Below are 64,614 nucleotides of genomic sequence, written 5' to 3'. Positions count from 1 at the left end.
TCTTTCTGACCACAGCAAAGAGAGGGGGAGTTGGTCAGGATGGAGGGAAGGAGAGAGAGAGAAGGAAGGAGGGAGAGAAACAGAGAGAGATCTTACTTTCTAGACCCCGGATGGATACAGTTTGCTTGAGATGTGACAGCATGAGAGACTCAAACGCTCCGTTTTCTCCACTCACTTCTCATCTTTCTTCCCATTCCCTCTCTCCGCTGCCTCACTCTCCTTCTATTTTGGGACCCGCCTCTCATTTCCAGGCAGAAATTCTTCCCTGCATGGAATGGCTGGATATGCTACCATCTTGTGGTAGAAATATAACTACTAATGAATGATGGCTGTTTGGTTTTCCAACATCCATTCGAATACAAAACGTTGTGTTCTCTTTGCTAAACATAAATGGAGAATCATAGAGAATAATGCAACCTCATAAATATAAAGCTTGAAAGGACATTTGAATTCAAAGAGTACATATAATTCTCATTTTCAGTTACGCCAAAATATATTTAAAGGGGCCCTATTATGCTCATTTTCAGGTTTAGTATTTTCTGTGAAACATTCCCATGCTTTAATGTTCAACAAGCTCTTTATTGTTCTCATACTGCCTGTGCTGCAGATTCAGAACCTCTTTTCACCCTCTGTCTGAAACCAGAGCCCTGTCTGCTCTGATTGGTTAGCTGGTCGGTTGTGATTGGTCAATTGCTTAGAGATGGAAATGTCCCGCTCCATAACGTACAATGTTCTTATGGCTAGGCTAGCCAATAGAATCGCAAGTGTCACTATTTCACAGAAGTAAACAAAGGAGTCCAATGGATGCCTTTCAGGCAGGGGGGGAAGGTGTGGGAGAGAAACTCCCTCTGGAGGGAACACAGGGATTTTAGCCTTTGCAGACTATTTACATGCACAGAAACCTATAACACACTACAGGAAAGGGAAAATCCAAAAAGTAGAATAGGGCCTCTTTAATAGAATGTTTAGTATATTCTATCATTGATTGCAATATTATAAATGCTAATTGTTATTAAATAGCTTTCACTGCGGTTCCAGGATTAATCACGACTAATACTCTCACAGTCCAACTCATAATGTGGTCTTTCAACAACATCCGACCTCTGCAGCTAATTCGGAAGGCAGCGGCTCAAATCCACCTATCTAATTTTTTTTTTATCAATATGTTTATTGATTTTCAGTTTACAAAAAATCACATACATAGGACGAAGACATAGAGCAAAAAGCAATACATATATACACAGGACGACTACTTTACTTTACATTAAAGAAAAATAACAACACTAAATTAAATTGGTACATACAACAAGGGCACTCTAATACATCGGCAACCATCCAGTTTTCCAACAATAGGACCGTATTTCTACAAAGGATATCACAGTAATTTACATTTTAACCTATTATAGCATATTATAGAATTATCGCATTATCCTGCCCCAGGTTCGTTCAGAAATTGAGATAGGTCGTTTTTCTTGGTATACTCTATAAAACGTCCCCAGACCTTCTGGAAAAGTTCTTGTTTGTCTTTGAGAATGCAAGTGATCTTTTCTAAAGGCAGACATAAAGAAAGTTCCCTAAACCACTGTGCAATACTCGGTTTGCCCAACTTTTTCCATGTTAAGGCAATCACTCTTTTTGCTTGTAATAAACATATATCCATAAAAACTTGTTTATATCGTTGTATGTTATGTCCCTCCGGATATAGGCCAAGTAGGAACATTTTTGGTTCCAGCTTTAAGCTGATCAATAAAATATTCTGTACTGTTACCCTAACCTCTTCCCAGAATTCCTTTATTCTTGGACATAACCATAGACAATGGAACAGTGTGCCTTTTCCTTCCCCACATCTGGTGCACGTGTCTGGGATATTAGGGTTACATTTATTCAGTTTTTCTGGTGTAATATACACTCTCATTAGCCACTTGTATTGCAGAAGCTTTAGACGTGTATTACCCGTCTGTGTTTGGGCCGCCTTACAAGCTGTGCTCCACTGTTCCAATGTTAGATCTTCCTGTAAGTCATTTTTCCAGGCATTAAGTCTAGAGTTAGAGGATTCTGAGGAGAACGCCAGCAGGAGATCATAGAATTCAGATATGATGCCCTTCCCAAAAGGGTTTTTAATTAAAACTTTCTCCAATATAGACAGAGGAGGGGCCAGCATGAGTCGATCCTGGTTCGCTCCTACAAAGCTCCTGAGTTGCAAATATTTAAAACATTTTTTACGAGGGATATCGTATTTACTGACAAGTTCCTCAAATGATAAGAACTTCCCATTATCACTTCCAAACATGTCTTTTAACTGTCCCACCCCCTTTTCAGCCCATAGTCTAAAACCTCCATCGGCATTCCCTGGCGCAAAAAGAGTATTTCCCCAGATCGGGCTAAACCAGGAGAGAGAAGAAGGTTCGTTCATATATTTTTTTACTTCCTGCCAGACACCAATCATATTTTTAACTATAGGGTTACTGTAGGTGTAGTTAAGGTTTTTAGGGTTGTCAGAATATAGATAAGTGGGAAGTGGGAGCTTTAAGGAGCAAGACTCAACATCCCTCCACGCCGGAGGCCTCTCCTCTGTGTAATAAAACATCAATGTTCTCAGCTGAGCTGCCTAGTAGTACCACAACATGTTAGGGAACTGTAATCCTCCTCTATCATAAGGCAGGTACAAGAGAGACAAACGGAGCCTGGGGCGTCTGTTATTCCATATAAAATTACTAAACATTGTCTTCATTCTAGGAAAAAAATCTGGTGGGGGTGGCAGGGGGATGTTTTGAAATAAATATAACAGCTTGGGGAGAACATTCATCTTGAGTATGTTAATTCTACCCATTAGAAAAATCGGAAGGTTTGACCATCTATCAACTGATTTGGAAATTGACGCTATAGTCGGATTATAGTTAGAGTTCACAATATCTTCCACCTACCTAATTTATTTCACACTACACCTCTCCTCCCTTTACTTCCCTGGCTGCCGAAATCTGCTTTAAGACACTGCTGGCTCACCGTGCTGTGAAGGGATATATGTCATGTGTATGTGCACTGGCTCTGCATCAGCCAATCAGCTTGCTACTCCCTCACCGGTAACACTTTACAATAAGGTACACAAAATGTGCTTAGTTACTGAGTAGTGAATAAGGAACGACTAGATAGTTAATGGTTAGTTAATGAGGAGTTCCTGAGCAACTGAGATTGAAGAACTGATGGTTACTTACTGGTTAACAGACTGGGGGGTACTGTATTAATGAATCATTCGTTAATGGTTAGTTAATGAGGAGTTCCTGAGTGACTGCGATTGTCATTTCATTTAATCGTTTATTTGAACCGGGACAATGCACATTGATGAACACTTTAAACAAAAATAATGCTTTCAAATGTAAATGAGCCGGATTTTAGCTTTGAGCTAATTTCCATCCGTAGTCCCTCACATACAACATGTATGAACATGACAGTTATATACATGGCAAAAATAAATACATGATATGCAGAAAGAGCATGAGCAGCATACACAAGCATTTACCATATGGCAGTACAATGTAGCAGCTATGATATATAAAGTGCAAGAGAAGATAAAAGAGCTACATAAAGTGCAAGAGGAGATACCCCTGTGTTAAAATGCATTTAGCGGTGATTGCACGTCTGTTTGTTTCTCAACCATTCTTTGAGTTGACCTTTAAAACTATTGACAGTGGGACAATCCCGTATCTCAGTTGGGAGGCTATTCCACAATGAGCTTTTTTGTCCAAAAGTGGTCCGTCTATGGTTGACCTCACAGTCTCCTCTGGTTTACGACCTAGCGCAGCGTCCAGAGTGTTTTTTGTGGATGAATTCCCCTAAGTGTGTTTTTAACATTTATAAAAAAAAAACATACTTTTAAAAGACTTAAAATTGTCTTTTAAAACTCAAGAAATTGTGTTTTTCAAGGATGGTACAGTGGTGGTATGAATTTGGCTTTCTGTCAAACACCTTGATAGCTCTCTTATACAGCTGTTCTATGGGTTTCAGGTTTGTGGCACAAGCAAACGACCAGTTTGTGAATCATGCAGTGGAGGTATGACTTTGCAGCATTGACAGTTAAGAAAGGTCTAATTTGTTTAAAATGTTGCAAGTTGAATTGAATGGTATTGGATACTTTCTTGATATGTTTCTTAAAAGTCAAGTTCGAGTCCGATATGACTCCAAGATACTTGAAGTGAAAAAAAAACACATTGGATCCTTTGAATTTGACTGGTCGTTTACTGAACATCATGCATACTGTTGTTTTTACATTTAACTGTAAGCAAATGTTGTTCAGCCAGTGTTGAATCTTGTCCAACACTTTTGAGAGACAAGATGAGATCATTTCAGTGTTCTTCCAGTGTACAAAGATGACCGCATCATCGGCATACAACACATTCATTAATGTACAGTGAAAACAGTAATGGTCCAAGAATGGAACCTTGTGGAACCCCAACAGGGTTCACAAGGTAGGGGGATTTGGCTACGTTGACCAAAACACACTGTTTTCTGTTCGATAAGTAAAACTTAAACCAATGTATCGAAACTGCCGAAAAATTGAAATGAGTCAGCTTTGTAAGAAGCACTTGGTGCTCAACAGATTCAAAAGCCTTCCTGAGATCAAGGAAGACAGCACCTACATATGGGCTCGTGTCCAACATACATTTAACCTTTTCCACAAAGACACAGTTAGCCGTGTCAGTGGAGTGGTGAGCACGAAAACCGAACTGCATTTTGACACCCATTTCTCAGCTATCTTAAAGACACAGGGGAGGATGTTGATTGGTCTATAATTGGACATCATTGCCTTATCCCCAGATTTAAAGATTGGTGTCACCATGGCCACCTTCCAGGATGATGGAACTTCCCTCGTGCTGATAGATTGATTCACTAGCATAGTAATTGGTTTTATTAGACCGTCGATATGCTTTTTTATAAAGTTGGTGTCTAAATCATCTGCATCCTTAGCCTTAGAACCTCTTAACCCTAGGATTATATTTTTTACCTCAACCTCTGTGATTTCCTGCAGGTCAAAAACGGGGTGTGTATCCACAGTCGGGCTAGGTGAGACCTCCGATAGCGGGAAGAGCTTTGTAATGTCCAGAGCACTATTTATGAAATAGTCATTGAGAAAGTTAGCCAACATGGCAGGGTCTTTTATCAGGGCATCATTGATTTTTTATTCTAGAGCATAATTTTCCTGTTTGGTGTGTTTATTTAATAGTTTATTTAAGTTACCTTTCGCACCTTCAATTATATTGATGAAGAAGTTTGCTTTGGCCTGTCTTATTGTTTGTGTTACCTTGTTACGAGCATGAGTGAATTTCTGTCTATCAGTGGATAGTCCGGATTTCAAGCTCTGCTATAATAGTTGGTCTCTAGATTTCATTAAATTCCTGCATTGTAGATTCAACCGGGGAAGATGATGTTCCTTCCTGCCCCTAAGGCACCCTCTCCTTGAGTAGGAAGACATTGTATCATTAATTTTAGATATAAAAAGATCACTGTTTTCACCAATATCTTCAGAGGACAGAGTGTCCCCCCAATCAATCATTTTCACTGCATCCATAAAACGTTGTTGCAGGTTTTTGGGGATGAAGCGAGATCCTAAGGCAGGGGTTTTAGGTCTGGCCACGAAACTTTTTGTGAGTTTCCTGGCAAAAAGAACACTATTATGGTCAGAAAGCCCAGTCAGTAAGTTGTAGGTTTTAACTATTCTGTCAGCTTTGTTAGTAAATACTAAATCTATCATAGTCTTGGAGGTTTTGGTTATTCTAGTCCTCAGATTGAAAAACTGATGGTTAGTTACTGGTAAACAGACTGGGGGGTACTGTATTAATCAATCATCATAATGGTTAGTTAATGAGGAATTCCTGGGTGACTTTGATTGAAGCAATGGTCCGCTGCAGCAGGGCAATTTTATACCTGCCATCTTCGGCTGGCTTGGGTCCCACACTGGATCGATTGATGGAGGGGGATCCGACTCACGTGTTACTGCTTAAGTCATCATTACTTACCTTACCATTACTTAGGCAGTTTGGGTACGGTAAACTCAAGAAACGCATACAAAAATAGTAGTTACCCATGACCTAATGATTACCTTACCGTTCCTTAACCCTTTCATGCATAGAGGTCACTACAGTGGACAGCTATTCAAAAGGTGTTTTCTTGTATATGCATTGTTTTTGTTTTGCATAGTTTCACCATCAGCCACTACATAGGACCCTATTGCATCATCCCATACACTGCTAGTCAGTGCCAAGTCAGTGTAAGTGCATGATACATGTCTCTAAACCAGTGCTTCTCAAAGTGGGGGACGCAGAGGCATAACAGGGGGGGCGTGAGAGACCAGGAGGAAAATGGTTATTAAAAAAAATAAATTAAAAAAAATCATATTTTGAAAATGTATTGATTTGAAAATAATATGATACAGTACAGTACTATTACGTCTGGGTCTCTGTGTTTCATTAAAGCTCGGTTCTTTTTGTGTGTGGAACGAGTCATTTAGCTTCTGGTGCTAGCCAGCTACGCTAACGGATATAAGGAGTTTTTTCAACAACAAGGTGGAGGAGAGTCCTCTCCTGTCAGACTGAGAGCCTCAGTGAGCTAAAGGACTCTCTCAGTGTTATCTCAGTGGGTCTCAAATGTTTTGGTCACCATTAATGTAAACAATTATTTTCGAGGCACACGTTTATATGATCATTATAGTTATAAAAAAATAAGAGAATAAATTAAAAACAGGTATGAAATACTATATGACATTAAAAAAAGAATAACGTTTAAAAGGGAGTGATTTGTAAAATATCCATAAAGAAAAAGTAAATCTGTTAACAGTTCTGTTTCATATGGGTGTTGAGAGATGTATCCATAGATCTCTTCATTTTGCTCTCAAAGTGCACCAGATTGATGCTTTTAACTTCAATATTTAAAAATCTTCCCGGGGGAGCTTGCCCCCGGACCCCCCTACAGTATGTGAGGTCCACACACCACCTATAAAAATAGCACTGTACCCCTGCTTACACCTATATGCCGTGAGCTGATTATCGAGCCTTCATTGTAACAGTTGCAGGTACGTTGTGTATATGCGTGGGGATTGTTGCAGTAGAAAATTCCACTGTAGCGCCCGGTACATTAATGGGAAACCCTAAATGTTGGAGCGCCCTCTATAAAACGTCAAGCTACCCCACAGCATCAAAAATAAATCTCTGGTGCCGCCACTGAGCCTGACTATTTGTGTTGGGGGGGCCCGACTTTTTTTTTTCTCCAAAGGCGGGGCCTGACAGAAAAAGTTTGAGAACAATTGCTCTAAACCAAGATGGACGACAGAAAGCCACATGGACCAAGTCACCCATCTATATCTTGCCAATCCTTTTATGGAAAGCATCCCCTGCAGGTATAAAAAATATGGTGACATCCAGTAACAACTAAGGAATCATATAATTAATAAATTATCAAAGTATTGATTTTATGTTTGCAGGAAATCATGATTAACCACCTGTCCACTACAGTGGACGTCATGCATCATTGGCTATATTTCAACTACAATTCATACTGGTACTGCTGCTGTTGTTCCCAGGGCCGTCCCTCCCTACAGGTAGATCATGCAGACTGTGTGGGGCCTCGACTTGTGGAGGGGGCCACACCTTGCGGAGGAGGGCCTCATCTGAGGCGCACCTATGCACTTATGTGGCGCAATTAGGGTGGCGCGGCACGGTTTCGCCGCTGCGAGGCTCCACTAGCACTCATCAAATAACTGTGCGTGGGGCCTCAAATTGGCCTCTGGCCCTGGTTATTCTTGAAAATACTTCATCTGCAATATCTTTTTGGGCCGTAAATCAATACACTTCTGTTATTATAATATAATATTAAGTTTGCACATCTTTATTTAATTTTTTTCAAAATTTACATCTCTTCAGTTCAAACCCTGAACGCATTGTCCACCTGAGTGGGCATATAAAAATCGATTTGAAAAAACTAGATTAAAAAAAACTAAAGTTCAAATCTTGTTTTTCATGCCCCAAGAGCAATAATAACTAGGGCCGGGACTTTAATGCATTAATTAAGATTAATTAATTACACAAAAATTAACGCTTTAAAAAAATGAACGCATTTTAATCGCACTTATTTTTGCACCGCGGAACGTTTCTCACTGGATGAGTTTCAGGGGTACCGATTATACTGGAGCACCAACTAACGTTCATTACTTCAGACATCAACAAACCACAGTGAACAATAGTCAAACATGAACGAAGAAGCTGATGAGACCGCTTTGGTTGGCCCCGTGGATGGGACATTTTGTTTTAAAAAGCGGACGGATGGAAGCGTCCATAAGAGCACGGTTGTTTGCAAATTATGCAAAAAGAAATGTGCATATCACCGCAGCACATCAAGCCTCAAGTATCACCTCAATGCAAAACATATAGCAGCTAGCGTGGAAGCTAGCGTGGACGTTAGCCCGACTCGGAGTGCAAGGACCCACACCCAATTCGCGTTGATCAAACAGTGGCCTATGCAACAGAGAGATTTTATTTTTCATCAGGATATTGGAAGAATAGGAGGGATTGAGGTCAATCACTGGCACTTTTTTATTTTATTTTAAATGGTACACTTTATGTTGAACTATTTATTATGTTGTTGGTGCAACTGGCACTTTATGTTGAACTGTTTATTGTTTTGGCCAAGGTTATTGAGAGAGTTGGACTGAAATTGATTAGATTTTTTAAATCAACTGTTGGTAAATCAACAAAGTCTGTTATGGCCTCTGAAGCAACAGAGAGATGTTTTCTAATAGTCAGGGTTTCCAATGTTCTGAATGTACTTGAAAGTATTGTGTTTTACTTAAAAAACAAAGTGTTATAGTTTACAGAAGGTCTACCTACCTATAGCCTAGGCTACCTGAATCTCTGAAATGTACTATATTCCTAAATATGCTATTGCTACACTTTATGGCAAAAATTGCACTTTTCTGTTGGTCTTGGTTAAGTACCACCTTGAAAAAAATAAACAATGTTTTGTTGCTTAAGCTTATGTATTCAGTCATTATTCAATGGTATACTAAAATCCATGTGAAAAAAATTGCTTCTCTCTGTTCTCAGGTCAAATATTTATATGTGATTAAAAATGCAATTAATTTCGATTAATTAATTACAAAGCCTCTAATTAATTAGATTAATTTTTTTAATCGAGTCCCGGCCCTAATAATAACACTTAAAAAATGTCGACTGAGGTTTTCATAATTCATGCATATTAAGCAGTTTGTGTCTCAAGTAAAGCAATGCATCAAAAAGAGTAGTTACCCATTGCCTACAGTCGTGATCACCTTACCGTTACTTAAGCAGTTTGTGTCCCCTCAAGTAAAGTAGTGCATCAAAAACAGTAGTTACCCATTAAAGGTGGGGTAGGTAATTCACTTCAGAAAAACTTTTTGTTATATTCCATGGAATGCTCTTAACATCCCGATAGCAATGAATACATTAAATGCTTTGACAATAAACACATTACAAAATGTCTTCTGTGGAAGCCGTGGCCCTGTAAAAAGCATGACCAATTATTTTAGCCAGCCCGGCTAAAATAACTGGAAGGCCTACCTGCCTGTCAGCCTTCCATCTGTGCACAAACTTATCTAGTTCCCTCATTGGTCATGTGCACGTTTGTGTGTTGGAGGAGGGGCTCTGTAAGGAAGTCTGAAGGAAGGGGAAGATTTTTTTTGGCTGCGTACTTTCAAATTCTAGCGCACTCGAGCTGGTTGCTCGATTCTTACCTACCCTACCTTTAACTAATCATTTCTTCACCATTATCTTACCATTAGTTAAGCAGTTTAACAAACAAACAAACACTGTTGATGACAATGACGGATCTACAGCTCAAGTTTACATTTTAATTTAAACAACAATCCAAATGTTATGAACACATTTGATATAAATGAGGAACATACTGTAAATAAACAAACTGAATTTATTAAGGACAGTAATAACCAAAACGAGGTTGCTTTTGTATCTAGAACTTGTGAAAGTGGCGTATGTCATGCAACAATCTGCCGGGGACCATCTTTGTGTTCATTTGCCAGCCAATGTGTCCACTCTATGAAAGAAAGATGACTCTTCAGAGTCTTTACTGTGCAGTTTCCCAGCAGTCTCCAGACCTGGGACTTGTATATTGACCAAGCCCGCTCAATCTTTTGGGTGTGGGCTCCTGTGTCTGGGTCCACAAATGACTGGCTGTTACAGAGAAAAGGCCAAAGCCACTTTCTGCGAGTGCAGTCATTTACCAACCCTGACTCCTAAAAATTACGTTCCCACAGAACTAAACTTAATTCTCAATTACGTTTAGCAAGAAACTTATTTTCTCCCACGTTACGTTCGTTATGAACGTATCTCAAATACCTTTATTTTCTACATATCTTCTAGAAACATATTTTCTCCCACGTTACGTTTCTTATGAACGTATCTTAAATACGTTTATTTTCTACATATCTTTGCTTTGTCTTGCTTATAATAATGATAGTCATTTATAAATATCATTTTATCACACATTTGAAATCAGTAGGCAAGGCTGTAATTTCGCCAGCTGTTACTCTCATGAGCGAGGCAGAAAATAATAGTTTAAAAAAAAATTGAGTTTAGGATGGCAGAAGACACTACATTACCCATAATCCCCAGCTATCGTTTGGGACTACAGTCCCGTTGACAAACCCCGTGATTAATCTTCAAACTCTGGGATTGGATGTTGGACTGGCAGTGCGCCAAGGTTACGATGCGTCAAGCTCTTTGGAATGGAACGAAACCACGGCAGACTATTCAAAACTGGACTCGAACGCCCCCCGAGAACTACACATGCTGGCTATTGTGTTTCGCAACATGTTCTCTATGGCACGTCTCTACTGGGAATTGTAATTTTAAAAGACGTTTTCGTTTTTCCCAAAATTAGAAGTTGACAGTATTAAACTACAGCCCTGGAGGTTTAGGCGATAGGAAACACATTGGTGTGTACAAATTTAAAACATGTAATTAATACATAGGTGAAAATCGCTTGTATCCATAATGGGCAGCATTAATATATACCCACATGACAGCTCATTGTTACATTGTAATTCTACTCCACTACAATTCAGAGGTTAACCATATTTTACTCCACTACACTTATTTTAGTTACTTTGCAGATTCTGATTAATGATGTGAAATATAAACAACCCTTAAAGCATACTTTAGTTACTAATAACCACTTTGTATTATTAGTGTAGGACACTTATGTATGTATAACATCTGAAGATGTGTAGCTTTATTCATGTTTTTACATAATTTTACAGGATATTGCTACACTATTTCTCATGTTTTACTTCTACACATTAATATCTGATTTGTAAAACATCACAGACACAAATGCATATCCGTCATTTAATGGTAAGCTATTGAAATTGTGATTCCATAGATGTGTCTCCCATCACCCAAATCCCCTGACTATTCTCTCAACTCAGTATTTACATTCTTATATTCAAAGAAAATCAGTAATATCTTTAAAAACTACAGCAAACCAACGCTGTCATTTGAACGACGATCAAGCCTGAAGCCACAGAGATCTTCTGTTACTGTCCTTTCTTCTTAGAGGAAGTACAGAAATACGTAACTCTGGATTTGTTTTAATGTTTGAGGTGCAATATACGACACAGCAGCTTTTTGGCATGTTAAAACTATTATTTTCTGCTTTACAGCAGGCGAAATCACAGCCTCGCCTACTGATTTCAAATGTTTGCTCTAAAATGATATTTATAAATGACTATTATCTTTATTATAAGCAAGACAATAAATGGCAAAGATATGTAGAATATACTGTAGTGGCAATTTCTTTATTGTTACTTTATATGGTAAAACCAAATGATTATATTATGCTTAGAAATTGTATTGGAGCAACTCGACCTGTTGTACCACAAAGTAGCATCCCGCCAAGGTCGTACCTGGAGGATGCGGCCCTCCCTAAGGGAGGATTGTAAGATAACAGTTTTCTTAAGAAAGTCTTATCTTTATTACTTCCTGCACAGCAACAGTCCTCTATAAAACACACACACACATTATACCCTGTGTGCACTCCTGCAGACTACTCTATACTCTGTGAGACATGTACCTTCGAGGCGCCTCGAATAAAGATCCAGAAAGACAACGCTGCCTGCTTTCAACAGTTTATTATTGATTACTCTCATTGTACATCTTTACAATATTGACGAGTTTAAAATATCCACAACAAATTGGTGTCAGAAGAGTGGGATCTCTGAAAGCTCCGTCGGGGACACCCAGGGACGCTGGTGGTTGGCCGCCGGGATCCTCGGATTCTCCTCTACCTCGACAGAAAGTGTTACGGGACGAGAGGACCAGCGCCTGAGTGAAACTGATTGACTTCACGAGATCCAACGAACTAAATTCCTCTAAAATATCTGGTGAGATGTACAAATTCTAATTGTTTAAAAGTTAAAGTTAAATAACCTCCATGACATTTATTAAGCGGGTTGCTCAAAAGTAGGATATTTGGTATATCCATAGGATATTTGGTATATCCGTCGTAAAAGGTTTTACGATCAGTTTTTGTGTGATTTGTACTGAGGAACAAATATCACATCACCGACGGGTGAAAAATAGTGTTTTGGTAACACGGGGTGTTTTGGTAACACTTATAGACTTTCTCCATGGGGACAAAGCAAAGTAAGGGGGCAGAGCCTCCTGAGGGCCCAATTGTAGATGTCATGCGAGCAAAATATGGTGAAAGCAGCCCGTCTAAATTAAATATATGGACGGAAATGTTCGGATTTCCAAAGGGAGGATCTTTGAGTAAATTAACAATCAAAGACCTAAAGGACAAATTACAAGAGTGTGAAGATGGAATGAAAAAGAAGAGTACAATAAAAGTAAAAGAGTTGGAAAAGATAGAAAGTCACAGAAAGTTGTTAAAATACTGGGAGGGTGAAGCAGAATGCCGTGAAAGGAGGCAGTTGGCCTCGGCAATAAAGAAAATAAAGCTGGATGATGAAAGTGAAGGAAAAAGGGAAAATAAATGTTGCCCGAAATCACACAATCCATTCCACCAGACATCCACTTCTCTGTATCCGTCTCTTACAGGTACGAGGGACCCTCTCCTCGACCACGGATTTCCGTTCCACCCTCAGGTCCATCCACCTCCCCTGGTGTATCGAGACCCAAACCATCTGGACGCCGGTGCCACGGGTGGGGATCCAGCAGAGGCAGAAAAACGACAAACGCCGCGACCGAAAAAACAAGGCCCAACTGATCATGGTCCAAGCCGTTACAACCGCCTGGTCACACCAACCCCAAGGAGACGGCCGTGGAGGTTTCAGAGGAAAAGGCAGAGGACGAGGAGGCAACCACACTGGCAATAATGGTGCTTGTTTCCACTGCGGTGAAATGGGTCACTTTATCGCTGAATGTCCGAAGAACACCCAAAGGAAAAAGACACCCAATCTGCTCAAAACAATGCCAATTCTTCAAACTGACATCGTCCGCGGGAGGAGGTGGAGGAAGAGGAGGGAATTCGGTCGAGTGAGACGGGACCTCTGCCTGCAGCATCAAAACAGGGAAGTGCCACACACACACACATCGTGCAAGCTATTGATACATTAGAAAAATTAGAAAACATGCCTGTGGTTAAAGAGGGTACATATTTGAAATATGACACTGAAGCAGCATTTAAGAAATTTTCCACACTAACTCTGGCTATCATGGGTGTTGATGTTACATTTTTGGTTGATTCTGGAGCTACACATTCTGTAGTAAAACTGGCAGATTTGCCAAATTGTAAATTTAGTGGTAGATTTATCCACTCAATAGGAGCTGCTGGTGTGACTGTAAAGGAGAAGTTTTCTGTACCAATTCGGTGTAGAGATAACGTCGATGCCAGCCATCCATTTCCCACATCAGTAAAACACAGTTTTCTTCTGTCATCTGTCTGCCCTATACATTTATTGGGCAGAGATCTGATCCTCCGGTTTGGCCTTGATCTCATTTCTACAAATGAGGGTCTAAAAGTCAGACGACCATCTCCTATGATGGTCCAAAAGCTCTCATTTGACGAAGAATTGTTGTATGTGTATCAATGGCTGGCAACATTTCCTGATTCTCAGAAAATGTTGCGTTTGGCCCGTCAGCGTGTCTCCTCACTGGCTGTGTTTATGGAAGCTCCTCATTTGTATTGCACTGCTAGTGTTTCTGATGATAAATGCAAATACTATGATGAACAGTTTCTGTTGGAATGTGTGAATGATGAAATCATGCTTAAAACGATGTATTGGAGCTCGCTGCGCAGCGCTATTTCTGTCACACTCACACCCGCACAACACCAGCTGTATCAAATCCCAGGGGCGGTCCCACACATTTCACTAGCAAGGGGCCCCACTGATAGATGGAGGGATTTGGGTCCATTCGTTAAAGATTGGGAATCTATTACTGATTGGACAGCCACACACACACCTCAGATCATGTACTCTATGTCACATGATGTGTTTAAGTACGATGTCAACTGTAATGTACACGCGCTGCGTACTCTGGCTCTGATTGGGGATGATTCTGTTAACCCTGTGCCAGGCCCAGGGGAGCCTGTGTTTTCAGGTTACTCTCATATTTCTGAGCTTCCTGCCGCGCTAAAAGATGTGCCTCCGACACTCTGGGCAGCTCACAAATATGATGTTGGTCTAATCCGTTCTGCCGAACCTATTGTTATCACCCCAAAGTCTACCTACCGCCCAAACCAACCCCAGTACCCATTAAAGCGTGAAGCTGTTGATGGCATCCGGCCATTTCTTACCTCTCTGCTTAAACAAGGGGTCATTGTTCCATGTAATGATTCTCCGGTACGCACTCCAGTGTTTCCTGTTAAAAAGATCCGGGACAAACCTCCTGACGAATGGAGATTTGTGCAGGATTTACGAGCTGTAAATGAAGCCGTACATGCACGCACGCGCGCCGCTCGTTCCAAATCCTTATCTCATTCTCTCTCAGGTTCCAGCCGCTGCAGCCTTTTTCACTGTTGTAGACCTCTCAAATGCATTTTTCAGTGTCCCTGTACACAAAGACATTCAATTTTGGTTCGCATTTGAATATGAGGGTAAGCCATACACATTCACACGTTTGTGTCAAGGCTACTGCGAATCTCCCACTGTGTACAACCAAGCATTGTGTACAAGTTTGGCCTCTCTACAAGTTTCCAAAGGCACCGCTCTCATACAATATGTTGATGACTGTGAGCCTCTCCGCTCACCCAGGGTTCAAATCAGGACGGAAAGAGCAGGTTGGGGAAACACAGGCGTTTATTAACTCCAACCAATAATATGCGCGGGTCTCAAACGTTGCCTGGGTGGGAAACTTCACAGGTCCTTTGGCGACCTTCCAGGATCCCGCCTACTGCATAACAGAACAGAACCAGGTTACGACATGCTTTTCTTCCTGCACTGATTACCTGATTCCGATCAGCTGTCTGGCCTCCGGCCGAGCCACTCCCTTCACTCCCGCAGCCAGCGCCCAAACCACACCCCGCTGCCACATACCCCCACCGCCCGACTCAGGCCGGGATCCCGCCGGCCGCAAGCTGACTCTCCCCCCCCCCCTCCGCCGAGCGCGAGAGGAAATCAGCCACGACCATCCGGTTACCCGGCCTGTGCATCACCTTGAAGTTGAAAGGCTGTAACGCCAGATACCACCGAGTGATCCGAGCGTTGGCATCCTTCATGCGGTGGAGCCACTGGAGCGGGGCATGGTCCGACCAGAGGGTGAAAGGGCGCCCCAGGAGGTAGTACCGCAGGGCGCCGACCGCCCACCGTACGGCGAGGCACTCCTTTTCCACGGTACTGTAGTTCACCTCCCTCTGGGCGAGCTTACGGCTAATGTACGGGGCGGTCGACCCCCTCTACGTGCTGGGACAAAACGGCCCCCACCCCACTGTTCGAGGCGTCGGTCTGCAACACAAAAGGGAGAGAGAAGTCAGGAGAATACAGAAGCGGCTTACCACAGAGGGCTTTTTTAACCCTCTCAAACGCCAGCTGACACCGCTCCGTCCACTGGACCGGATCTGAAGCACCCTTTCGGGTCAGGTCGGTCAGGGGACTGGTCAGCTCCGAAAAGGACGGGATGAACCGCCTGTAGTAGCCGGCCTGCCCCATGAACCTCCTGACCTCTTTTTTCGTCTTGGGCGCCAGACAGGCTGAAATGGCGGTTGTTTTCTCTATCTGTGGCCGCACCTGCCCGCCGCCCAAGTGGTACCCCAGATACCGTACCTCCCTCCGTCCAACCGCACACTTCTTCGGGTTGGCCGTGAGCCCCGCCTGCCTCAGGGACTCGAGCACCGCCCCCACCTGCTGTATATGCTGCTCCCATGTCTCACTGTGAATGAAGACATCATCCAAGTAAGCAGCAGCATATGCAGAGTGGGGACGCAGCATCCGGTCCATGAGCCGCTGGAAGGTGGCTGGAGCTCCGAACAACCCGAAAGGAAGTGTGATGAATTGGTATAAACCATACGGAGTGGAGAAGGCCGTTTTTTCCTTAGACTCTGGAGAAAGGGGAATCTGCCAATAGCCTTTGGTTAAATCCAGCATCGTGTAAAAGCGAGCAGTGCCTAGCCGATCCAGGAGTTTGTCGACCCGGGGCATTGGATAAGTATCACATTTGGACACCTCGTTCACCCTGCGGTAGTCCACACAGAACCGGATTGACCCGTCGGACTTACGTACCAGCACGACGGGGCAACACCAGTCACTGGTGGACTCTTCTATCACTCCCATCTCTAGCATAGCCTCCGGGTACTGGTGAATATCCCCATGCACACACCTCACCTTCACCCACGATGCTTCAATCAATGCCCCAGGCCGAACCAGGTGCTGATGGATCATCGTCTGATTACAGCCCGTGTCCATCAGAGCCTGGTGTGTACCCCCCTGTATACATACCGGTATACGGTACGTCCCTTCCAAATCGGGGGCGGCCACTGGCGGTCCTGCAACCCAAACCAGCTGTCCGACCTCCATAAGAGGACACTCCTGTCGGAAGTGGCCGGGCTGCCCGCACCGCCAGCAATCCTGCCCTGACGTCTGAGGAGCCCCCCGTGGTGCGGACGACCAGAAGCGTAGGCCGGACCCTGGGGAGAGATAAAAACAGGAGGGTAAGGTAGAGCTAGGGGGGAAATTGTCGGGGCTGCGGGGTTGGGGCCGTGTGATGGTGGGGAGGGAAGGGCAGCTGCTCCAGGAAACCTCCTCCTCGGGGCTGGGACGGGTCTGCCCGCTGAGACGGCTGGTGGTCGGGGCTCCTCTTTCATGCTCCGCCGGGGAAGCGAGAGGTGGTCCTCCGCAAGGACGACGGCTGCTTCCAGGTTGGCGGGGCGATGGCACTGGACCCAATTCACCGTCGAAGATGGCAGGCCGGCGATTAACTGCTCCAGCGCCACCTGCCCGACGACTTCCTCAGCGGAGCGCACCCCCGGCTGGAGCCAGCGGCTCGCTGCATCCAGGAGCCGCTGCGCGTAGGAGAAGGGCCGGTCATCGTCCTCGAAGGGGAGGGCCCGGAACCGGCGGCGATGTCCCTCTGGCGTGCTGCCAAGCCGGTCCAGGATGGCCTTCCTCAGATGCCGGTACACATGCCGAGAGGCTGCTGGCAGGCTGTGGGCGGCTAGCTGCGCACTCCCGGATAGCAGAGGCAATAGCCGCGCTGCCCACTCCTCCTCCGGTCACCCGCACGCCGCCGCTGTGCCCTCAAATATGTCCAGGTATGCCTCCGGATCATCCTCTGCCGTCAATTTTTGGAGGGCAATTGAAGGCGGTCGGGCCGGGTTGGTAGCGGGATCGCCCTCCCGAGCGGCCGGACGCTGCAGCAGCTCCCGTAGGAGAGCCCGGTCCTCGCGCTGGCTCGAGGCGATCCCGAGCAGAGCCTCGCTCTGCTGTCGCTGTAATGCTGTGGTGGTCTCCTGCATGTGAGCGAGACGTTGGAGGGCCTGACCCAGCGGGGTTTCTCCTTCCGACATCCGGTCCCTGTTCAGGTGCCACTGCGAGCCTCTCCGCTCACCCAGGGTTCAAATCAGGACGGAAAGAGCAGGTTGGGGAAACACAGGCGTTTATTAACTCCAACCAATAATATGCGCGGGTCTCAAACGTTGCCCGGGTGGGAAACTTCACAGGTCCTTTGGCGACCTTCCAGGATCCCGCCTACTGCATAACAGAACAGAACCAGGTTACGACATGCTTTTCTTCCTGCACTGATTACCTGATTCCGATCAGCTGTCTGGCCTCCGGCCGAGCCACTCCCTTCACTCCCGCAGCCAGCGCCCAAACCACACCCCGCTGCCACAATGACCTCATGATTTGCGCACCCACAGCAGAACAGTGTAAAGCTGATACCATCTCCTTGTTACAACACCTCGCAGCTGAGGGCCACAAGGCCAGTTTGTCTAAACTTCAGTATGTGCAAAAGACAGTTACATTTCTGGGTCACATCATTTCAGGAGAGGGAAAAACACTTTCAGATAAGCGTATTGCATCATTGGCTGCTCTGCCAAAACCTGTCACTAAGCGACAGATGATGTCATTTTTGGGTATGTGTTCATACTGCAGGTCGTTCATTCCTAACTATTCTCCGCTCGAACAGCCACTCCGTACAATCACGCATGTCACCGGTTTGAAACCTGCGGATCGCCTTATATGGACGCCGGAAGCCGACGAAGCCTTCATTAACATGAAGCTGGCTCTCCAATCCCCGCCGACGCTAGGTCTGCCTGATCCTACCAAGCCTTTTACACAGGCAGTAGATGAACGCGATGGGTGTATGACCTCAGTTCTCCTTCAAGATCATGGGGGAAAACAGAGGCCTGTTGCCTATTTTTCCTCCAAGCTGGACCCTGTAGCTGCTGGCCTGCCTAAATGTCTCCGTGCAGTTGCTGCAGCTGAAAAACCTCTCAACTCCTCACGTGACATTGTAGGTAATGCACCTTTAACACTGTTGGTCCCACATGCTGTTTCTCTCATTCTCTGTGAACAGAGAACATCACACCTCTCTGCTGCACGTTATCTTAGGTATCACACATGCCTGTTAGACATGCCTAATGTTGAAGTCAAACGCTGTACCACTCTGAACCCAGCATCTCTTATGCCTCTCCCAGAAGACGGTGACGAACACGACTGTGTTGCCGAGCTTCTTATTGTATGTACTCCCAGACCTCACTTAAAAGATGTACCCCTGACCAACCCTGACCTCGATGTTGATGGGTCCGCCTCTCGCGACCCTGTGGGCACTAATCGGGTGGGTTTCTCTGTTGTTTCAGATTCTGCTGTCCTCTGTTCCGGACCGCTCCCATGCCACCTCTCAGCAAAAGCAGCAGAGCTCGTAGCACTCACTGAGGCCTGCACTTTGGCAAAAGGCAAATCTGTAAATATCTACACTGACTCACGTTATGCCTTCGGGGTAGTACACGATTTTGGGGCTATCTGGAAGTGTAGACGATTCCTGAAATCTGACGGTAAGCCAGTGCTTAACCATGTCCTAGTTGCAGGCTTATTGGACGCCATTCTGCTCCCGTCTGAGGTTGCAGTATGTAAATGTGCTGCACACACCAGCAACACCGACCCCGTTTCATTAGGAAATGCTGCTGCTGACTCAGCTGCGAAGGCAGCCGCCCTGATTCCTCTCGCACCACACGCACACTCGTTTGTTAACATCCCTGTTTCCTCCATCACTGACAATATGTCGTCACTAACTGCCATGCAGCAGTTAGCTCCACCAACAGAAAAAGCACAGTGGAAAACTGCTGGTGCTACCTTTGACCCCACCTCCAGCATCTGGGTTGGTCCAAATTCCAATCCATGTCTCCCGAGGCATTTTTTCTCACATTTGGCTAAATTGACACATGGGTTGGATCATGTGTCAAAAGGGGGGATGTTAGAGGCTATCAATCAACATTGGTTCACAAGGGGATTCACAGTAACAGCTCAAAAGCATTGTGAAGCATGCTTAATTTGCATTACGCAAAATTCTGGTAGACCGGTAAAGGTTACAGGAACAGGTGCACACCCACCCCCAACTAGACCATTTGAGCACCTAATGCTGGATTTCATCGAACTTAGTCCATCCGAGGGTAAGAAACACTGTCTTGTAATGGTTGACATGTGGTCCAAATGGGTTGAAGCATTTCCGGTAAACGCACAGACAGCAAATGCTGTGGCTAAAGCTTTACTAAGGGAAATTATTCCTAGATGGGGGATACCAAGCAAGATCTCTAGCGACAATGGTTCACATTTTGCTAATGAGGCCATTGCACAGATAGGAGAATACCTTGGCATGGACATCAGAAAGCATTGTGCTTACCATCCACAGAGTGGTGGTGCGGTGGAAAGAGAGAACGGTACAATCAAAAACAAGCTAGCAAAATGCTGCGCAGACACAGATTTATCCTGGACACAAGCCCTGCCCATTGTGCTGATGTACACGAGGATGCGGAAACGAACACGGAGTCAACTCAGCCCGTTTGAGATCCTTTTTGCAGCTCCTCCACAGATTGGGATCAAGGCTCCAGGATGTCCTCTCCCCTCCACAACTTTGTGTGAGGATGCTATGTTGTCATATTGTGTTAACCTGTCATCCAATTCAGCAGATATCAGACGCCAGGTAGCGGCAGCTCTACCTACCCCTGCTACTGGTCCACTCCACCATATCCAACCAGGCGACTTCGTGCTGGTCAAGGACTTCCGGAGAAAGAGCTGGAGATCCAGCCATTGGCAAGGTCCCTACCAGGTGCTTCTCGTCACCCAGACAGCGGTCAAGGTCGCCGAGAGAGCCACGTGGGTCCACGCCAGCCACTGCAAAGCTGTCATCTCCGTCCCAGACTAGCCGGTCCAGTAGAAACAGACGACGACAAGTGACGCGCCAAGTCACCACCAGCACCACACACGCAGCACATACACCCTAGTACCACACACAAGACTCATGGGCGACGGCCAGCTGTGCTTTTTCATATGCCTCTGGTTCCTCGTCTGTGCCGTCATGGTGTGGGGTTTAATTGACATGGTCATGAAGGCACGGGCTCAGTCAGACTAGACACATCCACGAAGCAGACGACGACACCAACATAAACTTTGTGCCTGATCGCTGGCGAGTGATTGAAGATGGAACCCCTCGTACAAGAATTGGCTAACGCCCACCTGGAAAGACGACAACGCAACCGTGAGCAATGCAGAAACTGTTGGAAGGTCTGGACACTAGTAGAGTGGATCCTTTGCATATTCCTTATGGGTTTTGTGTTTGCCATAATCCTATACTTCATGTATCCATGGTTAGTACACAACCCTCTAATCAAAGTCAAAGTAGCAAAAAGGTACGTTGGGGAATCCGGGAGAACCATATGGTCAAAGGGGCTTATCAAAGCAGGGATTGGTAACATTACTCTTGGAGAAGGGGAAGATAGCACAGTGCAGTTAGACCCGTGTAACTACTTCCCTTGCCCCGACCCTATGAAGCTGGAGCGGGCAGACGTTTACATCTGCTATGTAATAGATGGCACTTACACTAGTACCCACTGTTCCGGAGGATGGGCTTTGGTTTTATGGACCACCTCACGCAAGGACTGGGGTTATACCTTATGGGCCGACAAAACAAAAATCAAAAGGAGACTATCTATCTCTAAAGTCAACTCATCAAGTCCCGCCGTCCTACTACAACTACAGAAGGCCAAAATATCAGACAGGGGCTATTACGTTGTTTGCGCGTATGTATCTGGCAAAGACCCATGCGGCGCGTTTTATATAGACATCACCCCCAAAAACGACACCCCTAAAGCCAAACCTCTAACACAAGTTCTAACATCAATAGGCACATCAACCTTTCTGAAACATGACCCTTCCGTAGGTAACAGCATTGACGACTTAAAAGACGACGTTTGGAAAACTAGTAATAGACTAGACGGTAACGTATGGTGGCACGCGTTCACCCCAGCCGTCTAGAAAACCTTACCCATAGTCTCTGCATTAGTAGAAGGAAAAACCGCATAGGCTTACACCTTGGCACAACCACGGGTTGCACTCGTATCATAAAAAACACATGCAGCGCTGAAAAATTCAATCTCACAGACTGTCTAGTAAAAGGATTTCCCGACAGAATCAATTCGTCCCAAGCATTCCCTAATGTCACACATACCTCTCTTCTCCTAGCATGGCCTACCGATGCTGGGGCAGGGGCTCCGCAAGACTATGTGTGGCTGTGCGGAAACAAGTTGTATCAAGTCTTAGCACCCTTTTGGACGGGCACGTGCACCTTAGTGGATTTGACTCCAGCAATCACCGTTCTCGACTCATTGATGCATACCACACACCACTATCCAGAATTCAGACATCCCGACCACCATAGGGCTAAGAGGGCTACAATGACATCCCAGGGCGAGAAGGGTTTCAGCGGGGCGTTCCCCTGGTGGGGCTCCGTGAATAACGCTCATAATATAGACAAAATACACACACGATTGGAAAACCTCACTTTCAAAGTTACTCAAGGTTTTCAGGCGCTGAATCCGTTTATGGTAGCAACTAGAAATATGCTAATGCAACATCAATTTGCTCTAGATATCCTGTTTGCCTCAAGGGGGGGCCTATGTCACATTATTGGAGACTCTTGTTGCACATACATTCCAGACATATCAGAGAACATGACTCGCACCATAAAACACCTTAACGCACTTCTGGCAGACATGAAGGCTGACGATGTCGACTACGACCCTGTAGGCTGGGACTGGTGGTCCTGGCTCACATCGGGAGGGTGGGAAGGTTGGCTGGCCAGAATAGTGACGCCACTCCTCACCATCATAGCTTTGCTCCTCTGTTGTACATGCTGTGTAGTTCCCCTCACGAAGAAATGTTTTCCTAGTATGATCTCCTCTGCATTCGTACAATACACCGCTCTACCTCAAACCATTGACAATGTTACGACCAACCCAGATTCAGCCCCCACTGATTCCGACACTGAAGAGTCAGACACTGAACTGTAAAATTGTGTGTAAAATTGCCATTCCCTCTTTTCAGTATTCTTTTGCTTTCTACATACGGAGTCTGTCCTCCACAAAAACAGCCACTTTCCATGATATGTTTATGATGTGTTTACTTAAACCAGCGATGGAATGTATTCATTGATGTGTTATATCAGTCTATCCTGTCATTTGTTTTATTTTCTTGATTGATCAAATATGATCAAAAGGGGGGGAATGTAGTGGCAATTTCTTTATTGTTACTTTATATGGTAAAACCAAATGATTATACTATGCTTAGAAATTGTATTGGAGCAACTCGACCTGTTGTGCCACAACGTAGCATCCCGCCAAGGTCGTACCTGGAGGATGCGGCCCTCCCTAAGGGAGGATTGTAAGATAACAGTTTTCTTAAGAAAGTCTTATCTTTATTACTTCCTGCACAGCAACAGTCCTCTATAAAACACACACACACATTATACCCTGTGTGCAGTGGTGTAGTCTACTTTTTTGTAGTGGGTATACTGTAATAATTGTATTCATCCTGTCTCGAAGCAACACCTCATGAACACCATCACACTTAGTAATGCATAGACTAGTCTTGAGACTGGTTATGTGTTATCAACATGTCAATGTATTATAAGCATTTTTATGTGACTTTTAACTGCCAGAGACATTAACAATAAAAAAATAAAAGAATGAACAATGATGGAAAAAGCCCACTTATCTTCTAGGGTTGAACAATTAATCGACATTTTTATCAAAATCTCAATATGGCCTACTGCAAACACTGTCTCTGACACAGCTCTCACCAAATTTCCAACTAAATCCTGTCCACCCTTCTCCGTGAGCTCCTGGGCTATTTTGTGTGCTCTGGACGTCTCATGTCGTCTAATCTTGTTTCTCAAAGAGGCCAGAGATGTTGATCTGCTTGAATCTGAGGACTGGATCTTAAAGTGCACCCACTCCTCAGACCAGGGCCGGCCCTAGACATTTTGGTGCCCTAGGCGAGATTATGATTTGGTGCCCCCCCCGCCTCCAAGCAATACACAATAGAATATATAAAGAATAAATGAAAAATCTCTACAAAAGACCAATACACTACAAAAACTGAAACTTATTGACATAGGTAATATACATAAAGAAGGTTTCAAATGTATTCATTATTGTATGAACATGTTTTAATTGGGGGGTGGATGTCACATCCTCTAGGGGGGTCCGGGGGTATGCCCCCTTCGGAAAGATTTGTTTTAACATTTTAAAGTAAAATGCTTCAATCTGGTGCACTTTGAGCAGAATTACTAGAGACTAGATCTAGGGGTACAACTCTAAACACCCATATGAAAAAGATCGGTTTACATTTTAATAACCAAATAAGTATGTGAACATAACCAATAACCCACAGCCAATAACAAATAAATGTAACATATTTTTTATTTATTTTATCCTTATTATTATTATTGTAGTTATTAAATGAAAATCACTCATCAAACAAAAGTAGCTTCTCTTAAAACTTCAAGAAAAGAAAGTGCAAACGTGGACAAAAATATAGCCAACGGAGCTCTTACAACTGAGGTTATTGCAAATAAATTAAGATAATGAACAACATTACACACACTATAAATCAAATGAAACAGGCAATCAGAACAACAAGTCTCTGCTATGTTATTGTGTCCTTTAATTAGTCCACATCCTTAAAGTCGGACACGTCTGGACTTCCTTGCTGCAAATTCATTTATTGTGTCGTCAAATGATATTTGCCCCGAAACCTTGCGATTGATGCTTATTAAAGCTAATCCATTGAGGCGTTCTTGAGCCATTGACGACCTCAGGTATGTTTTAATGAGCTTCAATTTGGAGAAGCTCCTCTCCCCAGCAGCAACTGTCACTGGAATAGTGACAGCGATCCTTAGGGCCACCCACATATTTGGATACACTTCGTTCATTTTCTTCTCCTGTAGGAAAGTCAGAAGTTCCAGGGTAGTCATGTTGGCTTTTGGCAAAGCTGGGAAATTCTGCATCTCCAGTGCAAGTTCCCTCTTATCCAGGTCTGACTGCCCACCCCAGCTCAGGGTGTTGCTGAGTGTTTCACACTGCTTCGTCAGATCTTCCTTTGGCAGGTCAGGGAAGTTGAGTAGCACCCCAAACTTTTTCTCTACTTCACCTAAGGCCTTGAATCGCTCCTGCAGTGATGCAATGGAAACATCCACCACCATATTGAAAAAAGAAACTTCGAGTTTCTTTAATGCATCACTCACTTGCTCCTCCTGGGACTCATAGGAGAACTGTCTCTTGGTTGATCTCAGCCTCTTCTGCTTGAGAACAGCTTCCACATTCATTTGGCCACAGATGTCTTTGGCAGATGCTTGGGCAGAAGCAAATCCATTGCCTCTGTAGCTGACCAAAGAAACTTCTGTTTTTCTCAGGAGGTCAACAGCAATATCCAGCTGCATTGACACTGATTGCAACATTTTGCTGACATGTTTGATGTTGGTCAGGATGTCATACCATACCACAGTGCATATTGCAAAGCGGTATGATCCAACCTCTTCAGCCAAAGATTGTGCCTCAATTTTTACGACTCCATCTGTGGCTTTATCCCTCACCTCTAGAAGTGCATCTCTGACTTCTGCAGCCTGATACATTACAGCCTCTATGCTGTTGATCCGACTCTCCCATCTGGTATCAGACCATGATTTCAATGTGATGTTCACATGGCTTTTTAGGATGGACCATCTCTGAGTGGAGGCAGAGAAGAGTGTGAAAAGCTTCTGCAGGTAGCCAAAGTAGCTAGTGGCTTCTGCAGAGCTTTTTGCTGCATCAGCTACCACCAGGTTCAATGTATGTGCTCCGCATGGCACAAATAAAGCCCTTGGATTGATTTGAACAAGTCTGGCTTGGACTCCTTTCCTCTTTCATTTCATATTTGCACCGTTGTCATAAGACTGCCCTCTACAGTCTTCAAAAGGGATATCAAGCTGTTCTAATCTCTTTAGAATCAGGGTTGAAAGGCTTTCTCCAGTGGACTGTTATACCTCAAGGAACCCCATAAAATGTTCTTTTATTTGGGGCGTGTCCTGGGTTGTAACTAGTCGAATAATGACTGATTTGCTCTGTATGGCTCAAATCTGGGGTGCAATCCAAAATAATTGAAAAGTATTTGGATTGTTTGATTTCCTTGACCATATGGTCCCCAATCTTCCCACTGATGCAATCTATCAGTTCATTTTGAATTCTTTTTCCCAAATAGGAAATATTGGTGGTTCCTCTTTGGACCTCAGCAACATGCTGTTTGAGGACTGGGTCGAACTTCGCCATGAGCTCTACCTCCTTCAGGAAGTTGCCATTATTTGGCTGGTTAAGTGTTTCTGTCGTCCCTCTAAAGGCAATATTTCGCTCTGCCAACGACTGAATTATTGCCACCAACCTGGTCAGGACTTCTCGCCACTTCCTCTTTTCAGCCTCCATAAGTGCCATTTCTACCTTGTCTATAGTTAGGCCCTTTTCAAGTCGAGTCTCCAGTTCCTTCCACAACGTCATGTGCCTAGAGTGTTCTGGGCTGTTCTCATGTGTTTTTAGTTTGTCAGTGCAATTTTTCCAGTCATTTAGTCCACTGCTGATTAGTTGGTACTCTTTTTGGGAGAACAGCTTGCAGCAAAAGCAGTAAATACTTTTGTTTTTCTTGGAATACACAACCCAGCTCCTCTTGATTGTCTCTCCATTCACTAATCTTCTGTAAAAGTAGTGATGATGGCAACTTCTCCCTCCCTCCTTTTTAGGAAAAGTGAAGTCGGATTTTAAATGATATGGCCCACGTCTGACTAACTCCATCCTCACTGTATCACTCAGTGCTGGCCAGTCAGCAGGATCTGAGGGGACTGCAATGGTGGACTCAGGTGGGCCTGGGCAGTCAGCAGGATCTGAGGGGACTGCAATGGTGGACTCAGATGGGCCTGGGCAGTCAGCAGGATCTGAGGGGACTGCAGATGGGCCTGGGCAGTCAGCAGGATCTGAGGGGACTGCAATGGTGGACTCAGATGGTCCTGGGTAGTCAGCAGGATCTGAGGGGGCTGCAATGGTGGACTCACATACTATGCTCGTTATTCCTTCACCTGCAGGCAGGCAATCCAAACATGCAAAGAAGTTATTCATGCTTCAGTTTTCATTATTTATCATAATAATAACAATAATAATAATGACAAAAAAGTAGTGTATGAACGATTACACAGAGACCATAAATGTTTGGCAAAACTTACATTCTTCAGAGTGTGATGTACATGGGAGATCAGATGTTCCTTCTCCAGCAACTGGGGGCTTTTTGAGGTATTTCTCAAGTGCAGCTGGACATTTATAGGGTAGATATTAGCACATTACAAGCAAAAACATTTATATACAGTCAGGCAAAAATAACTGCTGCAATCTGCCTCAGCTGTATGCAAGTTCACAACTGGCCTATATAAAAGTGAGGTTCTGCTGCCCCAGGAGATCATTTGCAAACATAAGTAACAACTAAATAATAACACATGCCCATATTGGTTGGTCAGCCTCACTTGATACAAAGGAGCAGTTATCCAGATAGCTTTCTTCTGGCTAACATTAACATTATTTCGTTACATCAGCATATAAAACAAAGCATTGCACAATAATTAGACATTAAAAAGTGCAGAAAATAAAAAAAATATAATAGAAAATAAACAGAAAAATAAATATATATATATACACACAAGTTGACCGTGAAAATAAACTATCTGACAAATTAAACACTATTGGAGGATCAATTTACAGCTATCACAATATAAAAGTAGGATATTATTTACAAAAAGATTATATAGGAATAATAACACATAAATAAAAACTTAAAATCATTTGTATCTATCATTCTGTATCAGAGGCTCGCTGCTAGCATGGCATCAAAGCTGTATCATGGCTACCTCCTTAGCTAGCTAGCTAGCTTAAAATCAAATGTCTAACGGTACAGTACATACTGAATTTTTTTTTTTACACAAGCCGACTTACCTCTGTCTTTGACTTTCGATTCCTCCTGTTCTTTTTTCCGTTTCCTTCCCGTTGCCCCAGAAGGCTTGGACCTTTTCATAATGCTAATGTTTTGCCTCTTGCTGTTGCGATCGTTGCGATCTCCGACACTTTCAGCTGGAGCTGCCGCGTCACTTTGGCTGTGAGCCACGGCCTGTGGGTGCCTGATAATAAGCGACCATCCCCCCCTTTCATCACTTACAGTTACAACGCCCATCGTACAGGGCAAATGCAAAATGTTGCCGCCGGCCCGGGGTGCAAAGGGTGTTTACTTTGTTCAATTATTGTAAATGTATTACATCAAGGGCAGAAAATTAGGCAGAATAAAAATAATTTTAATTTTTTTTATTAATTTTTTTTTTCTCCCAGCGCAGCGCGGCAGCGCCCCTCCAGATCTGGCGCCCTAGGCGACCGCCTAGTTCGCCAGTGGGAAGGGCCGGCCCTGCCTCAGACATAGACACTCGTTGTTCTGTGAGGACACCTGTTGATTTTGTAGCGCTGCAAAGAGCACAACCTGGAAATAAACAAAACCATGACTAATTAGCATAATACAAGTTTTTACCAATAATATCTGCAGAAAAGAGCCAAGATTTACTCAAAAAGATTTAATAAACTGCTTACAATATTTACATCATGGCTAACAAATGCATGAAAAGCAGATAAAAGGAGAAAAATCTTCCACTTTTTCAATAGCTAATTATTTGACAAATGAAGCTCAGCGCAAGTTCAGGCAGGAAGACCTATCACTTCGTATTGCGCGTCATGGCAATACTCGCTCCCTTCACTAAAGGATAGGGAGCGCCACTCCCCACTCCTCAGCTAACCTATCACTTCCCTCCATTCACAAGCCTAATCATCGCACCTGTTAATCCCTCTATATATGCTCTCCCCTTTTCCATCAGCTGTCTTCCAGGTGTCAACGCGCAAGCAGCAGCAGGGCTTCGTCCCAGCTCCGGGTATTAATCCATCAGCTCCGCAGTCTTGCGGATTAAGCTACAGGGGGCGTTCCCCAGTTGGCTAGCGGTTCTAGCCGGCCACCCCGCAAACCTGGATGCGGAAGAAAAAGACAAGGATACTGAGCTCCACGGAAGTTCCTCCGGCTTAATGGAAATGGGCTACTTCAGGCAAACAATTGACACACGCCTTCAGTCTCTCGAGAGGGCATCACTGGCATCAGGGCCGCTCAAATGCGGCGCTTCCGGCCTTCACGCGGAACGGGCCCTCATCGCTTGCGAAGCTTCACCCACTTCCGGCTTCAACCACAACCCCTCTTGCAGGCAGGCAGGGCTCAAGCTACATCTCATCGAAGCTACTTCTCCTCCCGGCTCAGTAGCAGTACGGTCTCTAAGTGCGTCTTAGGTGGCAAGCAGGTAGTGATGGCGAGATGAAGTCTTATGAAGCTTTGAAGCTTTCCAGCAATTGGTTCGCAAAGGGTTCATGTCATGAGGCTTCATCATGGGCTTCATTTGAACATAAACCCCTGTTGGTCAAAGCGTGTAAAACAGGCAAATTGGAAATCTCAACAGTTGCGCTCTATCTCATACCGAGTTCCCAATGAGTAAAGCCTTAGAATAACTCTAAACAACGGACATAAAATCCTATTTTCATGTTAACAATATTGTTTTCATTCCAGTTGAACGATTGTGATTGAAAAGCCTATAGGAGGCTGGTAAACATTGCAAAGAGGGATTCGTATCCCTTAATATTATTCATAAACTTAACCACGTTGTAGCCTGAGAAGGCTAAACCATATCAGGAATACATTTATTAACTGCATTATCTCATTTAGCTGTAGCTTCTATAGGCAAACCCTGCGGTCGTGGGTCGGCTGCTTTCCAGCGAGCCACAGCCCACACGCTGAATCTACCCAAAAAAAAACAAAAAAACACTGGATATATATTATCTGCATTTATTCATTTATTTATTCATGTTTTATTCCTACACTTATTTATGCTTGTATCTATTTATACTTATGACATTTTCCGACCTCTATATAAGTGAGGGTCTGAGCTCTTTTAATTCCATCGTGTCACCAGCGGACCCGGGTACAGGAGGGGTAATATGGTTTTGTTATACATCCATGGGTATTATGAGCTTTGTGGCTCAACGGTTCAAATGAATCGCTTCCCGAAGCAGTCACGTGGTATCGACAGGCAGCGAGGTTCGCGTGTCATCGATGACGTCACTGGCCCAAAATGATACAAGCCTCGATACATGCTTCACAAAAAGATTGGGGATTACTCGACACACGCTCCGAAGCCTCGGCGCAATACGTAACATCACTACTAGCAGGTTCAGCGCACAGCAGGCTCGCCTCCTTTCCCTGCGCCTCACCGCTAAAACAGGTAAGAAAAGAGAAGAAAGAAAGGAAAGAAGGAGAAAAGAAGAAGAAAGAGAAAAGCAAAAGAAGAGAAGAACGAAGAAGAAGAGAGAGAAAGAGAAGAAGAAAAAGGAGAGGAAAAAAGAGAGAATATCGTTGCTTTAGTTTAGGGTTAAGGTGAGTTCCAGGCAGTGTCGGGTGTAACGCGTTACAGCATGGAGTTATGCAGTTCGGGTAACTACTACCCGTCACAATGCTCAGTAAGTACCGCAGTTTCAAGCTTCACACAGCCACGGATGCTGCCCATCCGTGGTTTTTGGGGGTTTCTTTCAGGGAGAAAGAGATGTTCATGTAAGATGATGGAAGACAGTCTAATCACCCAACCAGCACATCAGCATCTACGTCTCACCGTGGCGTAATTAAACTGCTAATTAAGCTAGTCCTATACCAGGGCTCGATAGTAACGGTTGCCATTGGCAACCATTTGGAAATGTCAACCACTTCTTGGACTTTGGTTGCCATCAGTGGCAACCAGTTTTTAACATAAGAAATAAGGACAGCAAACGTGCACCCCAAAATAGATAAATGTTCATATTCGTTTTTAAGAGTGATATTTAATTGTTGTGACCAGTCGGAACCTGATACTTAAATTGCGTGGCATTGGCGTGATTACAGAGCCAGAAGCGATGCACGTTTACTCGCGTGCGCGGTGCGCCGTGTGTTTGTTTTACAACAAAATGGCGAAGCAAAAATAAGTTGCTTGACTGTGATAAAAGTTCAGCCAACACCTCAACTTCTCCAATGAATGTTCAAAGTGATTCAACTGATGGAGCGTAAGGTAAAACCCGAACGAAAAACAAAGAGGAATGTTTTCTATTCACTTCCGGTAAAAGTTCCTTCAAAATAAGAGTCCCGATCTTATTACTACAAAATAAAAGTGCAAAACGAAACTTTACCATAGAAAATGGTTGCATTAAATTATAATCACTCTATAAAAAGGTAACACATTTTAAATATAGTTAGACATATTAAAGGTAATTTACAGCATCAATAATTAATATCAAATGTTTAACTATGAATGGTTTTCATTTATTTAACATTAGAAATGTATTAGTCTGGCCAATCCAAGACTTCATGCTGAAGGGCCAATGGGTCTATGGTGGGGGTCATTACAAAGGTCAAGAAAACCCACATTTGAAAGGGAGACAACGGATGATCAAGAAACTGGTGACTTGCTCAATTCATTTGTGAGGGATCTATGAAGACAGGACAACAGCAGCACTACTGGTATTTTGTATACCAGCAATTGAGGGTGGACAAGTTTACTACCACTTAGGTTCAAATAAGTGCGTTAATGACTTATTGTAAAGCATTTGAACATTCTCGTGTCACATGTTCATTATTAAGTGGGTGTATAACTGTATAGCATCTTAATTATTTAAAATATAAGGTATCAAAAAGGGCAACCGTATTTTCAGTTGGCAACCAAAAGCGGATGCCTGGTTGCCAGCCTGGCAACCACTTTTAAAAGTTAGCGTTGAGCCCTGCCTATATCATGGGTCATGTCTCAGCATTTACCTAAGCAAATATTATTTCATGCTGCTCATATTGCACTCATATATTTGGTTCATGCTCACATGGCTTATGTTAAGCAGGGTATGATATTCATGCATCATTGTACTCAAGCCAACAGCCGCATTACATTGTCTACATCTCCCTCTTCGCCGGGCATCGGCTCGTGCCGGCTATCCAAGATCTCTCCAGTTTACCTCTGGTAAACATGCATATAACTGGTGGTGGTGTCTTAAGAGCATTTCAGGGCTCGTTCAGGATAGGTGCAGCAAACCTGCCGCAATCAAGGTAATTGTTCTTCTTCCCTACAACAACCGCTTCTCATCCTACATTCGTCCGAACGCCAGTGCCGTGCTGGCTATCCAAAGGTCTCTCCAACCTTCAAATTGGTACGTATCCATATAACTGGTGGTGGTTCTTAGCATGTCAGCACGTATATTCGCCCCGCGGCTCATGTTTATCCTTGCATGTCTAACCCTGTACGTCCAGGTTGTAACCTTCGGGTCTGTATAAAATCTGTCCCTGCGAAGTCAGGTTGCCCCGTACGTCTGGGATGCCCTGTACGTCCAGGATGCCCCGTTCGTCCGGGATGCCCCGTACGTCCGGGAAGCCCTGTATGTCCAGGACGCCCTGTATGTCCAGGATGCCCCGTACGTCCGGGATGCCCCGTATGTCCGGGACGCCCCGTATGTCCGGGACGCCCCGTATGTCCGGGATGCCCCGTACGTCCGGGATGCCCCGTACGTCCGGGAAGCCCCGTATGTCCAGGACGCCCTGTATGTCCAGGATGCCCTGTACGTCCAGGAAGCCCTGTACGTCCAGGGAGGATGCCTAAATCCCCACATGTACTAACCTCTCTTTTCATCCATAGATTTCCACTGCATCCCACAAGGTAAGATTTCATCACGTTCAGTACTTCATACCTTCACTTCTTTTGGGGGTTCATCGGAAACGGTTCTTCCCTTCCCGAATGACATCCTACAAAACCTGGGCCTAATCGCCAAACACCATTTCATTCACTTGTTATAAACTGTCATTATGTTTCATTTATATAATGTGACCCGATAATAAACATGTATTCCATACATCACGTCTCTCCTGATTGAAATGAAGCTCAGCGCAAGTTCAGGCAGGAAGACCTATCACTTCGTATTGCGCGTCATGGCAATACTCGCTCCCTTCACTAAAGGATAGGGAGCGCCACTCCCCACTCCTCAGCTAACCTATCACTTCCCTCCATTCACAAGCCTAATCATCGCACCTGTTAATCCCATATGCTCTCCCCTTTTCCATCAGCTGTCTTCCAGGTGTCAACGCGCAACCCTCCTCCACCCCTTCGCCTCCTGCTTCCAACTCAGGGCCAAGCTCAACCTTCTTCCTTCCAACCGGACCTAACCACTTATCACCACCACCAGTGTCTAGACCCAGGGGGGTTCATCGGAAACGGTTATTCCCTTCCCGAATGACATCCTACAAAACCTGGGCCTAATCGCCAAACACCATTTCATTCACTTGTTATAAACTGTCATCATTATGTTTCATTTATATAATGTGACCCGATAATAAACATGTATTCCATACATCACGTCTCTCCTGATTGAACTACTGATAACTAACATATAGTAATATAATGGTGCAAATGTTTTAAATGCACTTTTAACATGACCATGAATTAACTCTCATTTGCATAGTCATTGACTTTATGAATTTCTGTTGTTTAGATCAGCTTTCCTTTGCATGTGTGCTGACATTTACCTAACTTTCTGTCCCTCCACTCTAACCAAGGATGCCTGTTCTTACATTCCAGCTACTGTTACGTTAATGATAACCATGCTAATTCCACTTACCGGGTAAATTTGCGGTAGCGCCGGGCTCGTTCTCTGTCACCTTTAGGACAGCCGCCTGACCTGGCTCTTCTTCTGTAGTGGTAATAGGGGAAAACTTCGGAAAACATTAAAATATTTTCGTCTGTTTTCGTTTCATGTTTGCTTCCTGTTTAGCGCTCCGCGAATTTGAATGATGGAAGGATCAAATTCTGATAACGTTAGAGAAACGTGGGGTTTGTCAGAGCCGAACAAAGTGTGTTGCTGTTGCTTAGCAACAGGCCAAAGGCGACGGAAGCCCCAGACGTCCAAAAGTATTAACACAGAAGGGGGCAAAAGCGTGAAAGCGAAGTCACAAAATGATGTTGTTACGTATCATCGCTCATTTTTAAGAGGGCATACGGAAATCACTGGCATTTTCTGGTGGGTATACGGCGTATACCTGCGTATCACGTAGACTACACCACTGCCTGTGTGCACTCCTGCAGACTACTCTATACTCTGTGAGACATGTACCTTCGAGGCGCCTCCAGAAAGACAACGCTGCCTGCTTTCACCAGTTTATTATTGATTACTCTCATTGTACATCTTTACAGTATTGACGAGTTTAAAATATCCACAACAATACACGTCTTTAAGATACGTTCATAAGAAACGTAACGTGGGAGAACATTTGTTTCTAGAAGATATGTAGAAAATAAACGTATTTGAGATACGTTCATAACGAACGTAACGTGGGAGAAAATAAGTCTCTTGCTAAATCGTAATTGTTACGATGTGAGGTGCAGGTGAAAGAACAATACGTGGAGAGAGGGTTTTCTTTCAAAAAATAAACAGGCGTTTTATTCTTAGCCTTCATCATTATTCCCCAGAAACACAAACTGCATGTCTGGTGCTGCATTCACCAGCAAGGAACAAACACAAAATGCCCCCTTCCCCTCTCTTCCCAACCACATTTATAGGAGACTGCCCGCCTTCCCACTCCAACCTGGCCAATCAGGTCATGGTTCTGAAAGCGGAGTGAAGGGTTAAATAAAAAATTAAACACTTTTGTCTACATTTAATAAAACCCTAAAGGCTTAAGTAAATTCATTATTGCATCAACATACATATTATACCTTCAAAAACAACAAGGTCTGCTTAAAACGGATAGTTTTTAACCTAATTGACACTCATAAAATCACACATTTCCAGACCAATCGCGTCCAAGACTCTGCCTACTCATACGCCACATATAAGGAGTACTTTGGAGGCGTGCTCCCCCTTTGAGCACTGGGACAAGATGGCCTCCAGGTCTGAACAAAGGAAATGGTGATTACTTGGTGCTTGGGTATTTTACAGGCTGACAAATTAATTTTGATGCATTTTATTAGTTTGTCTATGTAAACTGTTTTTATAACTTTAACTGAAATAAAGACAACTCTGAAAAAACATGTACTACCTTTCTTAACAAACAAATAGTTAAGACCAACATGTTAGTGAGGGAGTGTGTGTGTTTCCTCACAACGTAATTGAGAATGCAGTTTAGTTCTGTGGGAACGTAATGTTTTAGGAGACAGGGTTGCATGTACACCCTCCACATGTCCGTTATCACCGTGGTCCCTTGGCGAACGTAATTTGTGATAAGAGGAATTAAGTGGCGCCTTGATCTTTGTCTAATCAGCCTCAGGATAGGTCTTCTCCTTGTTCATCTGATGCCCAGCATTCCAAATACCCATTTTTCTCCTCCACGTTTCTCCCCTACCGTACTGTAATAAAGCAGTAAAAAAAGGACATCACAATTAAATAAAAAATAATCAGGAATTTCAATTGATAAACAAAGTCAAATTTGTGGGTTCTTTGCGTTTGTAACCCTTCTTTTAGCCTTACCTTTGGTAGGTGATCTATGGGGTAATCAATATCTAAATTCAAGGGATATTGGTAGAGCAGAACTCAATATAGACTTTAGATCCCCCAGCCAGCACAATCACACACACCACAAGCACAAATGACATTACAGTGTCTTGTAATTCTATATCAGTCAGTCATTACAATAATTATATAAAAAGTATCCAGTTATGGATCAACAAAATATTTTCACAAGTTAAAAAAATTCCAATTCACAAAATCACAATATATATACTGTAGATAACCCAATTTGTGTTATTTGAGACTGAAGGGGATGTTGCATTGTTTTTGTTGCTTTCGTTGCAGTTTTATATATATCTTATAATGTAATTTAGGTGAACTTCCTGTTTCATTTGTATGCTTTTATTTTGAAGGCGAGTTAACGCGGCTGACAGAAAGTGGTTGTAGCTTTTGAAAACAACGTGACGGAGAAAGTAATACCTTCTATGTAACGGCAGAGAAAGAGAAGAACGGACTGTATATTTAAATGTTAGCACCCCCGAAGAGGCTCAAGCTCCTGTTGGGTCTGGAGTTTGAATAAATTGTGGTTCATCAGTAAAGCCTACGACCATTATTCGGAGGGAAATGCTTCATATACAGTGTCAACATTAGGCCCAAGCAGGGGCGGACTGGGGGGAAAAAGTGGCCCGGGGATTAATTGACAGACAGGCCCACTTAATGCGCGGCATATATCGGCCGGCCGGCGACGAAAGTATGTTACTTAACAAAAAACCCTATGCATTTTATGGTATTTTGAACGATTATTCATATAGTAATCACATTACCTGAGCCCTTGAGTTGCCTCGAGCAAAATAGTTACAGCATATATTTAGTGATTTTCATGTTAACAGATCATTGATGCAATAACATTTTGACCCAATTTGCCTGACTTGACACATGGAATAAAACATGGGCGTAGGAAGCATCCTCAATGTGGGTGAGACCATTAAACAGGGGGTGTGGGCAGGTGGTGGACCTCACCTCCTCTAGGGGGGTCCGGGGGCAAGCTCCTCCGGGAAGATTTTTTTAAAAATGTTGAAGTTAAATGCTTCAGTCTGGTGCACTTTTAGAGCAAAATTAGGGACTAAATCTATGGCAGTCAGTAGGGGCTTGGACTGTGAGCCGTACGGTCGCCGGTTCAAGTCCCCGACCAGACCTACATTTGGAGTGTGGACTTCTACTTGGAGAGGTCCCAGTTCACCTCCTGCCCTGCCGTGGTGCCCTTGAGCAAGGCACCGGACATCCCCATTCCCCCCTCACTCACCTGTACAATAGCTGCGCACTGCTCCTAGTACTAGACTCCTGGTACTAGGATGGGTTAGAATTAGAGAACACATTTCACTGTGTGTGCTGTGTGCTCTGCATGTGTGACCATTAAAGAGGGTTTCATCCCTCCCAATTCTTCTTCTTCAACACCCGTATAAAACAGTACTGTAAACAGATTTACTTTTTCTTTCAACATTTATTTGAACAGCAAGTGGAGGCAAAAGTGACTGCACCCAAAACAATAAACCTGCTAGCTAACTAGCCTAAACTCAGTAACAGAATGTGGGCAACATGTTCTTCTCCACAGCCGCGCGACCTCTGAGTCAGACGTCACTTCCCCCTTTTCTATCCTACGGGTACAGCCGTACAGCCACTCCCCCTGAACCCCGTTTCCCTGCCAACCCCCTCCCCTATGCAAGCCCCTCCCTCTGAACCCAGGGCTCGCTAAAATACTGTACAGGACTGTCTCAGAAAATTAGAATATTGTGATAAAGTTCTTTATTTTCTGTAATGCAATTAAAAAAACAAAAATGTCATACATTCTGGATTCATTACAAATCAACTGAAATATTGCAAGCCTTTTATTATTTTAATATTGCTGATTATGGCATACAGCTTAAGAAAACTCAAATATCCTGGAGCCTTGGGAATCTCGAGGTCAACCTGGTTGCTACTCCTGACTTCTTTCCTAGCATGACACTGGCTCCATCAGACACAAATGTTACCCAGTTTTCAAGAAGCCACTCTTCTGTAAAGCCAGCCTTCATTAAACAGGTGAGTAAAGCCTGTTCTATGCCATCTGCTCTCTGATTGTCTAATTCAACTAGATCAAGGAATATGAACTCAGGGCTTGCTCCTTCAATTGACGCTTTTACAGAAACGGTCATGACAGGTTTGTGACTTAAAGAAGAGGCCTCGTCAATAAGGACAGCTAACTTCGTGGATGATGCTATTATGTTACTCACAATTTTGCTCTGCATCTCACTGGCAACATGTTGTATGATTTGTGTTGCACTGTAACGTGAATGAAGTATTGAGCCCATCTTAACACCATTCAGTTCCTGCAGCTCAATGAGGCTCTCATGGTCAGAAAAGGGTCTGTTCTTTTTGGCCAAATGGTAGGATGTTCGGAACACAGCATCAGTTTCCTTCTTGTAGGACTCAGTCATAACCTCCACTGCATTCTCAATGGCCGATTCTTTTTGTTGTTCTGCCACCTTCACAGCCTGAGAGTGTGCCTTGGACAAAGCATGTTTCCTGATCTTATTTCTCAAGACTGACAGACTTGTTTCTCTACTTCCCTGAGAAGACACTTGAATTTCAAAGTTCATCCATTCTCTTGAGAGTGATACACCTTGCTCCTTGTTGATCCCAATAGAGTTCACACTGCTACAAACCAGACATCCTGTGAAGCATAAACATACAATGTAACTACTGTATCCACAGCTGTATGTGTGCATGGTCTATTTTTCCCATATACATAAAAGGACACACACACACACACGCACACAATATTAATGTGTGTCCACTGTTTCAGAATCTACCTAAACTAACAAGATACCTAAACTTACCAAGTTTTTTGTTTTTGGATCCCAACCAGGGGTTCTTGGATTTAAAATCCTCTTTTTGATTGACAGTCCACAGGTCAGGCCAGTCATTATTGATGTCTAAGGGAAGAACAACAAAAGTGATTGAATTATAGGCTATAAAAGGGGAACAATGACCATAACCTATTCAAAAGTGTAAAGTTGTCACCTTCATAATCTGCATTATTAGATTTTTTCATTTTAGCCCCCAAATAGTCAAATAGTCAATTACACAGGGCCTAGCTGTAGCTTTATCCATGGCTGTGTCAATACAAAGTGTGAAAACTCTTCTAAGAAAAGGCGTTATGACGTGACTCAATGTTGCACAAAAATTAGACCTAAACACAGACAAACCTTGTGCCCTTTTCAAACAGGTCCTTGGTAAACAACAGCACGTTTCCTTTCGTGAGGAAGACGCACTTTTAAACTTTTACCGTCATATACGTCTTTTACTTCCTACCGCATCCTGCCTTCAAAATAAAAGTACCCGTTTTCATAATGTATCCAAATTCGTGGATTCCACGTAGCGTCGCAATGCCCGAATCTGGCTGTGCGTCGCACAAGGTCAAAATGCCCTTGCTATTTTTAAGCTGTTGGCTGAAACAACAGTCGCCAAAGTAACACAGATATAAGACTTTATTCAATCCTAAAAGAGGTAGATCGGCGGGATAAATGGCTGTCTTTAATTAGAAGAGACCACTGGCAGCCAACATCTACCCTCAGATTGTGCAGTCTCCTATAAATTAGCACTAGCTACATTTGACCTCAAATCATGTAGCTGCTAGTGCTAGCTAGCTAATTTTTTATCTCCATTTGACAGGAAAACGCTGACAATCCAAAACACTAATCTTCAGTTGCCACAGCTAATGTTACAATTAAGCAGATAGCTGTGTCACGTCACCAAACACACGATGATCTTAGCATTATGTTAGCTAACGTTAGCTAAGTGCTAACGTTCTTCAGATTGCGTGGTACCTAGCTATGCTCTTGAAAAGCCTTCAGGCTATCTCTGGTGTATGGGGATGGATTTTGTGTACAAGATAAATGTAAATGTGTCCCTTATGTAGCATAAGGGACACAATAAAGTTCAGAGTAATAAATATGGATTGCAGCAAATAATGGATGTATTTTCCAAATGTCTTTCTGTCTCACTAAGGTGTGCTGTGCTCATTGCCATGAAGCTATAATAGCTAACTAGCGCCACTAGAATCAGAAATACTCAATTTAAAAGTTGAAACCAACTATTAACTAAAATAATGCTATTACTACTTTTATGTTAGTATATATGACTACCTAGCTACGATTTGTTACAAAAATCTTAAAATATAGAAGTGAGACCCACCGTTATTGTCGTCTTCATCTCCTTCCCTGTCAGCATCCTCTTCAACGGATGAGGGGGACGGAGGGAGCGCAGGTGTTGGGCTGATGTCAGGGCTGATGATAACAGGGCTATCAGCTAACAGCTCCGGTGTTCTAGCCTCACTATCTGTAGCTGAGCTGCTGGCCGATGTAGTTCCACAAGGACATTTATTGTAAAAGGAAATTTTAGTCTGAATGGCTCGCTTCATTTTAACAGTTCATACAATTTTTGTAATGGCAAATAGTTGAAAGTAAATTAACATTTGTCTATATGCAGTTTTTTTCCCTTATTAAGACCCGCCCTACTCTGCCTCTGATTGGTTTTTCATCAGTTCTCGCGCTGAAAACCTGACCAATCTAACCAGCGAAGGCATAGAGTTAGCCAATATGAGGCAGAGTAGGTTTGTGTCATGAGTCTTCACAGTACTATGAAATGACATTGAGCCACTACTAAATAATGCGCACCAGCGGTGATTGAGAAGTGGGTATACGCCATGCTGTCTGAAAAACAAGTGGGTATACGCCGTATACCTGCGTATACCCTGGACTACACCAGTGGGGAGACACTAAAGGAGAATACAGTCAAATGTGTATCTAATAACTTCATCACAATCGTCACATTGATATGCAAATTAGTCGTTAACTAGGCCTAATTAAAATGCGCTAATTTGCATGCATTTACCAAGGCATTGCAGGTGAAAAGGATCAAACAAAAAACAAACAAAAAAAGGGTATCACCTCACAACTTCCCCAAATAGTTACTTACGTCAAGTCAGTATTTCCCCCTGAAATGTTATGTTTAAATGCAGATTAGCTTTACATCTATAGATGCATTCAGACATGGTAGTAAAACGAACACCATATGTGTTTTTTGGAAGTTTTCTTTCCATTGCAGTGAAAGAAAACATAAAAATAGACCAAAATAACAACATTTACAAATACATGAAAAAACGATATTTTTGCCTGTAATGTCTTTAAACAGTAACTTCATCATTTTGATTGTTGGCTGCCCTTTTAATAACTATTAATGTTACTAGTTTGTTGTCTGCCCTTATGCATAGTGAATACTAAAGAAGACCATTGTCTCTGTGTTAGCTGATTATTTTTGTAGAATTCTGTTGAGTATTAAACAATTGCGTGAGTGTGAGGATATTAAAATATATCATTTATAAATGATTATGTCGTGTTATTCAATAATACACGTAAGTTCAACTGTCACAATTACGTGTGTCTTTATTGGTAGCCCACATGCTAGAACACTCCTAGCTCGTCTGCGTAAGACACAGACCCGGAGCCAGAACAAATCTACAGAGAGGGCATATGACTTTCATGGGAGGGCACACAAAACCGCCATGTGCCACAGCCAGTATCGGCGCCAGAGATTTTCTTCTGGGGGTGTGAAGTATTATTTGAAGCATTAAAGTAAACGTGTTATGGCAGAAAGTTTTATACAGTGTAATTCTGGTATATTCATTTTAATGTCACCTTATATAGAATGTGTGTTAAACTTGTGACTTCTGCATTGAGTGACTTCTGCCTAGCAGATACCAAGAAGAGGCCCCTAGGGTCTCTCTGTTAATTATCAATAGTCCTTGCAATTAACAGGGGAATTCCCAGATACATTTTCCTCAGATATAATGCAGTTAAATTCTTGTTAGTTAATGATGCACATCCTGCAGGCCTTGAGAATTGAGTCACACAGTTAAACGAGACCATATTCCTTTGTTCTCATTTTTAAATGTATTCATTCCAGATAGCTGACTTTTAGGTGAGAAGAAGGTCAGGGAAGACCTTAGGGCAGTAGAGATGTTAAGATTCACCGATTCGCATCGGTGCACCGGCATAAACGTTCAAGATGCGAGTGCTCCGGTTGAAAGAGTGCACATCGGCTACAGTTTGGGTTGAACCGGGTTGAACTCGCGATGCATCGATTGCGTAGCGTCTTTGCATCGGTAAAAAACCGATTCATTCATATAAAATCCCCTCATCTTGTCAACGCTCAGCAGAGACGATCTTTGATATTTGCTTCGCCACTACGGTGAACGAGAGTCTCAGTTATCAACACACACGGAAGTTGAGGAGAAAGAGAAACACAGCGCACCGAAAAATACCTACAAATCAAACGTTCGGCAACACTTCGGATTGTTCAAGAAAGACGGTGTAATAGTCATTTATGCTATATAGTTGACCGCAGGTCATGGAGAGTAATAAGGTATCCGTAGACCTTTGTATGAGGTATCTTTATTACTTAACAGGTCTACAGCCATGATACATAGATCCGTCCTAGATGCGTACTTGCATACACACAGTATCACTCCGCAGCCGCACCCCATCAGTAACGTCCTGATGGTATATGTGCGCGGCACTATTACTACAGACGGTCAACTTGAAAAATCACTCGCAAATTGTTAACGATGCCGAGCCGCTTTAAAGTACACAAGTAGTACAAGGAACTTAGCGACGCACATAAAGAGGCGACGTGGGGTCTGCGGCTGAAAAGAGAAACCTGAAAGTGAGACATATGAGTTAAATCACTCAGTGAGGTCTTCTGTCAGAGAGAGGTGTTTAGCTTACAGCAGCCTGTGACGGCCAATAATAATTTAAATTTCTTCCTTACTGTAAGCAGTTATGAAATACCTGTTTGTGAAAGGTTATTTGTTTTCTTTATTGTTCAGATAGAAACCACTGCTTTCTGCTCACTGGTGAGTTAGCCTCTGAGTGTTAAGCACATCAGGCTGGCAGCTGTATGGGCATTGCTCTATGGTAGTTGTTATTTGCACATTGTTAATCATGAGCAATGCATCCTTACATTGTTTAACTGTGAGGTGTTATACAATTGTACTCTGGAGAGCTTTTAAAGGTAAAAAAATAAACGGCATGATGGGATGTGCAGTACCAAATATGTAAAGCACTTTTTTGTTAATGTATGATTTGCTGCATATAAGGAATAAAACAAAAATCCTCTGTCGTACCATATTGAAGTATTATTATTTTTGCATCGTGTTGAATCGCATCGTATCGCCCCGAATCGCATAATGTTGAATCAAATCGTATCGAACTGTATCGCAACAGGGGTGAATCGTATCGTATCGCATCGCCTGGTGTTTCAAAGGTATCGTTAATGTATCGTATCGTGGCAACGTATCGAGATGCGCATCGCATCGGCCTCAGTGATGGAGATGCACATCCCTATAGGGCAGGGGTGGGGAACATTTTTCCTCTCAAGGGCCATTTCAATTTTTTCAACATCCTCTGAGGGCCGTACAAATGATTGACCTCTGCATAAAAATACTAAAATCACAGCCCATTCATTTCGCCTTTCTTTCATGCAGTGCAAAGAAAAAGCAACCTCTTAATCCAGATATTTTACCATGACTCGTGCATGCATTCACATGCACGGTTGTGGCATGACCACCAAAACAGAAAGCATATTGGACACAAGATGTCTGCAAAAGTATTTAGTTTCCTATCCATGTGGACTGATTTAAGTGGGAGGGTCCTCACCTCCTCCAGTGGGGTCCGGGGGCATGCTCCCCCGAGATTCTTTTTTAAATGTTGAAGTTCAAAGCATCAATCTGGTGCACTTTGAGAGCAACATTAGGAGATCTATGGATAGATCTCTCAACATCAATATGAAACAGAACTATAAGCAGATTTATTTTTCTTTATGGATATTTTAGAAATCACTCCCCTTTCAAACTGTATTCTTGTTTATTAATAAAAAAAAAAATGTACTGTCATATAGTATTTTATACCTGTTTACTTTATTATCTTGTTTTTTTATAACTGTAATGATCATATAAAGATGTTCCTTTACCTCACTGGTTGTAGAAAAAGCTTCTTATATTCGTTAGCATAGCTAGCTAACCAGATGCTAATAACAACAAAGTTATTGACTGTATGATCAGTATGACAGATGAACAGATCGCCACTGGGCTTACAACTAAAGACACAGCCACGAAAATACTGCAGCATGTGTCCGGCTCCTTATGGGTACGACGCTCTGGTGCTCTCCGTCAGAAGAACTGCACCCCTGTCAGACAAGACATATACCACGTGATGACACGTTAGGCTTGTGTTGTGTTCAAGGACCCTGACCTTGGCCAGGAAAAACAGGCACTCGCTTGTTTAATTTTTTTGCAGTCTAGATTTCTTAAATTATTATTTTTTTTGCGTGTGTTTATAAATTACCTCGAGGGCCGTAGCAAATGGTCTCGCGGGCCGTATACGGCCCGGGGGCCGGAGGTTCCCCACCCCTGCCTTAGGGCATGGGAACAGTTAACTTCTGTTGGTTGACTGATTCTGTGGCCGTCATGGGACGATGGCGTTTGGATATTTACAAGTATGGCTTTCATAAAGAAAAACAGGTGACTGTTGTGTGATAAGCTACATGATAAGATATGTGTTCATTTATGTTAAAGAGTCCTCTGTCTGTAAAATTATACTACTCCAAATCATTGTTGGGGACTGCCTGAGGGCAGAGGGACAGAAACACACACACATACACACACACGCACAGAAGCAACAGATGGAATCAACAAACTGCTGACTCACTGCCTGGGGTCCCGCCCAGAAGTGAAACCGACCAATGGAACACTGCCAACTCACTGGCTAGCTCGCTCAGAAGTGAAACCGCCAATAACAAATAGCTAGGAAGGAGCAAGCGATAAAACTCCTTCCCACCTGTGTATAAATGTTGTGATCATTTTGAAGATCGGCGCTCTTGTTTTTGACTAGCCGTTCCTGAGATGTTTCTCACGCGGTGGTAGAACTTGGGCCCGGAGCATTCTGCATTTTGAAGCTGCTGTTGCAGAATGCTCCGTGATTAGGTCATTGGGTGATGTATTGTATGTTTTACAATTAAAACTGATTATTGTTTAAACCTTATCCTTGCTGCTTTGAATTTTTCCTTCTTTTTAGAACCCGCTCATATAGGAACGGCGCGGAGCAGAGGTTCTGCCCCAACAAATCGGTGAATCCCGACGTGATGACGTCATGACGTGAGGACGAGCCGACGTGGTGACGTCATGAGTAGGGTTTTTTAGAGGAAAACACAAGCAGCCAGCGGACGGAGTAGTCCGGAGAAGATGCCTAGAATAATCTCTGACAACTACAACTAGGATCCTACAACTGAAAAGGTGAGCAGGTACCTTTTATTATCAAACATCTGTAATTGGCGAAGTAACCCAAATTTTAGAGTTGTCAGAGATATTCCGGTGTCATAGTTGTTACGGTGGAATATGCAATACATATTTTAGGTAGGTAGGAAAGTTATATACATATAAAAGTGAAGCAGCGAAGTATTTCAGCGTAGGGTATTGAGTCTCTAACGGCTGGAAGGGTATAGAGTCCCTAGCTTAAGTGAAGGTATCGAGTCATCACAAGCTATACATCCTGGGGAAGTCAAATGGTAGTATTGAGTCTCCATTCATGACTAATCAAAATAACAGATCCGACTCTCATGGGGCGGGAGGTGCGTTATAAGTCAGTGTAGTGTTGGTTGCGGGTATAGAGTCCCGCACGGCAGCTAGCTGAAGGTGCTAGTATTGAGTCTGCATCTAAGACTAAATTAAATAACAGATCCAACGCTCATGGGGCGGGAGGTGCGTTATAAGTCTGTTGGGGTTAACTCCCATGCTGTTGAAAGAAATATCGCATCTTAAAAGCTGCACAGACAGTGAGGAGGATATATTTGTGTGCCGTGTGAATAAATAGAATATATTATTGAACATGAAACAGCCTTAGTCAGATAAATAGATACGGAGTCATAATAGAGGGAGTATTTGAACGAGAAAAGCATGAGTTAAGAGCTTACGAGAACAGTGGGTTCAAGCAGAAAAATTGAATAAAATGATAGCAGAAGTGTTAATTGTTGAAAGAAGCCCCCCTTCTCATAAAAAGGCTGAGAGCTGCAGCGGGGGAGAGAGGGGGGTGTCAGTATTTGTCTGTGAGAGTCCCCCCCCCCTTTTTTCCTTTCGAGAGCAGCAGCAGCCCGGAGTGTGTCTGCTTGCTTTTTTCTCTAATGCCTGAAGTTGGAAGGAAATACATTGAAAATGAACAGATCAATGTGGGATTTGAAGTGGTAGATATCTTGAAATAAATAAGAAACAATGATTTGCTGCTATTTAAACATAGTCTTTGAGAACTGATTGATACCGTTGCATTGCATTGTGAATTTCATGGTATTTGTCATGAACTAAGGATTGTACTTAATTATACTTCAAGGAAAAATTATATTACATACAGTAACCTTAAGGGAAAGTAAAAAGAGATTTACTGAGTATATGAAGTACATTAAAGTTAAGGCTTTATTCAAATTAAATATAATAGTGGATTTTTCCACCTAGAATAAGACATGGAAAGAGGAGAATTTGTTAGACATGAAATAACAAACTCACTGGAGGAAATATATGTTGTAAGGTTATTTAGGGGTTGTTTTCATATACAGTTACTCTCAGTTGATGGTTGTGTAAAGTAGATAGGAAACTGAAAACGTAAACGATTCACCAGAATTGTGTTTTTAAGTTTATGAAGAAAGAGTAGAAAGAAAAAAGAAGGTTTTTGTAAGTTTGTCAATCAGAAGGAATCTGTTAATGTTAAAGCATGACAGAGGTGCTGCACGAGGTTTTGCTCCAGCCATCTCACACAGTTACACAAAGGGGTGATTTGTGAGAGGCTGGTGAAGGAGCTGGCTGCTGCAGGGCGCAGAGAGGGCGCAGTGAGGAGAAGTAAGAGGTTTTGAAAGAGTAGAGAGAGAATAAATGTTAAATAAAGTTAACCAATATTCTGGAAAATGTCATATTGTTTTGGAGTGACATAAGATACGAATATATTTACTAGATATAAGAACAACAGGCTTATCTAGGTTAACAGAAAATTGCTATTAACCAGTTTCAGCTGCAACTATCCTATCTTTGTTCTGGGGAGAACATTCGTTGCATTTACAATTAATGTTAGGAAAGTTCACAATTGATACTATTAAATATCGTTGTGGATTAATAGGACGATTCTGTGATAAACCTAAGTGCTTAGATGGAATAAAAGTGTTGAGATGTTCTCAAAGGAGGAGTTTTCACAATGTTTTTTTGTTTTTATTAAACAATTAAGTAATAAGGACAGAAAACAGTTCCTGATGATTTATTTAGGTTTCAGCTTTAGTAATAATGAAGATTACATTTTGTAATAATTCCTTTAAGTTTTCCAAAAATATATTCATTAACTGTAATCAGATTACTTTTTTGGGAAATATAGCGCTGAATACAGTTAGTTTTGTATTCTGTTACAAATCTAACCAAGCTTGTAACACAACTTAGATAAACAATTTGAAAAAGAATAGAATAAGCAAGTAGATAAAAGATGAATCTATAGTGGTTAAGAAAGGTGTCTTTGTTTTGCCTATTAACTTAGAACTGAAGTAATGAAGAATAGGAAGACTGTTACCATTAATGGTAGGGATGCACCGAATATTCGGCCGCCGAAAATTATCGGCCGAAAATGGTTAAAAAGGCCCTTTCGGCTTTCGGCCGAAAGTGTTTTAGCACCGAAAAAATATCACCGAATGTCAGGGAACAGGGTTACGTTGATCAGCTAACGTGTTGTTGTGATGACGTAATCAAAACGCGGCGACAAGCACGGCGCGCGACCATGCTCGCGGCTGGCTCACAGCCAACATGTCTGGCGCTTGGAGATATTTAAAAATATCAGAGAAAGAGGCGCGGATTGCGATTTGTAAAACGTGTTCAGCTGACATTTCTCGAGGGGGTGTAACTGCAAAGACTTTCACCACTTCGGGATTAATCCACCACTTGAAATCAAAACACCCGGACAAATATGCGGAGTAAGATCAAATCACAAGCACTGACAGCGAGAGACTGTTCAGCGCTGCCTCTCATGTGCTTGATGAGAAGAGGAACAGACTTATGGCTGATAAAGCAGAGAAGCTACTGTTCATTAAAAATAACCACCCACTTTTCCTTAATAAGTAGACAAGGCTGGCTTATCATAAGCTTATCTAGTTCTACATGTCTACTCTATACCCACTTTCCTGAACAATTTTCATTGTGAGTTATAATTCACCATCTCAGGTTATCATTAGTGGGAAATGACAGCAGCACAGTGTTCAATATATTGTACTTTTGGTATCTAAATGATACAATGTTGTTTACATTGCTCATGAGGACAGACCACCTTATTTGCAGATTCTTGAAATTGTAATTTAATTTGTAATTGATTGTGGATTTTGTATCCAGTTTTCACTTTATGTATCTTTATACAATGTTTACTACTTTGCTTATGAGGACAGACAGCCTTATTTACAGATTCTTGAAATTGAATTGTAATTTCATTTGTAAATAGTTACATTCATGTGGATTTATCCAGTTTGCACATTTGTATGCATGCACTTATAGGTGCATTTGTTGTTGTTGAAGGCCTGGCTGTTACAGTCTTTATTTACACTATTTTGTTGTGGGCCTACTGGCCTAGATGTTTATGCAGTTTTAAAGCACCTTGGCTTTGTTCTGAATGCACTTTGTTGTAGTTATCCTACAGAGAAAAGAAAATGCACTTGACTTGGAATTAATTTACTGTATACATTCAAAAGTGCTGAATAAATGTTTTATGGACCCATAATAGTGATTATTATTTAAGTTAAGTTTAGCCATAATCATGTCTTTTTCCATAATCAGGCAGCTGAACAACATTGGTAAAAAATGTATACATTATATATATATATATATATTTCTATTAATCATTTTCGGCCTTTCGGCATTCGGTTTTCGGCCAACTGTTTCCTATTTTCGGTATCGGTTTCGGCCAAGAATTTCCCATTCGGTGCACCCCTAATTAATGGGTTTAACATTCACATGTTTCAGCATTCCTGACCATATAGACACTCAGCTGTTTTATTTTGTCACCCGCTCGGGGAGAGATTTACATTGAGTTTTTCTCAGTAGCTGATTTGCTGTGATTACAGCAGCATTGGATAGTTGTGCGCCACCTTTGGGCTGTACTCTGAATCAGTGTGTTGGTGAAAAGTTGCTCATTACAGAAACAGAAGAAGTGTAAAAAGAACGCATCTCTGAGGAGGTATTGACATTTTTGCTTGTGCCTCGTTGTCAAGGCAACAGTGGTGTGAAGAGGTACTGCGATCTTTTGGGATTTCTGCTGTACAGAGGACAACGTGTGTCTGCTGATTGTATCACATTGATCCAGAGGTCCCTTCCCCCTCAGGACATCCCAATGCCAGAGAGAGTTTCCTTGGAGCCCACTGACCAGGGCCGGTTCTAGCTTTTTGGGGACCCTGCCACTAACTACAGCTGAAGAGGACAATGAATCATTGAGTGTTCTCAATATGACAAGATCTTGAGACAGGCTGGTCTCAGTCTGTTCAGACTTTGAAGAAATCATGTGATGATTTTACAGCATAACTGTGCAAGAGTTTACCAGAAGGTGGTGTAGAACGATATGCTTAGTGTTTAGGAAGGGAGGCTGATTGTTTAATGATGGTCTGGAATACTGAAAAAATTAAAGTTTAATATCCTTGTTTGGCAAACAAGACATCTGATTATTATGTCACACATGATACATCTTGACATAGAACCTAGCTATGGGTAAACGTGTGGACGTTATACCATTATTATCATGAACTAAAAATAAATAGGGAAATAGTATCTGGTTAAAGATGGATGGATTTCATATCCTAGAGAGGATTAGTTATATTGTGCATACTTCACAAGGTATTTACTCATGTATTTTAAAGAACTAAATTTAGAGAGATTGAATTGACTTGATAAATAAGTAATGATAGACAAGTTATATTTCCCACAAATTAGTCAATTGGTAAATTCAAAATAGCAGTAAAGGGGAAACTGTTAAAGTACAATGGGAAAATCATCCTAAAACACACTGAGGCAGAAATGTGGAGACATGACAGAGTAGAACCATGTTCTGCAATCTTTTCATCATATTAACAAGTTATTCTTTAACAGATTTTTATTCATGTGTGAATAAATTAGTGATCTCATTTGTTACAATATTGATCACCATTAAAAGGATAGTTTTAGGAACCACTCTATAAGACAAATCTTTATTTGTATGGATAATGTTGAAGGGAGAGCTAGTGACAAGCCAAATCAGCCTGTCCTCCTACAAAAAACGACCAAATAGGTCGATTGTTTAAGCAGTGTTGATCACGATATTACGACCCATAGCCACGTAGCTTTCCCATTATTCATTTCTAGCAGCAGTTTATTACAACCTTTTGTCACGTTTTGTCACGATCGTAATCCCGTGAACTTTAACCTTGCGCATCAATAAAAGTGCGACGAGCCAAGAAGATGAAGATGAAGATGAAGAAGAAGATGAAGAAGAAGAAGGATTGTTAAAGAGCGTCAGAGCTTTACAAGTGGTAAATCTGATTTCTGTATTTCATTTGATCTGTTTACGCTTTTAATTAATCCTGTCGTTTTTCTACTAAGCATGTTTAACCACGATATTTCAGTTTTACGTTTTAGGGCTGGCCCGTGGCATAGGCAGTATAGGCGAATGCATGTTGTTAGCAATAGCATGGCTGTAAAGGTTAGCGCTTAGCGCTTAGCTTATATGCGCTAACGGATATGTATTGCAATATAAGAAGGTTCGTCTACAACAAGTTGTAGGGAGAGTTTTCTCCTTCGCACAAAAGGAGCTAAAATCTTGCCTAAAAACAAAACCCTTGGTAGCACGTGACATAACACATAACAATGGCAAAAGTATGTATATTCAGCTAACCAGACCAGGACATGATATGAACGTAAACAATGCGAAAGGAAATGGCACTTTAATAATAATAATAATAATAGTTGACATTTACATGGCGCTTTTTATAATGCACACACTTTTTCTTTCTTCGAAATGTCACCTAACATGTTGCATTAATGATAGTTAGGGTAAGTTCAACACTTGAATATCATCAGGTCATAGTTGTTTTACTACTTTAAACATTCGCTAATTCAACTTAAGTTTTGTGAAAGCATCACATCTAGTTAAAAAGAGAAATATATTTCCCTGTAATTACTGATTTACCTGGGACTTGATTGATTTTGGTGCCTGTAGTTTTATTTTGGCGAATGCTTATTTATGAAGCAACAATTAAATTACATGGTAGCACAGCTAATCTGAGTTCATCTGTTTGGTTTTTTTCAGGTCATCTATCAATTCAATTATATGAAGTAGCCTATTATCATAAAAAAATCAACGGTTCTTTTCAGAGCCATATTCCTCTTCCTACTCTCTTTCACCCCTCTCGTTTTCTTGTCTTTTGTTTTGTTTTTCTCCCTCCCTGTATGTCAGTTCATCCTTTGTTTGTTGTTGCCCTTTTTATCCTCACTTAAAAATGGCATCCAAGCAACTGAATGAATGGCTAGAGATAGGGAATGCCCTCGCAGATGAGTTGGCAAATAAGGCAAGTACAACATTATCCAAAAATGTATTATAACATTTACTCAAATGATAACAGACACACACATTGCAAAGATGTGTGTGCAACAATTAAGGGAAATATATAATCTCTTTTATATATTTATATATTAAGATACCAAAGAAACCAAAGAAACCGAAGATACAGAAGATACCAAAGAAAATAACGCAAGGATCAAATGTTTCCTGGAGGAAGAGGGACCTGGATGGGAACATTATAGCCCAACATTGGAATAAGAATCGATCTGGTCTGTAAAATATAATCTAGTTCTAGTGTTTCATTAAGTTTTAATGTCGTTGGTCGGTCCTCAATAATGTTTCCCATAAATTCGTACTTTGTTTTATGCAGTTAAACCTTCCAGCTCTCAGAAGTCCCCAGAGGTCGAGGAGACACATGAGATTCCTCTACAGGTCCCAAGTCTTGGTATGCACAATGAATTCTTAAATTATCCTTCAACTTGAAATGTAGGTAATTGTTTGTAGTATGTAATAGCTTTGTTCATGATACATTGTAAAGTGAAAAGCCATGTATGGAATATCTTTTTTAAATTAAACTAAATTCCATGATTTGTTTTATATTTTGTTATTTTAGATCAACATCTTCAGACACTGAGAAACCTGTTGGGTTCTCTCACTGTCCCTGCATCATCAGAAGAAACACCCACTGCATCAACATGGACCCAAAGACAGTTGAAACGTGAACAAAAATTCAGAGCTGCAATGCCAGAGCTCCTTAATTTGAAATTGGCTGCAGAGATTGTCACTACACGTTTCTGTCTCCAATGCAAAACTGCTGATGCTGTGGTCCGGTGCTTGGACTGTGTTCCACCAGGAACTCCCTTTCTTTGTCCGGCATGTGACCCTATTATCCATGGTAAACATGTCTTCCATGACAGGGAAGCCATGATTGATGGGTTTTACAGACCTATTCCTCCCACATCCTTAGTGGTTGTGGATGAAAGTGGCCAATATGGACTCTGTGAACAAGGTGGGTTCAAATAAGGTATTACATATTCCCTTACCATGGTTTCCTAATGTGCACTATATATACAGCGGCATCATTTTCACCATGTCGGAAGTTTGCTTTAACAGTTAAAATGTCTCAATTTGTATTGACTACATTTCCTAACATGTCCTAACATGCATATGAATCTCTGAAATTGTCTTTGCTGCAGTGTGTCTGCTTCCAATTCCTCCGCCATCCCAAATCTGCTTCTGTGGTCCAAGCCAAGATTTCACCATCATCCCAGGAAAGCAGACCGTGTTGGTGACTATCAATGGTTTGTTGCCACCAGAAGACGATCAAGCAGAAATACAGGATTACTATTATACTTTTGTCCTACATTGCATAGATAGCTGTCAAATTGCACATTTATATTTTTTCTCAGGTCCATACAACGTTCGTCTGCCTTCTGTGTGCTGCCCAATTTGTTCCGCCAAATGGTCCCCGAGCATAGGTGACTTGCTGGGATACAAATACTGGCCAGCAACCGACAGCTGCAAAATTATTTTTAAATTTGATGTGTTCACATCATTCGAGCAAATGAAATTGGCCAGCCCAGCATTATCCCAGCAAGTATTTATAAAAATGCTTGAACATCGATCGTTTTCCACAGGAAGGGTAAGAATAAAATGTGGTTTTCAAGATTTTTGAATACCAAACTTTTAATTAACCAAATGAATACCATTCTTGTTTCCAGACAGGCAGAATCTGTAGCGATACCTTCCACAGAGTCTTTCGGGAGTTTGCCTTCTGTAATTACAGACAAGAAGATCTATGCCTGGTGGAGCCCTTTAAATGCCCAGCATGCACACCTGACATGCTGGCTATTGCTGTAGATGGCAATAGAAAGCATTATCGCTTCAAGAAGTCCAGAGGGTCAGTGAAATCATATTCTCATTTTAGTTGTTGTTTTATTGACTAAGCTGAATGTCTTTGCTGAAATGTCTAACTTTCCCCAACTCTGCAATTTCTTTTTCCAAAGTTTGTAGACCATCAGAAAACAATAGTTGGTTTGAAATTACACATAATTATATAAATCCAATTCATAAAAATTATTATATATGACGCCTGTAAAATTAACTCAACTTTAAAATGTTAAATGGTTGACGTTAGTTGGATATGTTGGAGCTAAGAACCAGTTTTGGATATAATCGCTTCATGAAAAATGTATTAAATTGCCCAGGAACCTTTTTCTATGCCTTCCTCTGCCCTATTCCATGCCCATCAATATAAAGGATGTACTTTTATTTTTACCTTTTTACAAGAAGTCAGTAAACTTTTCACTAATGTTAAATAATGGTGGCAAAAGACTTTACACAGAATTACAGATCAAATTCACAAAGACCTTTTCCACATTTATGAAAATGTTATGGCAAAAGCAAATTGGCCACATTAAATAGAGGACACAATCAAACTTATGTATGTATGATAATGTTGCTTACAATGTCTTTCTCGAATTTCGCAGGACAGATGAACCGTCTCTATTTGATGGACTGTTCATTGCCCAGGACAGTAAAGTGTCTGCCTTTGTCGACAAAATCAGGAGCCAGATGACGATTGTAAGAATCTATTCAATCCCTTAACCCTTTATTTATTTTTCTTAGCACAGGGTTAAATGTAACAGATTGTGTCTATTTCAGAAAAGTGGTCGTGATGTTTGTGGACCGGCAACATTCACAGCTTGCAGAGAAACCTCACACAAGTCCAGGGCCAAGGTGGATGAAGAAGGACTGCAAATAGCTGTGTGCAGAGCAGACATGGCATCTTACTACAAGGCCTAAATCACTACCGTGGTGAAATATATGCCTTCCCAATGTTCCTGCAGAAGGAGCTGGCTGAAGTTGCGAATGCAACATTCTTTTGTATGGATGTTGCCTGCAGGTAGTTATAACTATTGCAAAATTGGAAGTGTTTGTGGGAAACGTGTTATCTATTTAATTCTTGCACATCCAGTAGATGTAAAGCAAAAAAAACATTCATTTGGATAAATGCTGATGTTGGTTACAAGGATTGTACTGGTAATTTTAAGGACCTGGTTTATCTTTTTACTATTATGCCATCATGCAACTGGAAAAGCTAATTGATTTTGTCATTACAGGTACTGGCCTTATTTGGAGAAGATGGCAGCAAAGTTGCCTGAGCTCCAACCACTTACAGAGATGAAACCTTTTCTCTCTGTAATGCACGCCAAGGCCCACACAGGCAAATGCGAGGTACAGTATGCAAGTTAAACATTTGTGTCACTAGATTCAAATGTTTTAGAAATTGTAGTGCACATAAGAATATCATGTAGTATATTCTATTCAAGCCTGTGGAATAATTGTAATAGTTACAAATGTTGACAAAATTGTTACAAAACAGACTGTCACAAGGATAGGCTTCCAAAACCCATTATGTTTATTTTAGTAAATATATCCGCACTGTAGAAATAATGAATGAATAGAGCTTCAAATAACTGCAGTTGTGACATTGTATTTCAAAGCATAATTCAATATCAGAACATTTTAACTTTCTGAAATTGCTCCTGACACTGATGATAACTAAAGATGTACAGTACAAGAAATTATAATATTGAACTAAATAGCTAGATCTCATTGTTTATGATTCTGAGCAGGTGAAGTGGGGTGGCAGAAGCCAGGAAGGTGCTGGAAATACTGTCGGCGAGGAAGTGGAACAGGTTAACAGCTTCCTCTCAAGGGCAGCTCTGACAACAAAATACATGACCAAATCAGGTTGGTAGAGGAAAACAAATAGTTTTAAGTAGTGCCACATTGTAAAGCTCATATGAATTTTCATGTTTTTGTGTTTACAGCTAGAGCAGATATGATAACCGTGCTGGCTATGCAATGGAACCACAGGAAGGTGGAGAATCTCCACAAGACACTCTCAAAGAGATTTGTCAAAGTAAGACGTCCATGCTGCATTTCAAAATGTATATTAAGACTATCCGAGTTTGTTGTTGTAGTAATTTAACACCATCCTTAGCTACATGTTGTTGAATTGAATGTATTCTGCAATCATTTCATTATGATGGTGCTGCCATGGCACACTGTTCTGCCAAGAGAGTCTCTGTTCTGTTTGTTTTTAATAAAGCACTATAGGTTGATTCATCTGAATTTCTGGATAATAATAATAATAATAATGTTAATCCTGCTTGATCTTGAAAAAAAAGGGAAACTAAGGTGATACTTGCCAACCTTGAAGAGAAGGTGTTTAGCATTTCATGTTGTTGTCTGGTCAGTTAATGTGCATAAAGGAATTCAGTAAAAAACAACCTTCTCAACCAACTGGAACGCATATTCACTTTTTCCTTTTAAACATTCTAACCAGACTACACAGAGAGCACAAACTGAAGTGGACAATCTTGAGAGTCTCAAGCAAGAGCTGAACATCTCCCTGGAGGACACGGAGCAGTGGGTGTTGGAGGTCAAGCAATGGGCAGCCACTGGTATGTTATATGATCACTGTGGTATAGATTTGGTTCCATATTTCCAAACATTTGGCTTCATGTTTTATGATTACACCTTGTTGTTTCTGTTTTCAAGAGAAACATGGAGCCCAGAGTAGCCAAGAGGAGCTCCAGAGAGAAATAGATGAAATTATTTATTCCCTCCGAAGAAAGAAACACGACCTCTATCGACAAAATGGTATTTATTATTACGTTATCTAGAAACAATATTTGTTTCTTGTTGTTGTTGTTTGTATTATTAATATTAGTTTATTTGTATTTTGTTTTACTTTACAGACAGCAACCAAACAAGGCAACGCAAACGGAGAAGACTGACAGAGCTCAAGAAGAAACTCAGAGAGAGGATACTGCAGTACAACACCATTGATGCCTGTTCAGAGAAAATTGACACAGAAGCAGCATGCGGTCTGTCTGAGGATGTCATTCTGCCCTGGGAGGCGCAAGGAGATGGTAAGAAACAACTTGTTTTTGTTTGCCCTAGATATTCCATAAATTCAGTTGAAGTACTAGAATACAATCACCAATGTAACACAGAGCTATCAACATAGGTGTCACAAATCATCATGATCACAACAAATCATTTTAAAATAATTATATTGAAAGGTCTGTATGATGTTGCCCTATCAAGTCTTAATAGTCTAGTCTCACTGGGACAGGCATATCTATGGAAACAGTAAAACCCTTCCTGACCACCCTGAACTGCATACTAATGTTGAATCTCAAGACATACTGAATGTAATTCTGCCAACATAGACAGAATTGAAAAAATTCAGCAAGCGGCGAGGTTGAATTTTTTTTTACCAGATTTTAAGGTTTTGGTCAATTTAATTAAAAAAGATTGAATACAAACTGATATTATTTGTTTTATTAGCCTTACCATTGTGGTTGTTATATTTTGTGTTTTTTCCATTATAGTGGTGAACCTGCGCACAAAGAGGCGACTTTTTGACCAGGTTATGCTGGTCAGGCGTATGGAAGAGGAGAAAGTCATCATTGTGAAGGAGATGACCCAGCATTGTCAAAATCTGAGGCAGGCACTGGACAAACTGGACCGCCTCCTTCATCAGACAAAAGACGACATCAGAAACCAAAGTATTTTCCACAAATACCGATTTATAACATTTGCCACTGCCCCCCTCCCAGTGTCAAATGTCTATCACTGAATAGCATCTGTAATGATTGCATTTTTTCTGAATCACAAATCTTTTTAGCTAATATACAGCCTCGGAGTTAAACATTCAAATTGCTTATATGGAACCAACATCAATGCTAACTAAAAGTTGCCTTACATAGACTGTCATTTTGTCTTTTTATTTTAGTTTCTCCAAGCGATATAACAGAAGAGGGATACAGGGGACTGCACTGCTGTATTTTACACCATCAATATCTTCTGGAGCAGAAACTGAGCAGAGTCACCAGCACCTACAGCTGTATTGGCTCGGACTCGTCTTTTCTCATGATGGAGGAAGACATTGAAGACGGTAATGAGGACGACGAACAGGACGGTGATGAGGACGGTGGTGAGGACAACGAACAAGACGGTGATGAGGACGGTGATGAGGACAACGAACAAGACGGTGATGAGGACGGTGATGAGGACAACGAACAAGACGGTGATGAGGACGGTGATGAGGAAAACTAACAGGACGGTGATAAGGACAACAAACAGGACAACGAACAGGACTTAACAAGTCTATTGTGTTGTATGCATGTCAACGTATTAAAACAAGTATTACGATTGAATGGCTTGTTTATTACCTTTTTTTTTATATGATCCTGCTTTGCATTTACTATGTCTGGTATTCAAGTAAATGCCATTAGCAGTTATCAGTCACCTTCAGATCCGAGTTACCTCGAGGGCCAGAGGTTCCCCACCCCTGGTATAAGGTTTTGGTGATCACCCTTATTATCATCATGTCATTTAATCATGATCTGTTTAATTAGCCAATGCTTACATCCAAAGAATGTGTCTAGACTTTACTCCTACAGACACACACTAACAATACAAATTGAGCTAAGTAATACACTCACGAGCCACTTAATTAGGTACACCTTGCTAGGATGGGTTGGACGGACCCCCATCTGCTTTCAGAACTGCGTTAAGTCTTCATGGCATAGATTAAACAAGGTACTGGAAGCATTCCTCAGAGATTTCACTCAATATTGACCTGATCGCATCACACAGTTGCTGCAGATTTGTCGGCTGCACATCCATGACGCAAATCTCTCGTTCACCATATCCCAATGGTGCACTGTAGGATTTGGATCTGATGACTGTGGACTGTGACATTTGAGTAAAATTCATTGTCATGTTCAAGAAACCAGTTGGAGAATATTTGAGCTTTGTGACACGGTGAGTTATCCTGCTGGAAGTAGCCATCAGAAGATTGGTACACTGTTGTCATAAAGGCATGGACATGGTCAGCACAACCCGGTATCACGGCAAGACGTGAACATGTGACGATTTACCATGATGGGAGACGTGAAGCTGTCACGATTTCGTCCCTTCAAACGTGACAATTACACAGTATTGTTAACGTGGCCCAACCAGTGGAGATATACCCGGAAATGCCAAGCAAATGCTACCCCGACGGTCGGTTGTTATTATTATCAATATTAATATAATAATGATTTCATTTGTAATAGTCACACTCAATTTCGCCAATTTTCTGTTGCCCCAGCTGGTCGGCACCTCTTTTAGCAGATACAAAGGCTATATTCATTTATTAAATCGATGTGTGTGGATGTGGAATTAACGGACGTGACGTTGCACGATTGCGTTACCAGGCAACAGCTTCGGTTCATGTTAATTTATAAACTCTTCAACTCGAACCGTAGTTATATTTTAAAACATTTTAGAAAGCCTCATGAAATATTTTAATGTACATTTTAATTTAAATGTGAAGGAATGTGTGTATAACAAAATACATCCGTCAAAAACAATACCGGAAACAGACGTAGGCAAGATCCTCGGTTATGGCTAGAAAGGATCCTTCTATTGTAAATATGACGTCACGTTCTCGTTGTAACTCTCGTTGTAATCGGAGCGGCTCGGAAACACATCTACAGCAGTAACATGATGCAACATACACATTAATGCAGCAGCAATATTAATAGAGAAACATCAGACATAATAGTAAAACACTGCAAGGGAACATTTTATTGCACCAGGAGCTATCTTGGGACTTTTACTGCGACAACGTTGACTTGCCTGTGAATAAAAAATAAACCATAGTGTTGGTGATCTACAGTGTTGTCATTCTTCTTTGAACACCAGCAAGACCGCTTTTTAACGATCACACTCCCTGTCATTGACATAATTAATAGATAGTTTAGCTTCTCACCATCATTTCCTGTGGCCAACTGATGTTAACGATCCTAACTGAAAGGCTGCCTGCCAAACGTAAACATTCAGCCACGTGACATTCAGCCGAACTCTCGCGAGAATTTTACACAAGACGGATCCTTTCTAGCCATAACCAAGATCCTCAGCTCGGTGATTCATGGTTTAGCCGCAATGCACGTTGGGAAATGGTGTTTATGCGATGTGAAATCCGAAAACATTTTAAAAAAAAATAATAATACTTTATTCCGAGTTTGCTTGCTTTTCTCTTTGGAGCTAATCACATAACGGCATTGTAATACATGGTTCGGCTGCATTACATATTACATATCTGCCGTAGTTATCTATTTATAGAGCCCTGATGAGAAGACTTCTATACAAACAGGAAGAACTGCCGCCAAAACTGAAAACGTGACGTGGATCACAAATATATCAGCCATTTAACAACATCTTAGATTTATTTTCACACAATATGTCTCCTTGCAATATCAACAGTAATTCGGCTGACTTTTATATTGGATCCAATTGGTAGATAGGCAGTATTTACACCATAACGGTGCACAGCTGATAAACGGGCACCTAGTGGTTAAAGCATGTTATTGAATTTTATTATTATTATTAACTAACAGAATAAGAGACCTGACAGGTGATGGTCAGACGTTGACCTGGCTGCACAGTCACAGAAGCTGGCTGTGTCAACTGTTCACACTTCACACCTGTACAAATACAAAAAAAAGTTATATGACAGATTATCCTGTTAAACAGCAGTATAATAAGTGTTGACTCACTTCCAGCTGCCAGCAGCAGCAGCAGCAGCAGAGAGAACATGATGATGATGACTCTCATTTCATTTAATTTCAAACCTTTATTTATACAGGTGTATCCCATTGAGATCATTGATTTCTTTTTCAAGGGAGACCTGCTCAAGTAGGTTCCACACGAAACATAAAAACATAAACAGAACAACAAAAGGACATCATACAGCACCATTTACATAACTATCCACATAAACAGGTACCAATAGCTTCCGATTGAGTAGCATCCAACCGAGCTTTAAAAACATTTAGTGGCACCAGATTGCTCAGTTTCCATTTAATTTGCAGACTATTCCAAGACAGAGGAGCTGCGCATCTAAAAGCTGTCTTCCCTAAGACAGTCCTAGCAGTTGGCACATTTAATAAAACCACAGCATTCGATCTCAGGCAGTAGCCACTTACAATTTTCCGTGAGATCAGGGAGCAGATATAAGATGGAAGTTTCCCTAACATGGCTTTGTATATAAAAATGTACCAGTGACTGAGCCTCCGTACAGTTAGTGAAAGCAAACCAGCCCTTGCATACAGGGTACAGTGATGGGTTAATGCTTTACAGTTTGTCACAAATCTCAGTGCACTGTGATACGCAGCATCTAACTTGACCAGGCAATTGGCAGGTGCATTCATATAGATCAAATCACCATAGTCCAGCACAGGTCAAAAGGTCACAGTGACTAGCCTTTTCCTGGCCTCAAGCAGAGAAACAGGACTTGTTCCTGTAGAAGAAACCTAGCCTAACCCTCAGCTTTTTAAGCAGGTTATTGACATGAAGTTTAGAAATGTGAGACAATCATCAAGCCAGATACCAAGGACTCTGAGAAGACGTGAGCTCCTGATCCCCTTTAATCTCCACTGACAGTCTCTTGTGAAGGCCTTATAACTGTATCACAATGGATATTACTGAGTTTGCATAGAACCAAACGTGTTCACGTGTGAATGTGAACATTAATAGAATATCACCTCCCATCTTCAGAGCAATCTGACTATTATAACATTAGCGTTAAGAAAGCTTAATTAAATATCTGCCACAACATAAGTAACTGGATCAAAGTAACAGTACAGTCCGCGGCATCACATCATAATGTATCATATATCTCCTTATCTGAGTCAGCTGAGCCGTATCTGGCCGTGCAACACTTACAGTGTCACATACTGTATGCAGAAGTATTATTTTAAGCAACACATTACGAAACACTCGAGTCAAATGTAATTAAAGTCAGATCGTGTCTTAGACGGGGCATATCATAAACCTGTTAATGTACGCATTCAAACACTTTTTCTTTTACCAGCTGTGTTCACCTTGCAGGTGCAGCTATGTGGCTTTTATCCTGGATAAAGTGTTTGAGTCATGGATGTTTAAAGTCTTCATATTTGTCTAATTATATAGTTGACTTTTCATTCAGGAAGTATACGCGCTGCGCTGTCAGTACGCTTCTCCATGTTTGTGATTGGTCGAATGCTCCAAATACTACCCCTTTTATGTGAACGCGCACCTAACTAGATAGGCACGGCTGGCTTGAGCGATCCACTTGATAACCCGTGTCGTAGTGCCGTTTAGCGAGAGGGCGTATGTTTTGGATTAGGCCAACCGGCTAACTCAAACATATCCAGGTTAGGTTGAACCAGTTTCGTGGTATACCCCCCAGGTCTTGTCCTGACTGAGCACAGGCACCTGTAGCCTTGGCTACTGTGCTCTCAGTGTTTTGTCTCCCTGTTCCTGCCTATTGGCGTCAGCTGATAGAGGTGTTGGTTTTATCTTGTTATGCACAATGTTGATTCTTCTCTCAGAACTAGCTAAATATGGGTCTGGGGTAGAGATCTTCAGAATTGGTTTGGCATCTTTTGTGTCAATTCGTGGCACACAACATGTCTTGTGAATAAACCATCAGTTTGCCATCAAAGTTCCTGCTCTCCTCGTGTCTCTCTGACTCCTGTTTCCATTGCTTCAGAAGTTTCCATCGCATATGAAAGATTTTCACATGTTTGTAAATTATTTTGGTTTCAGTGTGTGTGTTTCACATGGGTGAACAGTATATTTATATGTTATGGAATGAAATACAATGTCAGATTAGGGGAAAGTTAGGGGAGTGTGTTGAGCATATTTAGTTATATGACAAAGCCATGTTAAGCCAATCACATTAGTTACATTTGGAACATGTGTTGCCTGCGTGCACACTGGGCACACTGGGATGCTGTTGCGAGCATGCGCACAATAAACGGTCTTGTGAACTCCGACCAAAGAGATGATGGTTGTGTGTGATTTCTCTCCGTGAATATAGCTAGCTAACCACATTGGTGACTGATATAACGTGCTGCAGAAATGTCTCACGCTATAGGTTATGGGCCCAGTCATGCAGGCCAAAGGTGGTTCAGACTTTTATTCGACGGTGAAGAGAAAAGTTACGAGCTCTGGGAGACGAGGTTCCTCGCGCACATGGAGTTACGTGGTCTCAGAGAAGTTATCTCGGAAGACCCGGAGATAGATGGGTATGACGAAGAAACTCTCGCGGAAGATGAAACCAAGAACGGTGAGGCATATGCAGAGCTAGTGCAATGTCTGGACAACAAGAGCTTGTCGTTAGTAATGAGGGACGCGAAACGTGATGGAAGAAAAGCACTGAATATTCTTCGCGAGCACTATGCAGGAAAAGACAAACCCCGCGTGGTGAGTTTGTACTGTGAACTTTCCTCGCTCCATAAGGCTAGCAATGAAACGGTCACTGACTATATTATTCGAGCAGAAACTATATTCACGTCATTGAGAAGAGCAGAAGAGCACATTAGTGATGGGCTTCAGATAGCTATGGTAGTTAAGGGGCTACCTGATTCATACAAGCCATTCGTCGTGCACATCACCCAGACGAATGACACTGTAACGTTTGGCGAGTTTAAAACGAAACTGCGAAGTTATGAGAGTACAGAAAAATATGGGAAGAGTGACGTGAATGTTGAAGAAGACAACGTGATGAAATCTAGCGGGGCAACGAGGTCACGAGGACGAGGAAGAGGAAAGAAAATGGACCTGGCTGATGTTGAGTGTTACACGTGCGGTAAAAAGGGACACATGGCCAGAATATGTCCTGACGGGTACCACGTGAGAAGAGAGGAACGAAAATGGGACACACCACAGCGAGGAATGGGGCGCAGTCGAGGACGAGGCCGTGACCATATGAAGAAAGCTGATGAAGAGACGGAGGCAGAGCCAACATCTTTCAGTTTCTTCAGGATGAGTGACTGCCCTACACAGAGAGGGAACAAGAAAGGTCTAATGGTCGACTGCGGCGCCACAGCACACATGATCAACGACGCCACAAAGTTCAAAACAGTTGACAAGAGCTTCAGACCCGAGGACCACATGATCGAGCTGGCCGACGGATCCAAGGTGAGCGGGATGGCGAAGATGAGGGGAGACGCTGAAGTCTGTTTGCTGGACAGCGAAGGATGACAGGTGAAAACGAGGCTCAAGCAAGCGCTCTACATCCCATCTTTTCCACAAAACATCTTTTCAGTCAAAGCAGCGACAGCCAACGGAGCTGAGGTCCACTTCAAGGACGGTAATGACTGGCTGGTCAACAAGAATGGTACCAAGTTCAAAATGGACGTGTATGGTAGGCTGTATTACCTTAGCACAGTAGAGGATGAAAATGTTGATGAAATGTATGGGTGTCATGACATTCAAACGTGGCATAGGATACTTGGTCATTGCAATTTTGATGATGTTGCAAAATTAGAGAAGGTGGTTGAAGGGATGTCTATAAAAGGGAAACATGACATGTCCAATCAAAACTGTGAAATATGCACACAGGGCAAATTTACACAAAGCAGAAACAGGCATGCAGATGCTAAAGCTACAACTGTGTTAGAGCTAGTTCACACAGACCTATGCGGTCGTATAGAACCAGCAGATAAAGATGGATACAGATATGCAATAGCATTTACTGATGATTACAGTGGGATGATTTTTCCATACTTTATCAAAGCAAAGAGTGACGCGACAAAAGCTACTGAAAAATTCATAGCAGATGTAGCGCCATATGGAAAGATAAAGTGCATAAGGTCTGATAACGGCACAGAGTTTACGGGACAAGAGTTCCAGTCTCTACTTAGGAGTAACGGGATAAGGCATGAGAAGAGTGCACCCTACTCACCTCATCAGAATGGAACTGCCGAAAGAGGTTGGAGAACCTTATTTGAGATGTCACGATGCATGCTATTGGAGAGTAACCTCCCAAAGCAATTATGGACATATGCTGTACAGACAGCAGCTCAAATCCGCAACAGGTGCTACAGTAAGCGGCTAGAGCAGACACCTTACTGTGTTTTCACAGGAAAAACACCTAACCTATCTAACATGAGGATATTTGGCTCTGAATGCTATGTATATAAGCAGGATAAAAAGAAGCTGGATTCTAGATGTGAAAAGGGGATCCTTGTAGGCTATGACAAATACAGTCCAGCATACAATGTGTATTATCCTGAGACAGGAAAAGTCCTAAAACATAGGCTGGTGAAATTCATCACCAAAGGTAGCGCAGATAGACAGACTCAGACAGATTGTGACATGGGGGAAGACTTTGAGAGTTATGCAGATACACCACCAAAGAGAGTCAACCAGGTACAGGGACAGCCTAAGGAGCGTAAAGAGTCCAGTGGTGAAGAGACTGCTGAGGCAGGTCCTACCCAGATAGATAGTACTGAGAGAGAAG

At 42.2% G+C, this 64,614-nt stretch overlaps 1 protein-coding gene and 2 long non-coding RNA genes across 5 annotated transcripts in view; 2 read left to right on the top strand and 1 right to left on the bottom strand.

The window, feature by feature from the left end:
- Positions 1–17,130: 17,130 nt before the first annotated feature.
- On the top strand, positions 17,131–23,147 carry LOC307028402. Its single transcript, XR_013804984.1, has 2 exons — positions 17,131–19,172; positions 19,294–23,147. It is a non-coding gene; the product is annotated as an uncharacterized lncRNA (long non-coding RNA).
- A 28,957-nt stretch (positions 23,148–52,104) lies between these two features.
- On the top strand, positions 52,105–57,471 carry LOC307030255 (uncharacterized protein). 3 transcript variants are annotated; one of them, XM_079666586.1, is made up of 14 exons: positions 52,105–52,266; positions 52,454–52,558; positions 52,667–52,899; positions 52,979–53,157; positions 53,747–53,840; positions 53,922–54,162; positions 54,380–54,494; positions 54,896–55,013; positions 55,094–55,185; positions 55,612–55,729; positions 55,827–55,928; positions 56,027–56,200; positions 56,666–56,842; positions 57,070–57,471. In XM_079666586.1, the coding sequence occupies exons 6-14, from the start codon at positions 54,095–54,097 to the stop codon at positions 57,390–57,392; spliced, it is 1,287 nt and encodes a 428-aa protein (XP_079522712.1). In that variant the 5' UTR covers positions 52,105–52,266; positions 52,454–52,558; positions 52,667–52,899; positions 52,979–53,157; positions 53,747–53,840; positions 53,922–54,094; the 3' UTR covers positions 57,393–57,471. The 3 variants fall into 3 exon arrangements, with proteins under 3 accessions (XP_079522712.1, XP_079522711.1, XP_079522713.1); XM_079666585.1 differs by having other exon boundaries at positions 52,667–53,157; XM_079666587.1 differs by lacking the exons at positions 52,105–52,266; positions 52,454–52,558 and having other exon boundaries at positions 52,649–53,157.
- A 1,324-nt stretch (positions 57,472–58,795) lies between these two features.
- The window catches only part of LOC307028307, a 378,320-nt gene continuing 372,501 nt past the window's right edge, over positions 58,796–64,614 (bottom strand). The window contains exon 3 of the long non-coding RNA XR_013804931.1: positions 58,796–58,813. This is a non-coding gene — a long non-coding RNA (uncharacterized lncRNA). The remainder of the gene's footprint in view (positions 58,814–64,614) is intronic.

The sequence above is a fragment of the Notothenia rossii genome (genome assembly GCF_949606895.1).
Source record: "Notothenia rossii genome assembly, chromosome: 2".
In the NCBI taxonomy this organism is placed as follows: domain Eukaryota; kingdom Metazoa; phylum Chordata; class Actinopteri; order Perciformes; family Nototheniidae; genus Notothenia; species Notothenia rossii.
The sequence above is the reverse complement of the archived record's forward strand: the minus strand, read 5'-3'. Positions and strand labels throughout refer to the sequence as shown.

Bases quoted from the DNA above. Each gene is read 5' to 3' on its own strand.
- LOC307030255 (XM_079666586.1), top strand. From the start codon at position 54,095: ATGTTCCTGCAGAAGGAGCTGGCTGAAGTTGCGAATGCAACATTCTTT. The intron at 54,495-54,895 runs GTACAGTATGCA...GATTCTGAGCAG, and splicing joins CCCACACAGGCAAATGCGAG to GTGAAGTGGGGTGGCAGAAG. The intron at 55,186-55,611 runs GTAAGACGTCCA...CATTCTAACCAG, and splicing joins TCTCAAAGAGATTTGTCAAA to ACTACACAGAGAGCACAAAC.